This window comes from Hemiscyllium ocellatum, chromosome 10, assembly GCF_020745735.1.
Source record: "Hemiscyllium ocellatum isolate sHemOce1 chromosome 10, sHemOce1.pat.X.cur, whole genome shotgun sequence".
Lineage (NCBI taxonomy): Eukaryota > Metazoa > Chordata > Chondrichthyes > Orectolobiformes > Hemiscylliidae > Hemiscyllium > Hemiscyllium ocellatum.
Genome location: NC_083410.1, coordinates 2,156,606 through 2,228,694, shown reverse-complemented (window position 1 = coordinate 2,228,694; position 72,089 = coordinate 2,156,606). Strand labels below are relative to the sequence as shown.

The following is a 72,089-nucleotide window of genomic DNA, read 5'->3' as shown; positions in this document are numbered from 1 at the left end:
AGACTTCCTCTGCATAGGCACATTCCAGAAGGAGGTGTGTGACAGTCTCGTCCCCCCCCGCAGCCGCTTCGAGGGCAGCGTGCGGTGCGGCTGAGAGTCCGGGCGTGCATAAAGGATCTCACAGGCAGAGCCCTTCTCACCACCAGCCAAGCCATGTCTTGGTGCTTGTTGGAAAGTTCTGGCGATGAGGCATTCTGCCAAATGACTTTGACAGTCTGCTCAGGGAACCACTCGACAGGATCTGCCCTCTCCTTTTCCCGAAGGGTCTCGAGGACATCACGTGCTGACCACTTCCTCATGGACTTGTGGTCAAAGGTGTTTTTCTTCATAAACTTCTCCACGAAGGACAGGTGATACAGAACGGTCCAACTACTCGGAGCGTTCCGTGGCAGCGAGGCCAGGCCCATCCTTCACAACACCGGGGACAGGTAGAACCTCAGTACGTAGTGACACTTGGTGTTTGCGTACCGGGGATCCACGCACAGCTTGATGCAGCCACACACAAAGGTGGCCATCAGGGTGAGGGTGGCATTGGGTGTATTTTTCCCCCCGTTGCCCAGATCTTTGCACAGCGAGTCCCTTCAGACCCGGTCCATCTTTGACCTCCATATAAACTGGAAGATGGCCCGGGTGACTGCAGTGGCACAGGTTCTGGGAATAGGCCAGATCTGTGCCACATATAACAGCAATGACAGTGCCTCACACCTGATGACCAGGTTTTTTCCCGCGATGGAGAGCGACCGTAGCCTCCATCTGCCCAGTTTCTGCCTCACTTTGCTGATACGCTCCTCCCAAGACTTGGCACACGCCCCAGCCCCCCCCCGACCCAAATACCCAGCACCTTCAGGTGGTCGGTCCTGACGGTGAAGGGGATCGAGGATTGGTTGGCGCAGTTCCCGAAGAGCATGGCCTTGCTCTTGCCTCGGTTTACCTTGGCCCCCGAGGCCCGTTCGAACTGGTCACAGATGCACATGAGTCTGCGCACGGACAGTGGATCCGAGCAGAAAACGGCGACGTCATCCACGTACAGGGAGGCCTTAACCTGCAGGCCCCTGCTGCCAGGAATAGTCACCCTCTCAGGTTCGCATCCTTCCTGATGGACTCGTCAAATGGCTCTATGCAGCACACAAACAAGGCAGGAGAGAGAGGGCAGCCCTGCCTGACTCCAGATCTGACTGGGAAGCTATCTGATTCCCACCCATTGATTGAGACTGCACTGACAATGTTGGTGTAGAGCAGTCTGATCCAATTGCAGATTCCCTCCCCAAAGCCCATTTTGGAGTGAACATCTCTCATATACCTGTGTGATATCCTGTCAAAGGCTTTCTCCTGGTCCAGGCTGATCAGGCAGGTGTCCAACCCTCTGTCCTGCACGTAGGCGATCGTATCCCTGAGGAGTGCGAGACTCTCAGCGATCTTCCTGCCCGGCAAAGCACAGGTTTGGTCAGGGTGAATCACCGATCCTGGAGCAGACCTGACCCGGTTGGCTTTGCGTCATACAGACTGGCATAGAAGGATTTACTGATCCTCATGGCGTCAGCCTGAGATGACGTTACCGAGCCGTCTTCTTCCTTCAGGCTGCTGAGCACAGAGCTCTCTTTGTGCACCTTCTGGAAGAAGAAACGTGAGCACGTCTCGTCCTGCTCCACCGAGCGGACCCTGGACCGGAAGATTATCATGGAGGCCTCTGAGGCAAAGAGCGAGGCTTGCTGGCCCTTCACCTCCTTGGGGTCCTCCGTGACATTGACCCCCATCGTCTGCAGCAGGAGCAGGTTCTGCATACTTTCCTGGAGCTGGGACAGTTTTCCCTGCCTCTCTCTCGCCTCCTGAACACCTTTGAGGATGAAGAACCTCTTGATGTTCCCTTTTACTGTTTCCCACCAGTCTGCTGGGGACTCACAGAGGGGCTTCACGGTTCTCCAACCTGCGTAGTCCCTCTTGAGCTCCTCAATGTTTCCCGGGGTCAACAGCTTAGTGTTCAGCTTCCACGTTCCCTTACCCGCCCGCTGCTCGTCCTGTAGGTGACAGTCGGCCAGCAGGAGGCAGTGGTCAGAGAAGAACACCGGCTGGACGTCGGTGGATCTGACCGAGAGTGATCTTAGCCAAAAGGATCAAACTAGGGAGGTTTAACTATAACTAGGGAGTTTAACTATAACTAGGGAGGTTTAACTATAACTAGGGAGGTTTTAACTATAACTGTACAAGGCACCAATCTGAGCGAGCTGGAACTTCGGGAACTGGTTTTGGGCTGATCTTCCAGGCAGATCGAGAGAAGGCTGGCGCAGGGAGACATTAGTCGCTGGAGTTCAGAGGAGGTTATGGTTGTGGTGGCCGTGGTGTAGCAGTGATTACACTCCAGGGTAATGTTCCAGGGACACAGGCTGGAATCTCAGTTTGAATGTTAGCGATCGTGTATTAGAGAGACAGACAATTGGACGGTGGGTCATGTGTGGAGTGAACTCCTGAGGAAATGGTGGATGCAGATACAGTTACAACATTTCACACACATGTGGACGAGTACGTGACTGAGAGAGGTTTGTAATTTAGATTTTATTGTCACATGTTCTCAAGTACAGGAGTACGGGGAAACGTATATAATGTAGGTACACATAAAAACAAGGTCAAGAGAAAGAACAAAGCACATTGTAGGGAATCTAATCTAATCAAAAGATAAACATTACAGTAATTCTTAGTATTGAGGGGAAAAATGAAGAGACAAAGTTAAAATTCAAACATTACTGTCTTTCGAAAGTGCTTTGCCGCTCTGTGACTGCACTCCCTACAGGAGCTCGATTCCCCCACTCCCCCTCCCTCTCCTTAGGGATATGGGGGGGACGTGTGGGTGGGGGCAGGGGGTATCATCAGGATGTGGAGATGCCGGTGTTGGACTGGGGTGGACAGGGTTAAAAATCCCACAACACCAGGTTATAGTCCCACAGGTTTATTTGGGAGCACACTAGCTTTCGGAGCAACGCTCCTTCATCAGGTGACTGTGGGAGAGGATCACAGGACACAGCATTTATAGTAAAAGATCAAAGTGTGATACAACTGATATGATGTATTGAACAAACCGAGATGGCTGTTAACTCTTTAATCACTTAGAATGGGGGATACAGATTTCGATTGATTAATATGCAAATCCCTTTCAAGTCTGAACTTTCAAATAAATCTGTTGGAGAATTGAATTGAACTGAATTTCTTGTCGCGTGTACCGAGTCACAGAGAAAAGCTTTGCCTGGTGATCATTGATTTTAACCCTAGTGCGAATCCTCTTGCAAGGATGCCTGCCTGAAGACGTTTTCCTCCTCTCTCTACTTTTTATTCCTGATGAAGGGCTTTTGGATGCTGCCTGAACTGCTGTGCTCTTCCAGCACCACTGATCCAGAATCTGGTTTCCAGCATCTGCAGTCATTGTTTTTACCGCACTGATCAATACAGGCAGATCACAGAGTGAAGTAACATAGATAGTAAATAATAGGGAAACCAGCAAAAACAAACACACAGGTACAGGTTCATGTTAAGAGTTTGAGAGGCCATTCAGTATTCTAACAACAGGAGGGTGGAAACTGTTTTGAAACCGGCTGGTGTGTGTGTTCAGGCTTCTGTCCCTTCTCCCCGATGGTAGAGGTTGTAGAAAAACATTGCCAGGGTGGGATGGATCTTTGAGAATGCTGGTGGCCTTTTCCTGACAGAGGGCCTGGGAGATGGATTCTATAGATGGGAGGTTGGCCTTTGTGATTGTCCAGGCTGAGTTCACCACTCTCTGTAACCATCTCCGATCTTGAATGGTACAGTTACCATACCTGGTAGTGACACAGAATGCTCTCAATGGTGCACCTATAAAAGTTAGCAAAGGGTACTCACCGTCATGCCAAATTTCCTCACTGCCTGAGGAAGAAGAGATGCTGTTGGGCCTTTGTAACCAGTGCGTCCACATGAAGAGTCCAAGAAAGCTTGTTGTGGATGACCACTCCCCGGAGCTTGACATTCTCCACTCGTTCCAGCTCTGGGCTGTTAATGTGTAGGAGGCATGAGTAACACCCCGCCGAAAGTCAATAATGAGTTCCTTGGTTTTGCCAGCATTGAGAGCTCGGTTGTTCTCAGTGCACCATTTTTCCAGGACTTCCATCCTCCTGTCTGTCGTCTGTTTCATCACCATCTGAGATTCGACCGACGATGGTGGTGTCATCAGCGAACTTGTAAATGGCATTAGTCTGGTTCTAACTTGTTATTGTGTGATTTGTAACATGGAGGGGGGTCAGCCGGGGAGATGTGGGGAGTTGGCTCTCCTTGTGGAACAGCTGTATGTGTTGTGAAGTGATTCTCATGTGGAACCAGTGAGGGGCTGATTAATGTGGATTTTTGCTCACTGTCACATCCACTCATTGTGAGGGAGGGAGACCCTGACAATTCTCCAGTATTCCAGCTCACTGCTTGCTCTGCCGGCCGCCATCTTGGGCATGTTCCACGGCACAAATCACATGCACACCATCTCCACAGACAGTGACATCCACCCGCCTGACAGGACCCTCCTGCTACATACATCATGATGTCTCTGTACCTCAATGGAACTCATAACAATGCTCATTGCAGCAGGGAGTGTGTGTGCTCAGGGACTGGAGCTTTCCTCAGCTCCAGGCTGCTCCCTCACTCACTCACTCGTGCACTCACTCACTCACACACTCTTTCGCTCACTTATTCACTCAATATTCCCTCACTCATTCACTCACTCACCCACTCAACCAGTCACCCACTCACTCACTCACCCACTCCCTCACTGACTGATTCACACACTCACTCATTCACACACTCACTCACTCATTCACTCACTCATTCACTCTCTCCCTCATTCACTCATTCGCTCACGCACTCACTCACTCACACACTCACTCACTCACACACTCTCTCCCTCACTCATTCACTCACTCATTCACTCACTCGCTCACTCATTCACTCACTCACCCACTCACTCACTCACTCACTCACACACTCACACACTCACACACTCACTCATTCACTCACTCATTCACTCACTCGCTCACTCATTCACTCACTCACCCACTCACTCACACACTCTCTCCCTCACTCATTCACTCAATCATTACCTCACTCATTCACTCACTCACCCACTCAACCACTCACCCACTCACTCACTCACCCACTCCCTCACTGACTGATTCACTCACTCACTCATACACCCACCTCCGTTCTCCCAGCATGCCCTGCCTTGCCTTGTCTCTTTGCACTTGGTCCCCTCAGGGAGATGGGGCCTGGAGGGTCAAGGTCAGAGTGGTGCAGGTCACACAATATCCAAGGAGCAGGAAAAATCAACGTTTCAGGCAAAAGCCCTTCACCAGGAATGGTCTGTGTTAGGGTGTCGGGGTTGGACTGGAGGGTGCAGTGTCTGACCTGATATAGCACCCATTGTTAGAGCTAACTTGAGAATGTAGCTTTATGTGTGAGTGTTCGGGAGGGAGTTGTGTATGAGAGAGAGTCTGTGTGACTGTGTGGGTCTGCAGGAGTGAGTGCGTGTGTGTGTCTGTGTGTGTGTCTGTGTGTGTGTGTCTGTGTGTCTATGTGTGTGTGTCTGTCTGTGTGTCTGTCTGTGTGTCTGTGTGTGTGTGTCTGTGTGTCTGTCTGTGTGTCTATGTGTGTGTGTCTGTGTGTGTATCTGTCTGTGTGTCTGTCTGTGTGTTTGCGTGTGTGTTGTATCTGTGTGTCTGTGTGTGTGTGTGTGTGTGTGTCTGTCTATGTGTCTGCATGTATGTGTCTGTGTGTCTGTCTGTGTGTCTATGTGTGCGTCTGTGTGTGTCTGTGTGTGTGTCTGTCTGTGTGTTTGGGTGTGTGTTGTATCTGTGTGTGTGTGTGTCTGTGTGTCTATGTGTGTGTGTGTCTGTCTGTGTGTCTGCATGTATTGTCTGTGTGTCTGTCTGTGTGTCAGTGTGTGTGTATGTCTGTCTGTGTGTCTGTGTGTCAGTCTATGTGTATTTGTCTGACACACAGACACACAAACAGATACAGCTGGAAAAACTTGGAGGTGATTTAATAGATGTATACAGGATGATCAGAGGGTTAGACTGGGTGGACAGGGAGAGCCTTTATCCTCTGATGGTGATGGTGAGCACGAGGGGATGGAGCTTTAAACTGAGGGGTGATAGATAGAGGACAGATGTCAGAGGTAGGTTCTTTACTCAGAGAGTAGTAGGGGAGGGAACGCACTGCCTGGGCATCGAGTAAACATATGGGTGATAATGGAATAGTGTTGGTGAGATGGGCTTCAGATTGGTTCCACAGGTCGGCACAACATCGAGGGCGGAAGGGCCTGTACTGCGCTGGAATGTTCTGTGTTCGAGGTCAGGCAGTATCTGTGAGAGATATCTGAGTTAACCTTTCAGGATGAGTGACCCTTCCTCAGAATTGATGGGAGCTGGCAAAATGTTGGTTTATATGTAGAAGATAGAGTGGGGGGGGGGGGGGGGGTGGTCGGAGGGGAGGTGGGGTGGTGGGAGAGAGGTGGGGGAGGGGGGGAGGTGTAAGTGATAGGTGGGGATAGAGCCCAAAGGGAGTGAAGAGCAGTTGGACAGACAAAGGAGTGAATACCGATCAGGCTGGGGGGGTGAATCACTGTTAATGGAGACTGTTAGTGGCTAACAGTGGGTCGTGTGTAATGGCAGACTATGTGACAACAAGGCCTGGTGTGTGGGGTAGGGGGCTGGGACATGGGGGAGACCAGGCCCTAAAGTTACTGACCTGGATATTGAGTGGGGAGGGGGACAGGGTCCCCGAGTGGAAGGGGAGGGGCTGTTCTTCCAGCTTGTGCTGAGCTTCACTGGAGCACTACAGCAAGTCTGGGACAGAGATGTTGGTCAGGGACCAGGGTGGGGGGGTTACAGTGACAGGGACCAGGGTGGGGGGGGGTTACAGTGACAGGGAACAGGGTGGGGGGTTACAGTGACAGGGAACAGGGTGGAGGGGTTACAGTGACGGGGAACAGGGTGGGGGGTTACAGTGACGGGGAACCGGGTGGGGGGGTTACAGTGACGGGGAACAGGGTGGGGGGTGTTACAGTGACGGGGAACAGGGTGGGGGGGTTACAGTGAGGGGGAACAGGGTGGGGGGGGTTACAGTGAAGGGGAACAGGGTGGGGGGTTACAGTGACGGGGAACCGGGTGGGGGGGTTACAGTGAAGGGGAACAGGGAGGGGGGTTAAAGTGACGGGGAACAGGGTGGGGGGGTTACAGTGACTGGGAACAGGGGGTATGTTTTGGTGAGGGGGGGGGCGATGCTCTGTGTGAAGGGGTCACCCCAGTCCCCGCTCTGTTTCCCCGATGCTGTATTCTCTGTGACATAGCACCATCTGGTGGTGACCAACGTCATCATCAACGTCAGCAAAAAGTGAACAGGATCATCCCTTGTTAATCCCCAGGGAACTGGGAAAATCCCTGTTCATGGGCAGCAGGGGCCATCCAGGAAAGTATAGGCCAGTGATCCCTACCTCACTGGTAGGAAAATCAGGTCAGGATGGGGAGGGGCTCAGCAGGGAACTGCACCGAGTGGTGTTCCCATGGACCTGCTGCCCTGGTCCCTCGAGATGGAAGTGGCTGTGGGTTTGGAAGGTGCTGTCTGAGGATCTTTGGTGAATTTCTGCAGAGCATCTTGTAGATAGTAGACACTGAGTGTGGGTGGGGGAGGGAGGGGATGTTTGTGGATGTGGTGCCAATCAAGCGGCTGCTTTCTCCTGGACGGTGTCAAGCTTCTGGAGTGTTGTTGGAGCTGCCCCCCATCCAGGGCAAGTGGGGAGTATTCCCTCACACTCCTGACTTGTACCTTGTAGATGATGGGCAGGCTTTGGGGAGTCAGGAGGGAGTTACTCCTCGCAGTATCCCTAGTCTCTGACCTTCTCTTGTAGCCACTGTGTTGCTGTGATGAGTCCAGCTGAGTTGTGGAGTGGTGTTTTTCTGACTGCAGGTCTGTGAGCAGTGATAGAACATAGAACATAGAACATAGAAGGATACAGCGCAGTACAGGCCCTTCGGCCCTCGATGTTGCGCCGACCGAGTCCTACCTAACCTATACTAGCCCAATAACTTCCAAATGCCTATCCAATGCCCGCTTAAATGAACATAAAGAAGGAGAGTTCACCACTGATACGGGCAGGGCATTCCATGAACTCACAACCCGCTGTGTGAAGAATCTACCCCAACATCTGTCCTATACCTACCACCCCTTAATTTAAAGCTATGTCCCCTAGTAACACCTGACTCCATTAGCGGTAAAAGGTTCTTAGTATCTACCCTATCTAAACCCCTAATCATCTTATACACTTCTATCAGATCTCCCCTAAACCTTCTCTTCTCCAATGAGAACAGCCCCAAGTGCCTCAGCCTTTCCTCATAAGATTTTCCTACCATTCCAGGCAACATCCTGGTAAACCTCCTCTGCACTCGTTCTAAAGCTTCCACATCCTTCCTATAGTATGGCGACCAAAACTGCACACAATACTCCAGATGAGGCCTCACCAGAGTCTTATACAACTGCAACATGACCTCAGGACTCCGGAACTCAATTCCTCTGCCAATAAAGCCCAGTACACCATATGCCTTCCTCACAGCACTATTTACCTGGGTGGCAACTTTCAGAGATCTGTGTACATAGACACCAAGATCCCTCTGCTCATCCACACTACCAAGTAGCCTACCATTAGCCCAGTAATCCATCATCTTGTTATTCCTACCAAAGTGAACGACTTCGCACTTAGCTACATTGAATTCCATTTGCCACATTTCCGCCCAGCTCTGCAACTTATCTATATCCCGCTGTAACCTACCACTTCCTTCCTCACTATCCACAACTCCACCGACTTTTGTGTCATCCGCAAACTTGCTTACCCAGCTTTCAAGTCCTTCCTCTAGATCATTTATAAAGATAACAAAAAGCAATGGTCCCAAAACAGATCCTTGTGGTACACCGCTAGTAACTGCGCTCCAAGATGAACATAATCCATCAACTACTACCCTCTGTCTCCTTCCAGCCAGCCAATTCCTAATCCAAACCTCTAATGTATCCTCAATGCCATACCTCCGAAGTTTTAGCATTAGCCTACCATGGGGAACCTTATCGAACGCCTTACTAAAATCCATATACACAACATCTACTGCTTTACCCTCATCCACTTCCTTAGTCACCTTCTCAAAGAACTCAATAAGGTTTGTGAGGCATGACCTGCCCTTCACAAAACCATGCTGGCTATCCCTGATCACGTTATTCCTACCCAGATGTTCATAAATCTTATCCCTTACCATTCTCTCTAAGACTTTGCCCACCACTGAAGTCAGACTCACTGGCCTATAGTTACTAGGGCTATCCCTACTCCCTTTCTTGAACAATGTGACCACATTCGCTATCCTCCAGTCCTCTGGTACTATTCCCGTTGACAATGACGACATAAAAATCCAGGCCAATGGCTCTGCTATCTCCTCCCTAGCTTCCCATAGGATCCTGGGGTAAATGCCATCAGGCCCAGGAGACTTGTCTATATTCATCCTTTCCAATATTCCCAAAACCTCTTCCCTGCATATTTCCAGGGCATCCATTCTAATTATTTGTGATTCCATATTCACATCAGCAACAGTGTCCTGTTCCTGAGTGAATACTGATGAAAAGTACTGATTTAATGTCTCTCCAATCTCCTCCGCCTCCACACACAACTTCCCACTACTATCCTTGACTGGACCGATACCTACCCTAGTCATCCTTTTATTCTTGACATACCTATAGAAAGCCTTTGGGTTTTCCCTAATCCTACCAGCTAAAGACTTTTCATGTCCCCTTCTCGCTTCTCTTAGCTCCCTCTTTAGCTCCTTCCTGGCTACCTTATAACTCTCAATCGCCCCTACTGAACCTTCACGCCTCATCTTTACATATGCCGCCTTCTTCCCTTTCACAAGGGACTCTAATTCCTTACTAAACCACGGCTGCCTCACAAGGCCCTTTACACCATGCCTGACTGGTACATACCTATCGAGGACACGCAGTAGCTGCTCCTTGAACAATCCCCACATCTCATTAGTGTTCTTCTCTTGAAGCCTGTTTTTCCAATCCACACAACCTAAGTCATGCCTCACTGCATCATAATTTCCCTGCCCCCAGCTATAGCTCTTGCCCTGCGGCGCACGATTATCCCTCTCCATCACTAAAGTAAAAGTCACCGAGTTGTGGTCACTGTCCCCGAAGTGCTCACCTACCTCCAAGTCTAACACCTGGCCTGGTTCATTACCTAGAACCAAATCCAATATAGCCTCCCCTCTTGTTGGCCTGTCGACATATTGTGTCAGGAAACCCTCCTGCACACATTGTACAAACACCGACCCATCTAATGAACTCGAGCTATAGCTCTCCCAGTCAATATCTGGGAAGTTAAAGTCCCCCATAACAACCACCCTGCTACCTTCACTCTTTTCCTGAATCATCCTCGCAATATTATCCTCTACTTCTCTAGGACTATTAGGAGGCCTGTAGAAAACACCTAACAGGGTGACCTCACCTTTCCTATTTCTAACCTCAGCCCAAACTACCTCAGATGGCAAGTCCTCTTCCATCGTCCATTCCACTGCTGTGATACTGTCTTTGACAAGTAATGCCACGCCTCCCCCTTTTTTACCCCCATGTCTGATCCTACTAAAACATTTGAACCCTGGAACGTGCAACAGCCATTCTTGTCCCTGTTCTACCCACGTCTCTGTAATGGCCACAACATCGAAGTCCCAGGTACCAACCCACGCTGCAAGTTCACCTACCTTATTCCTTATACTTCTGGCATTGAAGTATACACACTTCAATCCACCTTTCTGGTTACAGGCACCCTCCTTAGAGATCGCTGCATTATTCCTAACCTCCCTACACTCAAGGTCCTGTACCCTAAAGCTACAGTCCTGGTTCCCATGCCCCCGCGGAGTTAGTTTAAACCCTCCCAAAGAGCACTATCAAACCTCCCCCCAAGGACACTGGTGCCCCTCAGGTTCAGGTGTAGCCCATCCTTTTTATAGAGGTCCCACCTTCCCCAGAAAGGACCCCAGTTGTCCAGAAACCGGAATCCCTCCCTCCTGCACCATCCCTGTAGCCACGCATTTAACTGCTCTCTCTCCCTATTCCTCGACTCTCTATCACGTGGCACGGGTAACAAACCAGAGACTACAACTCTGTTTGTTCTAACTCTGAGCTTCCAACCTAGCTCCCTGAAAGCCTGTCTGACATCCTCACCCTTCTTCCTACCTATATCGTTGGTGCCAACGTGGACCACGATCTGGGGCTGCTCCCCCTCCCCCTTAAGGACCCGGAAAACACGATCAGCGACATCACGTACCCTTGCACCTGGGAGGCAACATACCAAACGTGAGTCCCTGTCGCCCCCACAAAACCGTCTGTCTGTACCCCTCACTATCGAGTCCCCAAGAACTATTGCTCTACCTTTCTCCACCCTACCCTTCTGAGCAACGGGGCCAGGCTCCGTGCCAGAGGACTGAACCTCGTTGCTTGCCCCTGGTAAGTCATCCCCCCACAAGTATCCAAAACGGTATACTTGTTCTTGAGGGGAATGACCGCAGGGGGTCCCTGCACTGGCTTCCTCCTCCCACTCCCCCTCACTGTCACCCATCTATCTTGAACTTTCGGAGTAACTACTTGCCTAAAGCTCCGATCTATGACCACCTCTGCCTCCCGAATGATCCGCAGTTCATCCAACTCCAGCTCCAGTTCCCTAACACGGGTTTGGAGGAGCTGGAGATGGGTGCACTTCTTGCAAGTGTACTCAGCAGGGACGCTAATGGCTTCCCTCACCTCATACATGTTGCAAGAGGAACATTGCCCTCTCTGCACTGCCATCCCTCTAAAAGTAAGCTTTCCTTAAAAAAAACAACAAAAACCAACTAAATCTAAAGAAACAAACAAGGAAAATGCAGCACTTACCCGCTAGTCACAATTGGTCTTATTATTAGGTTAGATGTTCTGCAGGGATCTGTGCTGAAACCCCTCATGTTTGTAATATATAGAAATGATTTGGAAAGAAGTGTATTTGGCCCAATTAGTAAGTTTGCAGACAACATGAAAATTGTGGAGGTGTGGATGGTGCAGAAGCTTCTCAAAGGTTCCAGCAGAATATAGCTCCATTGCAAAGTTGAGCAGAGAAATGGCAGATGGAGTTCAATCCAAACAAGTGTGAGGTGATGCATTTGGGGAGGTTAAATACAACGGGAATGTATACAGGAAATGGGTGAAGAGGTTTCTCCTCATCTCTGTCCTAAATGATCTACCCCGTATTTTTAAGCTGTGTCCTCTGGTTCGGCACTCACCCATCAGCGGAAACATGTTTCCTGCCTCCAGACTGTCCAATCCTTTCATAATCTTATATGTCTCAATCAGATCCCTTCTCACTCTTCTAAACTCAAGGGTATACAAGCCCAGTCGCTCCTGTCTTTCAGCGTAAGGTAGTCCCGCCATTCCAGGAATTGACCTCGTGAACCTACGCTGCACTCCCTCAATAGCCAGAATGTCTTTCCTCAAATTTGGAGACCAGAACTGCACACAGTACTCCAGGTGTGGTCTCACCAGGGCCCTGTACAGCTGCAGAAGCACCTCTTTGCTTCTATACTCAATCCCTCTTGTTATGAAGGCCAGCATGCTATTAGCCTTCTTCACTATCTGCTGTACCTGCATGCTTGCCTTCATTGACTGGTGGACAAGAACACCCAGATCTCTCTGTACTGCCCCTTTACCTAAATTGATTCCATTGAGGTAGTAATCTGCCTTCCTGTCCTTGCCACCAAAGTGGATAACCATACATTTATCCACATTAAACTGCATCTGCCATGCATCTGACCACTCACCTAACCTGTCCAGGTCACCCTGTAATCTCCTAACATCCTCATCACATTTCACCCTGCCACCCAGCTTAGTATCATCAGCAAATTTGCTAATGTTATTACTAATACCATCTTCTATATCATTAATATATATTGTAAAAAGCTGCGGTCCCAGGACTGATCCCTGTGTTACCCCACTGGTCACTGCCTGCCATTCCGAAATGGAGCCGTTTAGCACGACTTTTTGTTTCCTGTCAGCCAACGAACTTTCAATCCAAGTTAGTACTTTGCCCCCAATACCATGCGCCCTAATTTTGCTCACTAACCTCCTATGTGGGACTTTATCAAAAGCTTTCTGAAAGTCCAGGTACACTACATCTACTGGATCTCCCTCGTCCATCTTCAGAGTTGCATCCTCAAAAAATTCCAGAAGATTAGTCAAGCATGATTTCCCCTTCATAAATCCATGCTGACTCTGTCCTATCCTGTCACTACTATCCAGATGTGTCATAATTTCATCCTTTATAATAGACTCCATCATCTTTCAGGTCAGACTAACTGGTCTATAATTTCCTGTTTTCTCTCTCCTACTTTTCTTAAAACGTGGTACAACATTAGCCACCTTCCAATCCACAGGAACTAATCCTGAATCTATCGAACATCAATGTGGATTTCACCAGTTTCCTCATTTCCCCTCCCCCCACCTCACCCCAGCTCCAACCTTCCAGCTCAGCACTGTCCCCATGACCTGTCCTACCTGCCTATCTTCCTTCCCACCTCTCCGCTCCACCCTCCTCCCTGACCTATCACCTCCATCCCCACCCCCACTCACCTATTGTACTCTATGCTACTTCCCCCCCACCCCCACCCCCTCTCATTTATCTCTACACACTGCAGGCACCCTGCCTCTATTCCTGATGCAGGGCCTTTTACCTGAAACGTCGATGTTCCTGCTCCTCGGATGCTGCCTGACCTGCTGTGCTTTTCCAGCAATACTCTGATCTAGACTCTGGTTTCCAGTATCACGGTGTTTGTCTTTATCTAAGGACAGAACGGGAGGCAAGAGAGGAGGGGGAGTGGTGTTTTTGATAAGGGATAGCATGACAGCTGTGCTGAGGGAGGATATTCCCAGAAATACATCCAGGGAAGTTATTTGGGTGGAACTGAGAAATAAGAAAGGGATGATCACCTTATTGGGATTGTATTATAGACCCCCCCAAGAGTCAGAGGGAAATTGAGAAACAAACTTGTAAGGAGATCTCAGCTATCTGTAAGAATAATAGGGTGGTTATGGTTGGGGATTTTAACTTTCCAATCATAGACTAGGACTGCCATAGTGTTAAAGGTTTAGATGGAGAGGAATTTCTTAAGTGCATAAAAGACAATTTTCTGAGTCAGTATGTGGATGTACCTACTAGAGAAGGTGCAAAACTTGACCTATTCTTGGGAAATAAGGCAGGGCAGGTGACTGAGGTGTCAGTGGGGGAGCACTTTGGGGACAGCAACCATAATTCTATTTGTTTAAAAATAATGATGGAAAAGGATAGACCAGATCTAAAAGTTACAGTTCTAAATTGGAGAAAGGCCAATTTTGACGATATTAGGCAAGAACTTTCAAAAGCTGATTGGAGGCAGATGTTCGCAGGTAAAGGGACGGCTGGAAAATGGGAAGCCTTCAGAAATGAGGTAACAAGAATCCAGAGAAAGTATATTCCTGTCAGGGTGAAAGGGAATCTTCGAGTAAAAAATGAGGTCTGCAGATGCTGGAGATCACAGCTGCAAATGTGTTGCTGGTCAAAGCACAGCAGGCCAGGCAGCATCTCAGGAATAGAGAATTCGACGTTTCGAGCATAAGCCCTTCATCAGGAATAAGAGAGAGAGCCAAGCAGGCTAAGATAAAAGGTAGGGAGGAGGGACTAGGGGGAGGGGCGATGGAGGTGGGATAGGTGGAAGGAGGTCAAGGTGAGGGTGATAGGCCGGAGTGGGGTGGGGGGGGAGAGGTCAGGAAGAGGATTGCAGGTTAGGAGGGCGGTGCTGAGTTGAGGGAACCGACTGAGACAAGGTGGGGGGAGGGGAAATGAGGAAACTGGAGAAATCTGAATTCATACCTTGTGGTTGGAGGGTTCCCAGGCGGAAGATGAGGCGCTCCTCCTCCAGCCGTCGTGTTGTTATGTTCTGCCGGTGGAGGAGTCCAAGGACCTGCATGTCCTCGGTGGAGTGGGAGGGAGAGTTAAAGTGTTGAGCCACGGGGTGATTGGGTTGGTTGGTTTGGGCGGCCCGGAGGTGTTCTCTGAAGCGTTCCGCAAGTAAGCGGCCTGTCTCCCCAATATAGAGGAGGCCACATCGGGTGCAGCGGATGCAATAGATGATGTGTGTGGAGGTGCAGGTGAACTTGTGGCAGATATGGAAGGATCCCTTGGGGCCTTGGAGGGAAGTGAGTGTGGAGGTGTGGGCACAAGTTTTACATTTCCTGCGGTTGCAGGGGAAGGTGCCGGGGGTGGAGGTTGGGTTGGTGGGGGGTGTGGACCTGACAAAGGAGTCACGAAGGGAGTGGTCCTTGCGGAACGCTGATAGGGGAGGGGAGGGAAATATATCCCTGGTGGTGGGGTCCGTTTGGAGGTGGAGGAAATGGCGGCGGATGATACGTTGTATACGGAGGTTGGTGGGGTGGTAGGTGAGAACCAGTGGGGTTCTGTCTTGGTGGCAGTTGGAGGAGCGGGGCTCAAGGGCGGAGGAGCAGGAAGTGGAGGAGATGCGGTGGAGGGCATCGTCGATCACGTCTGGGGGGAATCTGCAGTCCTTGAAGAAGGAGGCCATCTGGGCTGTACGGTGTTGGAACTGGTCCTCCCGGGAGCAGATGCGGCGGAGACAAAGGAATTGGGAATATGGGATGGCGTTTTTACAGGGGGCAGGGTGGGAGGAGGTGTAGTCTAGGTAGCTGTGGGAGTCAGTTGGTTTATAATAGATGTCTGTGTTGAGTCGGTCGCCCGAGATAGAAATGGAAAGGTCTAGGAAGGGGAGGGAGGAGTCTGAGACAGTCCAGGTGAATTTCAGGTCGGGATGGAAGGTGTTAGTAAAGTTGATGAACTGTTCAACCTCCTCGTGGGAGCACGAGGCAGCGCCGATCGGCAGAACATAACAACACGACGGCTGGAGGAGGAGCGCCTCATCTTCCGCCTGGGAACCCTCCAACCACAAGGTATGAATTCAGATTTCTCCAGTTTCCTCATTTCCCCTCCCCCCACCTTGTCTCAGTCGGTTCCCTCAACTCAGCACCGCCCTCCTAACCTGCAATCCTCTTCCTGACCTCTCCGCCCCCACCCCACTCCGGCCTATCACCCTCACCTTGACCTCCTTCCACCTATCCCACCTCCATCGCCCCTCCCCCTAGTCCCTCCTCCCTACCTTTTATCTCAGCCTGCTGGGCTCTCTCTCTTATTCCTGATGAAGGGCTTATGCTCGAAACGTCGAATTCTCTATTCCTGAGATGCTGCCTAACCTGCTGTGCTTTGACCAGCAACACATTTGCAGCAGGGTGAAAGGAAAGGCTGGGAGGTATAGGGAATGCTGGATGACTAAAGAAATTGAGGGTTTGGTTAAGAAAAAGAAGGAAGCATATGTCAGGTATAGACAGGATAGATCGAGTGAATCCTTAGAAGAGTATAAAGGAAGTAGGAGTATACTTAAGAGGGAAATCAGGAGGGCAAAATAGGGACATGAGATAGCTTTGGCAAATAGAATTAAGGAGAATCCAAAGGGTCTATACAAATATATTAAGGACCAAAGGGTAACTAGGGAGAGAATAGGGCCCCTCAAAGATCAGCAAGGCGGCCTTTGTGTGGAGCCACAGAAAATGGGAGAGATACTAAATGAATATTTTGCATCAGTATTTACTGTGGAAAAGGATATGGAAGATATAGACTGTAGGGAAATAGATGGTGACATCTTGCAAAATGTCCAGATTACAGAGGAGGAACTGCTGGATATGTTGAAACCGGTAAAGGTGGATAAATCCCCAGGACCTGATCAGGTGTACCCGAGAACTCTGTGGAAAGCAAGGGAAATGATTGCTGGGCCTCTTGCTGAGATATTTGTATCATCGATAGTCACAGGTGAGGTGCCGGAAGATCGGAGTTTAGCTAATGTGGTGCCACTGCTTAAGAAGGGTGGTAAGGACAAGCCAGGGAACTATAGACCAGTGAGTCTGATGTCAGTGATGGGCAAGTTGTTGGAGGGAATCCTGAGGGACAGGATGTAGATGTATTTGGAAAGGCAAGGACTGATTCGGGATAGTCAACATGGCTTTGTGCGTGGGAAATCATGTCTCACAAACTTGATTGAGTTTTTTGAAGAAGTAACAAAGAAGATTGATGAGGGCAGAGCAGTAGATGTGATCTATAATGGTCTTCAGTAAGGCATTCGACAAGGTTCCCCATGGGAGATTGATTAGCAAGGTTAGATCTCATGGAATACAGGGAGAACAAGCCATTTAGATACAGAACTGGCTCAAAGGTAGAAGACAGAGGGTGGTGGTGGAGGGTAGTTTTTCAGACTGGAGGCCTGTGACCAGTGGAGTGCCACAAGGATCAGTGCTGGGTCCTCTACTTTTTGTCATTTACATAAATGATTTGGATGTGAGCATAAGAGGTACAGTTAGTAAGTTTGCAGATGGCACCAAAATTGAAGGTGTAGAGGACAGCGAAGAGGGTTACCTCAGATTACAACAGTATCTGGACCAGATGGGCCAATGGGCTGAGAAGTGGCAGATGGAGTTTAATTCAGATAAATGTGAGGTGCTGCATTTTGGGAAAGTAAATCTTAGCAGGATTTATACACTTAATGGTAAGGTCCTAGGGAGTGTTGCTGAACAAAGAGACCTTGGAGTGCAGGTTCATAGCTCCTTGAAAGTGGAATCGCAGGTAGATAGGATAGTGAAGAAGGCATTTGGTATGCTTTCCTTTATTGGTCAGAGTATTGAGTACAGGAGTTGGGAGGTCATGTTGTGGCTGTACAGGGCATTGGCTAGGCCACTGTTGGAATATTGTGTGCAATTCTGGTCTCCTTCCTATCGGAAAGATGTTGTGAAACTTGAAAGGGTTCAGAAAAGAATTACAAGGATGTTGCCAGGGTTGGAGGATCTGAGCTATAGGGAGAGGCTGAACAGGGTGAGGCTGTTTTCCCTGGAGCGTTGGAGGCTGAGGGGTGACCTTATAGAGTTTTACAAAATTATGAGAGGCATGGATAGGGTAAATAGACAAAGTCTTTTCCCTGGGGTCAGGGAGTCCAGAACTAGAGGGCATAGATTTAGTGTGAGAGGGGAAAGATATAAAAGAGACCTAAGGGGCAACTTTTTCACACAGAGGGTGGTATGTGTGTGGAATGAGCTGCCAGAGGAATTGGTGGAGGCTGGTACAATTGCAACATTTAAGAGGCATTTGGATGGGTATATGAATAGGAAGGGTTTGGAGGGATATGGGCCGAGTGCTGGCAGGTGGGACGAGATTGGGTTGGGATGTCTAATCGATGTGGACAGGTTGGTCTGAAGGGTCTGTTTCCGTGCTGTACATCTCTATGACTCTATGACTGTCTGACTTTGAGCTGGGCTGGGTGGCGTGCTGCTGCTTCAGCACATAGACCTCCTGCTGCAGGGAGCAATACCCCACCCACAGCTGGACACACGGCTCCTGCTGGAAATCACGTCAATGAGGACCAGGTTGTTAGCCCCCAGTAGTCAGGGGCAGGTACACAGCTCTCCATACACACACCGTCCCTCCAATAACAAGGGTCACATCTTCATCACACATTCCACTTTCGCCCGGAGCCTGGTGAAAGTGACCAATCGGCTGAGTGACCACCTCAAGGCCGTACCCCATCCTGACCAGGCAATGCTGCAGCCTTCCATTCAGTCAAGGGCACTCTGAAACTGACGTGGTGAATGAGGAAGTGATGGTCTCTGCTCCCCAGTGTCCCAGGGGGTGACACAGGTGAATGGGTCAGCGCTAGCTAGCATTCACCCTCCTGGTGGATTGGAAGCTGCTAAATGCCCCTCACAGACTGTAACTGGGGGTTTGTGCAGATGAGTGACTGAAGGTGGCACAGGCCACAGGAGAAAGGAGATGCTGCTGGCATCGTTCAAGACATTCGTGGGAACTCACTGTTATACAGGACCCAGCTCTGGGGCTGATTGTGAGAGGGATGTGGGGGGGAAGGTGATTATACACAGAGGGTGGTAGGTGCTGGGAACGTGCCTCTGGGGGAGGGGGGAGAAGCAATGTTCAAGAGGCAGCTCGACTGACACATGAACAGGGGGAGAACAGAGGGATATGGACCATGTGCAGGCCGTTTAGAATGGCACCATGATCAGTATAATAAAGGTGGGCCGAAGGGCCTGTTCCTGTGTTATACGATTCTGGGCTGTCTATGAATACCCCAGAGAACTGGAGTAACCCCTGTAAATACCCCAGAGCAGGGTAAACCCTGTATATACCCCAGGGAGCAGGGTAATCCCTGTAAATACCCTAGAGCAGGGTAAACCCCTGTAAATACCCCAGGGCAGGGTAATTCCCTGTAAATACCCCAGAGCAGGGTAAACCCTGTAAATACCCCAGGGCAGGGTAAACCCTGTAAATACCCCAGAGCAGGGTAAACCCTGTATATACCCCAGGGAGCAGGGTAATCCCTGTAAATACCCTAGAGCAGGGTAAACCCTGTAAATACCCCAGGGCAGGGTAATCCCCTGTAAATACCCCAGGGCAGGGTAAACCCTGTAAATACCCTAGAGCAGGGTAAACCCTGTAAATACCCCAGGGCAGGGTAATCCCCTGTAAATACCCCAGGGCAGGGTAAACACTGTAAATACCCCAGGGCAGGGTGAACCCCTGTAAATACCCCAGGGCAGGGTAAACCCTGTAAATACCCCAGGGCAGGGTAAACACTGTAAATACCCCAGGGCAGGGTGAACCCTGTAAATACCCCAGAGCAGGGTAAACCCTGTAAATACCCCAGATCAGGGTGAACACTGTAAATACCCCAGGGCAGGGTAATCCCCTGTAAATACCCCAGGGCAGGGTAAACCCTGTAAATACCCCAGATCAGGGTAAACACGGTAAATACCCCAGAGCAGGGTAATCCCCTGTAAATACCCCAGAGCAGGGTAAACCCTGTAAATACCCCAGAGCAGGGTAATCCCCTGTAAATATCCCAGGGCAGGGTAATCCCCTGTAAATACCCCAGATCAGGGTAAACACTGTAAATACCCCAGAGCAGGGTAATCCCCTGTAAATATCCCAGAGCAGGGTAAACCCTGTAAATACCCCAGGGCAGGGTAAACCCCTGTAAATACCCCAGAGCAGGGTAAACCCTGTAAATACCCCAGAGCAGGGTAATCCCCTGTAAATACCCCAGGGAGCAGGGTAATCCCCTGTAAATACCCCAGGGCAGGGTAAAGGCCCAGCCAGACTCTAGCAGCAGCCTGACGTTAATGATCTCGGATCCCTGCTCCGTTTCTGGCTCAGTTGCAGAGCCCCTCCCCCTCATTTCCCCAGGGTGAAAGGCCATTCACTGTGCTTGCTGCTGTTCCTGAGCTCTCTCATTTCCCATGAGCCTCTGTGGCCTCTTGAGTGAGGACCTTCCATTTTGAGCATTGGCGCAGATCCCGAGGGATTGGTTATCTGGGCACAGTTCCCGGATCATGGCTCGCGTATCCATGAATTTCAAAGGTTGACAGCGATGAGCCCATTTCATGTTTACGATGTGATTAGGTCGGTTTTTAAATTCACTAATGGGACATAGGCATCACTGGCTGGGTCCAACATTGATTCCCCATCCCTAGTTGCCCCTTGAGAAGGTGGGGGCGAGCTGCCATCTTGAACCGCTGCAGTCCCTGTGCTGTGGGTAGATCCACAATGCCCTGAGGGAGGGAATTCCAGGATTCTGACCCAGTGACACTGAAGGAATGACGATATATTTCCCAGTCAGGATGGGGAGTGACCTGGAGAGGAACTTGCAGGGAGTGGTGTTCCCGTGTATCTGCTGCCCTGGTCCTTCCCGATGGATGGGTTTGTGTTTGGAAGGTGCTGCCTGAGGATCTTTGGTGAGTTTCTGCGGTGCATCTTGTAGATGGTATACACTGCTGTTACTGAGTGTGGGTGGGGGGAGGGAGGGGGTTTTTGTGGGTGTGGGGCCAATCAAGCGGCTGCTTTGTCCTGGATGGTGTCAAGTTTCTTGAGTGTTGTTGGAGCTGCCCCCATCCAGGGCAAGTGGGGAGTATTCCCTCACCCTCCTGAGTTGTGCCTTGTAGATGGTGGGTGGGCATTGGGGAGTCAGGAGGGGAGTTACTCACCACAGTTTTACCAGTCTCTGCCCTGCTGTAGTAGTCACTGTGTTTATGTGGTGAGTCCAGTTGAGTTCCTGGTCAATGGTAACCCCCAGGATGTTGACAGTGGGGGATTCAGTGATGGTAACACCATTGAATGTCAAGGGGCAGTGATTAGAGTGGCTCTAATTGGTGATGGTCATTGTCTGGCGTTTGTGTGGCATGAATGTTCCTTGCCACCTGTCAGCCCAAAACTTAAAAATGTGTTGCTGGAAAAGCGCAGCAGGTCAGGCAGCGTCAAAGGAGCAGGAGAGTCAACGTTTCAGGCATAAGTCCTTCCTTCATTCCTGAATTCTCCTGCTCCTTGGATGCTGCCTGACCTGCTGCGCTTTTCCAGCAACACATTTTCAGCTCTGATCTCCAGCATCTGCAGTCCTCACTTTCTCCCAGTTGTCAGCCCAAGCCGGGATATTGTCCGGATCTTGTTGCATTTGAACATGGACTACCTCATTATCTGAGGAGTTGGAAATGGTGCTGAGCGTTGTACAACCATCAGCGAACATTCCCACTCCTGACCTTATGATGGAGGGAAGGCCAATGATGAAGCAGCTGAAGATGGTTGGGCCTAGGACACTCCCCTGAGGGACTCCTGCAGCGATGTCCTGGAGCTGAGATGACTGACCTCCAACAACCACAACCACCTTCTTATGTGTCAGGTCTGACTCTAACGACTGGAAAGTTTGTCCCCTGATACCCATTGATTCCAGTTTAACTTGGGCTCCTCAGTCGAATGCAGCCTTGATGGCAAGGGCTGACCCTCTCCCCTCCCCTCCCCTCTGGAATCCAGCTCCTTTTGTCCATGTTTGACCCAAGGCTGGAATGAGGTCAGGAGCTGAGTGACCCTGGGGGAACCCAAACTGGGCGTCACTGAGCAGGTTATTGCTGAGCAGGTGCTGCCTGATGGTACTGTTACTGACCCCTTCCATCACTTTATTGATGAACGAGAGTAGACTGATGGGGCAGGAATTGGCTGGGTTGGATTTGTCCTGCTTTTTATGTACAGGAAATACCTGGGCAATTTTCCACATTGTTGGGTAGATGCCAGTGTTGTAACTGGACTGGAACAGTTTGGCTCAGGGAGCGGTAAGTTCCCTGCCTCCCTTCTGCTCAGCTGTTCACCTTCCACAATCCTGTTTACCCGACCCCATCACAGTCCCCTCTTTTGATCTGTTCCCCTTTTCTCCATCCCATTCTGGCTCACTCTGCCTCATTTCCTCGCTGTCTATCCTATTCCCTCCCTCTATTTCATTCCCACTATTCTAGTCCCACTCCTTCAATCCCATTTTCATCATCTCTATCCCATTCCCACTCTCTCTATCCCATTCTCCCACGTCTATCCCATTCTCTCTGTCTCTATTCCATTCCTTCTATCCCATTCCCCCTTTTCCAATCCCATTCACTCTCATTCTCTCTGTATCTCATTCCCTTTATCCCATTTTCCCTCTCTCAATCCATTCCCTCCCTGTCTATCCCATTCCTTTCCACTCTATCCCCATTCCCTCCCACTCTATCGCATTCCCTCTATTCCATTCCCACTCTCTCAATCCCATTTTTGTCCTCTCTATCCCATTCCTTCTATCCCATTCACTCTCTCTATCCCATTCCATTCCACTCTATCCCAACCACTCTCTCACAATCCCATTTTCTCCCACTCTATCCCATTCTCTCCCTGACTATCCACTTTCCCCACTCTCTCTAACCCATTCCCTCCCTTTCTACCACATTCCTCCCATCTTTATCCCAATCTTAACGTCTCTATCCAATTCCCTTCCACTCTACCCAATTCCCTCTGTGTCTATCCTATTCCCCCCTTTCTATCCCATTTCCTCCCTCTTTGTCCCATTCCCTTTATCCCATTACCCTTCTCCCCATTACATTCCCATCCTCAATCACTCCAGACGATCCAATTATTCCCAAACCCCTGAATTCACGGAACACCGTGAGCCTGCTGGAAGTTATCCAGTGGTTAGCTTTAATGAAATAGTTCCAAATCCCACAACATCAGCATCAGCGAGAAAACCCGTCACAATTTGTCTCAGTTACTTTCAGATAGAGAGTAAATAGCGGAACTATTAACCAATTACAAACTGAAAAAACAGGAAGAAAATTGTTAAAATGAACCAAATTCAGAACAAAGACATTAACACAGAGAGGGGGAGCTCGGAGCGGGATTGGAACTGCACGAGGTGGGAGCTGGAGGATGTTATTGTGGTTCACAGGCAGCACACTGGCCATTAGCCTCCTGGGCAGGAAATGGTGAGAGGGGGTGAGGGTCTCTTTTACAGGATAGTGCTCCATGACCAGTGGGTTCCACAGGAATCAATGCTGGGACCACAGCTATTCACAACGTACATTAATGGCCAAGAGAAAGGAAACGAATGAACGAGAGAAACATTTCCAAATCACGAAAATAGGTGGAAGGGCAGGTTGTGGGAGCGATGCAGTCAGTTGCTGAGAGATGTTGATATGTTCAGTATATAATCATGGCAGACCCTGCACCTCAGCACCATACACCTTCACAATCCCGGAGATCCATTAATAATGAGAAAACTAACAATTTCAGTCCGGAAGTTCCTCAAAGATTGAGCTTCCACAGCCTGTGAGAAACAGAATTCCAAAGATTCATCTCCCTCCACCCTGGATGAAGAAATTCCTCCTCATCTTAGATTGAAATCAGCTGCCCCCGAACCCTGGGACTGAGCTGCCTGGTTGGAGATCCCAACGGGAGTAACATTGGATCCACATCTGCCCCATCAATCCCTGTGAGAACGGAGAGATTTCATGGAGATTACCTCAGTCTCTCAAACACAAGAGAATAATGACCCAGTCTCCACAATCTCTCCTCATCGGACAATCCAATCATCCCGGGGTCAGGGACGGTCAGAGTGATGTCAGGGTCAGGGAGGGTCAGAGTGCCAAGTAATCCCAGGGTCTGGGAGGGTCAGAGTGCCCAGTAATCCCAGGGTCTGGGAGGGTCAGAGTGCCCAGTAATCCCAGGGTCTGGGAGGGTCAGAGTGCCCAGTAATCTCAGGGTCAGGGAGGGTCAGAGTGCCCAGTAATCCCAGGGTCAGGGAGGGTCAGAGTGCCCAGTAATCCCAGGGTCTGGGAGGGTCAGAGTGCCCAGTAATCCCAGATTTTATAGAGTCTGGGTTGGATGTTGCTCAGTAATTGGGGAGGTAAGGATCCCGAGAGTCAGTTGCCTGCAGCTACAGTGATGGATACATCCAGGAGACTATGTGTGTTTGACAGTCGCGTACTCCGAGTCTGGGTCAGTCACTGTCTGTGTTCTGGGTGGGCGCTGGGTGACCTGTCGGAGTTGGAGTTCAGCGTAATGCACCTGCCCATCATCCTCCTGCAACATCACACAAACATCAGAGCGTCAGTGGCACGTGGTTTATTGTTAAAATGGTCTGAGTTTAATTCTGTCCAAACAACTTGAATGCTCACTGCCCACTGTCTGTTGAATACTCTCCTCTCCCCCCTGCTCACTCCCCCCACCCATTCCCCCGGATATTCTCCCCCGCCCATCCCCCCTGTATACTCCCCCCTGACCATTCCCCCCTGTATAATCCCCCTGACCATTCCCCCCTGTATACTCCCCCCGCCCATTACCCCCTGTATACTCCGCTAGCCCATTCCCCCCTGTATACTCCCCCCTGACCATTCCCCCCTGTATACTCCCCCCGCCCATTCCCCTGTATACTCCCCCCATCCATTCCCCCCTGTATACTCCCCCTGACCATTCCCCCTATATACTTCCCCAGGCCCATTCCCCCTGTATACTCCCCCTGCCCATTCCCCATGTATACTCCCCCTGACCATTCCCCCCTGTATACTCCCCTGCCCATTCCCACTGTATAATCCCCCAGCCCATTCCCACTGTATACTCCCCCCGCCCATTCCCCCTGTATACTCCCCCTGCCCATTCCCCATGTATACTCCCCCTGACCATTCCCCCCTGTATACTCCCCCTGACCATTCCCACTGTATACTCCCCCAGCCCATTCCCCGCTGTATACTCCCCCTGACCATTCCTCCTGTATACTCCCCCTGCCCATTCCCCCCTGTATACTCCCTCTGCCCATTCCCCCCTGTATACTCCGCCCACCCATTCCCCCCTGTATACTCCCCCAGGCCCATTCCCCCTGTATACTCCCCCCACCCATTCCCCCTGTATACTCACCCAGCCCATTCCCCCTGTATACTCCCCCTGACCTTTCCCCCTGTATACTCCCCCCGCCCATTCCCCCCTGTATACTCCCCCCGCCCATTCCCCCCTGTATACTCCCCCTGACCATCCCCCTGTATACTCCCCCTGACCATTCCCACTGCATACTCCCCCTGCCCATTCCCCCCTGTATACTCCCCCCGCCCATTCCCCCCTGTATACTCCCCCTGACCATCCCCCTGTATACTTCCCCTGCCCATTCCCCCTTGTATACTCCCCCCCGCTCATTCCCCCTGTATACTCCACCCGCCCATTCCCCCCTGTATACTCCCCCTGACCATCCCCCTGTATACTCCCCCTGACCATTCCCACTGCATACTCCCCCTGCCCATTCTCCCCTGTATACTCCCCCCACCCATTCCCCCCTGTATACTCCCCCTGCTCATTCCCCCTGTATACTCCCCGTGCCCATTCCCCCCGTATACTTCACCTGCCCATTCCCCCCTGCATACTACCCCTGCCCATTCCCCCTGTATACTCCCCCGACCATTCCCCCTGTATACTGGTCCCTGCCCACCCCTCTACCTGCTGCCTGTTATTTCCTACCCAGTTCAGTGCCAGCCTCCTGCTACCCCCTTTTCCTTTCCTGCTCTGTCTCTCTCTCTCTCTCTCTCTCTCTCTGTCTCTCTCTCTCTCTCTCTCCCTCTCCCCCACAGTCACTCCCTCTCTCTGGGCCCTGTAGCAGCTGACACTGTGCAGTGTGGTCTGGGATATTTTATTGAAACTCTGACCATGGGGTTAGGAAGATGAACAATTAAACCTGATGTGGAAATTTCCTGAAGCAGTGAACAGGAAGCCTCTGATTGTGGGGCTCTCCTTTCCCCATCAGTTCCTGACTGGTGTCTGGGATGGAAACAGGAAGGGCAGGACATGGCTGTGCTATTCTTCCAGAATGGCAGGAGATTGTGGGAGTCATCGTCAGACAAATGGGAGTGAATTGAGCCGGTCTCCCTGGCTGTGGAACCGGTTCCAGGTCTGAGGGCTGATGGGAACACGGTGGACACACCAATGAGGCTAAAGACCGATAAGTCCCCTGGACCTGATGGCATGCACCCGAGAACATTGAAGGAAGTAACGACCGTGGTAGTGAATGCACTGGGAGTAATCTTCCAGGAATCTTTGAAATTTGGGAAAGGCCCAGAGGTTTGGAAAACAACTTTGTGTCGTAATAAAACGGAGCGAAGAGCTGGTCAGTCCAGGCCAGTTAGCTTTGGGGGGTGTGACAGTCTCAGCGGGAGGAGGATATTTCCCCTTGGGGGTGGGGAGGGGGGGAGAGGCTCAGAGCAGACGGCATCATCTCAGGGTAGGGGGTTACTCTGTAAGACAGAGGTGAGGAACTTCTTCTCACTGAGGCTAGTCCATCTGTGGAATGATTTCCTTCATAGTGCTGTCGAGGCGGGGGATTTGGGGTGAGACAGAGTTTTAATCAGGGCAGGGAACCCGAGGGTCATGGGGTACAAGAAGAAAATGGAGCGGAGAATGATCAGATCAACCATATGCTCACTGAATGACAGAACAGGCCTAAGGGGCTGAATGGCCTCCCCTTGTCTGCTGACATTTATGAAATATCTCCTTCAAAGTCTCATACTGTTTCTCTGCTGAGTAATGCCTTTTCCCACTTCACTTTAGCCAGCCTCATACCCTCGTCATATCTGCTGTTCAACTTTCTGAAAATAACATTATTTCCACACTTCTCTGTCTCCAAATTGATATAAAATTGTATCCCGTTATGATCACTATTCCCCAGAGGTTCCTCTATGATGAGGCCCTTCATTAATCTGGTCCATTGCATATTGCCAGGTCAGAGGTCCCTGCTCAGTGTTCGAGCACTCTGCTCTTCAGCATTATCCCAAATAAACTCTCAGAATGCATCATCTAAGTTATATTTCCCAAGTCGATTCATCCAATCCACATTAGAATCCACGGCTCCATCATATCTTCACTAATGCTGTGTCCTACAGTGTAACAACTCATCGAAGACTATCCACTGCAAAACACGAGTAACTCTTTCTATTTCCTAATCCTTATTTATATTGTTTGGAATATGAGTCAATATATCAAACCCACTTGGCGAGAACTACAGCATTTTGTGCTATTTGGAGACTTCCTCGATTGCAAAAAACTTCTTGTCATGTGATCTCTTGGAAATAATGAGAACAATTTAATTTTTGCTGTGTCTTCGCAAATCTTTTAAGGAGACGAGAGGTGGGGTTATTACCTTCATCAATGGAAAAACTTGCCTCAAAAAGACTGGAGATCTCATGGTTAGACCCATCGAGTCATACACCTTCAGTCTGACCAGTCCTTGCTGACCACATCCCCAAACTAAACTAGCCCCACCTGCCTGGACCTGGCCCATATCCCTCCGAAACATTTCTCCTTCGTACACTTCCCTGAATGGCTTCGAAACATTGCAGCTGTGTCCCATTCACCACTTTCTCTGGACATTCATTTCACACATGAACCACTCTCTGTGCAAAATAATTGGCCCTCCTGTCTTTTGTAAATCTTTCTCCTCCCACCCCTAGTCTTGAACTCCCCCACCCTGGGGTAAAGACACCTGCCATTCACCTTATTGATACCCCTCATGATTTTATAAACTCAATGAGGTCACCCCTCAGTCTGCTACACTCCAGTGAGAAAAACCCAAGTGAATCCAGCCTCACCTTATCCCCCAAACTCTCCACTCCCAACAACAACCTGGTAATTCTCTTCAGAACCCTCTCCGGGTTAATCATATCCTTCCTATAACAGGAAGACCAGAACGGGACACAGTGCACAAGAAGGGGCCTCACCAACATCCTGTACAGCCTCAACATAACCTCCCAACGCCTCCAACCAAAGCTCTGAGCGATGTAGGCAAGTACACTAAATGCCTTCATAACCACCCTGTCAACATGTGATGCAAACTTTGAAGAGTGATGTCTCTGAAGCCCTAAGTCCCTCTGTTCCCAAGGCCAGACCGGTAATTAACTGTAGCTCCACATGATTCCTTGGTACCCTCTGAGGATTTAATGTTCCGTTCTCCTCTGAGGAAAAATGGGATTAGTCTCATCAGATCCTAGTTGGCCGTCACAGATATGAGGAGCTAAAAGGGCCGCCTTCTGTGCTGTAACCATCGATGAGTCGATAATGAACTCTATTTACCTGCTCCATCTTTATTTGCTTGTGAAACATGCCTTTTGGTTTACATTGAGCAAGACGATGACAGCGACGATGAGAAACAGCAGGAGAACCAAGAGACGGCCCAGAAAAATCAGGAGTAAATCTGGAATCTCCGCCTCTGCAAAAGCTGAACAAGGTGTAAACATGGAGCAGGTTAAAGGAGTAACACGTGGTCATTACTGATGGGCTGTGATCATTGTCAGGCAGAACACAACAACATCTCAAACAGAGGACTCAACATCCAAATTAAATAAAACATAGACAGGATCAAACTTAGAGAAAGAAAATCACGTTTAACCCGCTTTACAGCTAAAGAGGAGCCAATGGATAGACTGGGTTTAGATTTCCAGAAGACAGTCCGTAAGGGGTGACGTCAAACATTAGTGTGGAATTCAAACACTGATGGGGCCCAGGCTAACATAGCGGTAAGGATCAAAGATCAGCTGGCAAACAGAGAGGAGGGGTCATTTTTGTTTGGTAAGTTATAACGTGTGGTGTGCCAATCTGAACAAAATCTAAATACAATACATCCACTGGTTCACCTTAATCTCCAACACAACTTATTTCTTCAAAGACCTCCAATAAAATAGTTTAACATGATTTTCCTTTTGAAAACCACTTTGGCCCTGCCAGATTACCTGAAACATTTCCAAGTGCCCTGTTCTAACAGTTAACAAGGGGAAGAGTCAAAATGGTCCACGTGTTGAAGTGGGGTCAGTCAAGGGAGGAAAGGTCATGTGTTTTGCAGAGTAATGGAATTAACAAGAGTGGAATATAATGGGAGTGTACAAGGATGGGATGATGCCGTGAGTGTTGCAGGATTCTGGTGAGAGAAGGGGGTAGAGTTCTGAGCTATTGTTGAGAGAATGTGATCAATCAGGTTGGAATGGAAGGGATGCTGGAGATTCTCCCGTGGACTCCAGCATCATTACTTTGGGAGACATTCTACAATTAGACCTCACACACAAAAGTGGAACATAGCAGCAGCAGAATAGGCATCGCATTCAGCAACTGGAGAGGGCCTGGTGGTTAGGAGGCAAAGAGAAATTGTACCAAGACTGAGCAGGGCTCACACAGACATTGAGGGTGTAACAGCCTGCAGGAACACAGAGCCGGAAAGGCAGCTGTATGTCCCAACCTGAAACAGTGTACAGCAGGAAAGCACTGTCACAGGGGTCTAACCTAATACCACCCCACACCTACCCCACCCCAGTCCTATCCACAGCCCCTAAACCCCCAAACCTCAGAGCCAGACCAAAGGTGGGATTTTCACAAAGTATAGGCCAGTTTAAAGCAAAAGGAAAGATTATTCAGAGAATGGGACGTTCTCCGAATAAATCCCAGTCACAGGGATAGGGAATACAATCCCTCTGTTTGGATAAACCAACAATTCTGGACAGAAATACTGAAGAGGCACCTTCCAACAACAGGTCAATAGCCTACTGGGGAAGTGGTCTTATGACCCGACTTGGGATCTCATAATCCTGACACTAAATTCTTATTTTGAACAGGTCTTTGAGAATTTTCAAGATTATTTTGGATCATTCAGTTCATTCACAAAATTGCCGGATCTCTCTCAGTTCAGTGAATCCGATCTTATCAATAGCGAGCAAGAATCCTGGAATTCTTTTTGTGGGAGCAGCTCTCACTTGGTCAGTAAAATCGAAGGCCATGTGTTTGACTCGCTGGATTTCGGGAAATGTGATGCTGTGTCTGCCCAATGTATAATGAGGTTCTTATTCCCCATGGCTCCATTATAAAACCTGTACACTCTACCAGTTGGAGTCATGTTGAAATTTAAACTGCTCTTTCTACCTGTGGGTGGTGTTCATGCTGGAAGGGGTGGAATAACGACAAACTGCTGGCTTTGTGTTCACATGCTTGCTCCAGTTTGGAGGACAATGACAGAGCTGAGTGATGTCTGGACACAGGGAAGTCTTTTTAAAGGAGAAAGTGAGGGCTGCAGATGTTGGAGATGAATGCTGAGAGTGTGGTGCTGGAAAAACACAGCAGGTAAGGCACCATCCGAGGAGCAAGAGAATTGATGTTTCAGGCAAAAGCCCTTCATCAAGAATTTGGTAAATCAGGAATTCCCGATAAAGGGCTTTTGCCCTAAACATTGATTCTCTTGCTCCTCAGATGCTGCCTGACCTGCTGTGCTTTTCCAGCACCACACTCTTGAAGCCTGTTTAAAGTCAAAACCCGTGGTTTTATTGCCTTAGAACAATGTTTTTGTCCAGGACACACTTTGGAACTGTGCTTTCAGGATCATCTCACTCCCCTGTTATGTAATTGGTTCAGCAACCTCTTTTTTACGAAGAGACACATGGAACATGCTCAAAGTGCACAGGTCTGAGAGACGGTCTGAAGGCTGAGAGGGGGAAAAGATGAAATAAAATTCATGGAATAACAATCGGTAACTTTTACGCAATGCATTTTAGGAAATGGTGCTCAAAAATAAAAATAAATTAATAATCTCAGAGTTTTTGTGAGTAATGAACAGGCTGTTGCAGAAGGACAAAGACCTAAAAAACACAAATTAATTTTTCTCAGTATGTTTTACAGAAATAATCAAAAACTCAAACCAAATTTCCTGAATTCTATGTGAATGCAGAAGGCATTAAAAAAAAACGATCAGAAACAGAAACAACTTTGCAGAGCTCAGACCTTGTGGTGACGATGGAGCTAAGGCTGAGAGATTGACAAGATTGAGGAGACAGTTGGGAGAAAGTGAATTGAGGTCTGTCCATGAATGGGGGATCTCGGGCTAGACATCCATAACTCCCCGAAAGAGGCAACACACGTGGATAAGATGGTGAACAAGGCATATGGCACAGTCGCCTTCGGTGTTCGGGACATTGAATATAAACGTTGGCAAGTCATGTTACAGCTGTTAAAGACTTGGATGAGGCCACACTTGGAATATTACACACAGTCCTGGTCACCGCACAATAGAATGCTCATGCTGGTTTAACTTTCAACAATTTGCCTTTGGATTGTCTGATGTGTAAACAGTAACATCACGACAAGGGAACTGGACTCAGGACGTGAAAGTACAGCACAGGTAATCTCACTGAGAGTGAAGAAATGAGCAGGATACGGACAGAGGTGGATGTATACATTACAATGTGTAAATTCAATGCTAAATCACACTCAAAAGCAAAGAGATGGGGAGAAGGAAACAAAGACCAAAATAAGAGACAGGGAGCAAAAGACGAGAGAAAAATAAAATAACTAAAGAGCTTGTGTTTCCACCATCTCCAACAAGTTAAACCCGAAAGAAATGAGAGTTTGCGTGTTGCCGAGTTAATCTTTAATGCCTGCCCCATTGTTAAAAAGGTAGTTAGAATGAATTGATTAAATTGTGAATCTCTGTGCTGAGTTTAGTTCCCACCTCCCACACACAAACAGCCAATTCACACTCTTATTCCATCTCAGCAGCAGCACAGAAAGTCTTCCTGCAAACTGACCACAACTGGATTCCTGTTCCTGCTGTTACTGTACCGTTTATCCATGATCCCCCAGTGTAACATCAACAAGGTGTGGGCCTGAGCACTGGGAGGTACAACTGGAACCGTTTGGGATAGGGCTGCCTTCGATATCTCTAAGTGCTTCAGTATGAACCGGCTCGATGGGTTTTACACCTGTCATTATTGAGTTTGTATTATTTTTACCATTTCTGTTGGGAAACTGACAATCTAATCAGAAAGAAATTAGATTAGATTCCCTACAGGTCCCAGTTCACACTGACCCTCCGAAGAGTAACCCACCCAGACCCATTTACCCTCTGACTTCTGCACCTATCACTGTGGGTAATTTAGCATGGCCAATCCACCCTAATCTGCACATCATTGGACTGTGGGAGGAAGCCCACACAGACACAGGGAGAATGTGCAAACTCCACACAGACAGTTGCCCAAGGCTGGAATCGAACCTGGGTCCCTGGCGCTGTGAGGCAGCAGTGCTAACCACTGAGCCACCGTGCCAACCCTATGCTCTGTCAATGTCCTATCTTTAGTTCTGTCCCGACAGGACCTCATGCTGAGATGTTTCTTTTATTTGACTTATTTTTCTAACCAATCTGTTCATTAATGTTATTACACACCTCTGGAGTAGGTGGGACTTGAATCTGAGACTCCCAGCCTATGGGTAGGGACACTACCACATGGACCCCACATGGAGCTGATGAATCAGATTCTCGCTTGGCCACAGCTGATGCAAGTTGGTCTTCAATTTCTTTCTGATTTTCTGCTGTACGCCCTGAGCCACTGCCAGTGGGTATGTGTGCTATACCCATGCCCAGTACCCCCTGGCAGTCCCATCATTCCATCCTGGTCAATCGGATTGGTTGGGCTGGTTGGGGTGTCCCCAGGGGCCTGGTCCATAGCATTCACACACAGCATTCCAGCAGGACATGCATGGGGAGCCTTTCAGGGCTCTCAGGACAAGGAGGGGGTGGGAATGTGGGGGGAGGGTGTGTGAGGGTTTTGGGGAGTGGGTTTGGGGCTGAGGGGGTGTGGGGGAGTGGGGGAATGGTGAGGGGGTGTGGGGTGTGGTGAGGCAGTGAGGGGGTGTGAGGGTTTTGGGGAGTGGTGAGGGGGTGTGGGGGGTGTGGTGAGGGAGTGAGGGGGTGTGAGGGTTTTGGGGAGTGGTGAGGGGTTGTGGGGATGTGGTGAGGGAGTGAGGGGGTGTGGGGGTTTTGGGGAGTGGTGAGGGGGTGTTGGGGTGTGGTGAGGGACTGAGGGGGGGTGTGGGAGTTTTGGGAGTGGTGAGGGGGTGTTGGGGTGTGGTGAGGGAGTGAGGGGGTGTGGGGGTTTTGGGGAGTGGTGAGGGGGTGTGGGGGGTGTGGTGAGGGAGTGGGGGGTGTGGGAGTTTTGGGAGTGGTGAGGGGGTGTTGGGGTGTGGTGAGGGACTGAGGGGGTGTGTGGGTTTTGGGGAGTGGTGAGGGGGTGTGGGGGGTGTGGTGAGGGACTGAGGGGGTGTGTGGGTTTTGGGGAGTGGTGAGGGGGTGTGGGGGGTGTGGTGAGGGAGTGAGGGGGTGTGGGGGTTTTGGGGAGTGGTGAGGGGGTGTCGGGTGTAGGGGACGGCAGGGAGAGGTGGGGAGAGTGTGCTGTCTGTGCCCCGCCATTGTAACACTGTCATATGCCAGAGCAGGCAGTGTCCTGTCTCTCTCCAGGGAGCCCTGCAGCACCTCGGGGGCCTCCTGGAATTGGGACCATTCAGTTGTGAGCTCCAACAGGAACAGGCTGAAGGTCTGCAGCAAGTCACACCCCCTCCTCCCTCAGGAATCAATGACACACTCTCCATCATCACCAAGAGCCAGCTCCCCACCGGCCTTCCCAATGTCAATGTGCTGCACTGAGACCCATCTCCCCAATGGCCTTCCCAATGTCAATGTGCTGCAATCAGACAGCGACAAGGCCCACGGTCTCTCGGTATACACACCTACGCACACACACGCTCACAGAGTCACACACACGCGCACACAGACACACACAGACACACACACACACACACACGCACACAGACACACACAGACACACACACACACACACACACACACACATATGTGCATGCGCACCCGCACACACACATACACAAATAATAAAACATACTTACTGATGATATTCAGCTGGGTCCCAGTCCCGTACACATTGGACCACACGTTACAGTAATACACAGTTGCATCTTCAGGTTGAATGTTTGTGATTATTAGTGTAGCAACAAGACCGGAGTTATTTCTGGTAGAATTAAAATGGCCCTGAAAATTTTTATTCACTAACACATTTCCACTCACACGGTGCATCACAATCCATTGATAACCTGCCAGGCTGCGTCGGTACCAGTGCACATCACTCTCCCCCAAATCGATATTCTGCACAGAGCAGTGTAACTGGGCGGTTTGACTCACTGTGACATTCAGTATCGGTGTCTGAGTGAGCACAGGAAAGCTTTTACCTGGAACAGAGACAAATCGAGAGATCAGATCCAGAAAGCAGCATTGGGCCTGTTTAAAGGGATGGTCCCTTGAGCTCAGGCACAGTATTTAAAAGCAAGAATAATCTGTAAGACTGTCACAGAACGCTGCTTCATTCACACCTCACTGTTTCACAAAATAAAACCATCAATGATCAGGATTTAAACTGGACCATGAGCTGTAACGTAATTAGCCAGGAGCATTAACTGAGGAGTAACTAACCGGGAGTATTCACTGTGGGGTAATTGGGCAGGAGCATTAACTGGGGAGTAACTAACCGGGCGTATTCACTGTGGGGTAATTGGGCAGGAGTATTAATTGTGGAGTAACTAGTCAGGAGCATTAGCTGTGGGATTGTAAAGACATTAAAAGAGTAAGAGGTACGTTAATGAAAATAAAAGATCAGGGGAAATCTCCAAGGTGGAGGGAGGAGCCTGTTCCCCTTTTTGGGAGAAACTAGAACTCGAGGTCACTGAGTAAAACTCAGGGGTCACTCTTTGTAAACAGAGATTCGGCAAAATCCTTTCTCTCACAGGATGGTGAATTTTTGGAAGTTGTTATGGTTCTGTTCGCCGAGCTGGGAGTTTTTGTTGCAGACGTTTCGTCCCATTTCTAGGTGACATCTTGGAGCCTCCTGTGAAGCGCTTCTGTGCTGATTCCTCCGGCATTTATACTGGTTTGAATCTGCCGCTTCCGGTTGTCAGTTGCTGTCCGCTGCAGTGGCCGGTATATAGGGTCTAGGTCGATGTGTCTGTTGATGGAATTCGTGGATGAGTGCCATGCCTCTAGGAATTCTCTGGCTGTTCTCTGTTTGGCTTGGAGTAAAAAATGAGGTCTGCAGATGCTGGAGATCACAGCTGAAAATGTGTTGCTGGTCAAAGCACAGCAGGCCAGGCAGCATCTCAGGAATAGGGAATTCGACGTTTCGAGCATAAGCCCTTCATCAGGAATGAGAGAGAGTAGCCAAGCAGGCTAAGATAAAAGGTAGGGAGGAGGGACTTGGGGGAGGGGCGATGGAGGTGGGATAGGTGGAAGGAGGTCAAGGTGAGGGTGATAGGCCGGAGTGGGGTGGGGGCGGAGAGGTCAGGAAGGAGATTGCAGGTTAGGAGGGCGGTGCTGAGTTGAGGGAACCGACTGAGACAAGGTGGGGGGAGGGGAAATGAGGAAACTGGAGAAATCTGAATTCATACCTTGTGGTTGGAGGGTTCCCAGGCGGAAGATGAGGCGCTCCTCCTCCTCCAGCCGTCGTGTTGTTATGTTCTGCCGGTGGAGGAGTCCAAGGACCTGCATGTCCTCGGTGGAGTGGGAGGGAGAGTTAAAGTGTTGAGCCACGGGGTGGTTGGGTTGGTTGGTCCGGGCGGCCCAGAGGTGTTCCCCCAGACGTGATCGACGATGCCCTCCACCGCATCTCCTCCACTTCCCGCTCCTCCGCCCTTGAGCCCCGCTCCTCCAACCGCCACCAAGACAGAACCCCACTGGTTCTCACCTACCACCCCACCAACCTCCATATACAGCGTATCATCCGCCGCCATTTCCGCCAACTCCAAACGGACCCCACCACCAGGGATATATTTCCCTCCCCTCCCCTATCAGCGTTCCGCAAGGACCACTCCCTTCGTGACTCCCTCGTCAGGTCCACACCCCCCACCAACCCAACCTCCACCCCCGGCACCTTCCCCTGCAATCGCAGGAAATGTAAAACTTGCGCCCACACCTCCACACTCACTTCCCTCCAAGGCCCCAAGGGATCCTTCCATATCCGCCACAAGTTCACCTGTACCTCCACACACATCATCTATTGCATCCGCTGCACCCGATGTGGCCTCCTCTACATTGGGGAGACAGGCCGCTTACTTGCAGAACGCTTCAGAGAACACCTCTGGGACACCCGGACCAACCAACCCAACCACCCCGTGGCTCAACACTTTAACTCTCCCTCCCACTCCACCAAGGACATGCAGGTCCTTGGACTCCTCCACCGGCAGAACATAACAACACGACGGCTGGAGGAGGAGTGCCTCATCTTTCGCCTGGGAACCCTCCAACCACAAGGTATTGTTGGGATCCATTATTAAGGTTAGGCAGTGTAAGAAATTTTATTGTTAGGTAGTGCTCACGTAAGGTAGTATTAGCAAGTCTGGAACTTGTTAGCTTCACTAGACAACAGTAAGCCATTATGTTACACTAAGAACAGACTGAAAAGCTGATGGCATAGCCTGAAGAGGCCCCAGGGAGGGTGAGAGATAACAGGACATTGGAGCCGTGTCAAAATGCACGTAGCTCAAACTGAGGTAATAGAATGTTATCAGGTGAGAACCAATGACATACCAAAATTCTGCATTTTACCAAATAAGGATGTAACTCTGGAATGTGAGAGAACAAAAGGATAGACAAATTAAAATATAGGCAGAACGCGCCTTCTCCAGTGAGCTAGACACCTCACTGTACTGTGTACGATTCTCTCTCATTAAACCTGTTTATACTTTTAATCAGACCCGGTGTCTCTCTCCTCCAAACGAACACGGGGACAGAAGATCTGTCCCAACAGAGATGGTGACCCCGCCGTGGGGAGGGAGTAGAAGCACGCCTGTTGGCAGGGATTGAGAGCTCGCCGGATGGCCAGCCACTCCTAATCGGGCTCAGAGACGCCCTTTATACAAAAGATCTCCAGTAGGGGTTTGAATACACTAAATTCTTATTTTGTTTGGCGTCTCACAACTCTTTGCCAACCGAAATTCTGGGCTTGTCAGCCCAAGAGAGAATCGAACCATTTTGTTTCACTGTTAACGAAAGTCTCTGGGTGAAGGATCGAAAGTCCTAGAGATGAGTAAGTAGAGTGAACCGGTGATCAAGAGTGGTGAGTCATTTTTGGATGCAGCGCTGCGAAGTTTTGGTGAAGAGATAGTTTTGGGGTAAAGCGGACACTTCCCCTGCGCTTTGGACTGGTTTGGGGTAAAGCGGATACTTCCCCTGCGCTGACGAGTTTGGGTAAAGCGTATGCTTCCCCTTGCGCTGACGAGTTTGGGTAAAGCGTACACTTCCCCCCGCGCTGACGAATTTGGGTAAAGCGTATACATCCCCCCACGCTGACGAATTTGGGTAAAGCGTATACATCCCCCCGCGCTGACGAATTTGGGGTAAAGTGTATGCTACCCCCCGCGCTGACGAATTTGGGTAAAGCGTATACTTCCCCCCGCGCTGCCGAATTTGGGTAAAGCGTATACTTCCCCCCGCGCTGACGAATTTGGGGTAAAGTGTATACTTCCCCTGACCAGAGGACAGTGTTGACTGGAACAGGCTTTGTCAGGAGTCGAATTACAAGGATTTGAGAACCTGATTTCTGGACCGTATTTCAGTAGCCGGCACGTCCCGCAATATAATGGAAGTATTTAATAGGGGCTCACAAACCCCGACGCACATAAGTTGAATTCCTAGAGTAGGGGGGCATTGGGCAAGGAGAGAGAGAGACAAAGACAGAGGACAGGGGACAGAGACAGACACAGAGTTACGGACAGAGTGACTGTGTGTGTGTGTGAGAGGGAGTCTGTTTATGAGAAAGATAGAGTCTCTGGGTGTGTAAAAATCTGTGTGTGTATAAGTATTTCTGTGTTTGTAAAAGTCGGTGTGAGAAAAAGAGTTTCTATGTGTGGAAGTCTGTGAAAAAGTCTGTATTGTTGCCCAGAGAGAGAGAGAGAGAGAGAGAGAGAGACTTGCAAAAGGCTGCTCAACTAACAGGCAGTTTAACACTTTATGCTCTGTCTTGAATTCATCTGTTTGATAGTGATTGAATGTTTAAGTCTTGTCACCTAGGGCGTAAGTCCCGGGACTGTTTTGGATGTGATTGTTATGGTTGTTTAACATGATTTAGATGCATCTGTTTGTTTGGTGATTGAATTCTTGTTTTTGTTTCTAGAGCTTGAGTTCCGGGACTGCTGTTTAAAGTGATTTCTTTTTATGTGAACTTAACATGATTTTTTAAGGCTAATAACTCCTGTTCTTTTATGAGTCATGACTCCCTAACTACTTTTCTTACTAACCTCTTTTATTTTTACATAAAAGCAATATATGAAGGACAGTCGAAGTTTCGTTCGACAGTGGGTAGTTGTAAAAACGAAAACTTCCATGGTTATTATCTGTGACCTTGGATTCGACCATTGTGCATGCGTTAGAAGTTTTTAACTTGAATTGACAAATTGTTGTAAGACAGCTCTGATTATTTTTACGACCTAAAGTATTGTAATTGAGAAATGATTGGTCAGGAGTACATACTTGGGGCGGCACGGTGGCGCAGTGGTTAGCACTGCTGCCTCACAGCGCCTGTAGACCCGGGTTCAATTCCCGACTCAGGCAACTGACTGTGTGGAGTTTGCACGTTCTCCCCGTGTCTGCGTGGGTTTCCTCCGGGTGCTCCGGTTTCCTCCCACAGTCCAAAGATGTGCGGGTCAGGTGAATTGGCCAAGCTAAATTGCCCGTAGTGTTAGGTAAGGGGTATGGGTGTGTTGCGCTTCGGCGGGTCGGTGTGGACTTGTTGGGCCGAAGGGCCTGTTTCCACACTGTAAGTCTAAGTCTAAGAAAACTAATTTTGGATCTAAATTAGGGTACTAAATCTGGATGATTACAGTGGATTTCAAAATTGGGAACTGTATGCATTTTACATTTTAAATATTAAACACTGAATAAATGGACGTAAATATATAAATATGTTTACAAGTTAGGAACAGGCCTTAAAGTTAGTCAAGCATGAATTGATAAATTGGTGTTTGAGCATATGGGAAGATAGGAACATTGGAAAATTTCTTAAAAGAAAGAAACAGGGAAGAACATAACGACTTGTCCCCTTCGGGAAGTGTTGATAGGGGACAAGGAGATTGGGTTTGTGTGTGACCCCCTCACCAGTGGGGAGGTCGGAACATTTAAAAGGAAATGACGGTCCTGGTTGAGAATCCGATAGGATTGTCAGAACAAATTAATTTATTTTTGAGCACCAGTCTGTATGTGTGGGCTGAGTTGATGTCTATTTTGAATATACTGTTTACTGCGGGAGAAAGGAGACTTAAATGGGGATGCTGGATAGGGAAAGATACGGAAGATAGAAGGGTGAAGTGGGATAAATCCATTAAATGAATTGTTAGGAGGGGCACAGAAAGTGTTTGTAAAGAGAGAAAGGACGAGTGACAGGAGCAGAACGCGTAAATGATGGTAGCTGCGGTTGATGAGGTAATTAGGAGAAGAATGCAGCCAAAAGTGAGCAACCGGAACAGCGAGTGATAGCATGTAGGGCAGGGAAGAAAGGGAGTAGGGAGAGACATGGAGGAGCTTTTGATAGAGAGTTTGAGCGACAGGGGAGAGACGAAGGTCTCCACAGGCAGGATGCCATTATTGTGGAAGGACATTTGATACTGAAACAAGATTGGTGGCTCAGGATTTTGAAGGGAGGCGCACACAGGGAGACAGTGTTAGAGGGGCCATGGAAGAAGGGATAACGGATGGACAGGGGACACCACATGGGAATGAGCGCGATGTGGGCAGCCCGGTCAGCCGGGAGGATGCCATTATGCACCTTATTGAGTTACAGGACCGCGCAAGTGCGGCCGAGAAAGGTGAGTGGGAGAACAAGGGGGCAGTGGCCCAGACGATTTGTGTGGGGGCGTCGCAGCATCGACTATGGAGATCGGCAGGCGGAGAGGTAGTGGCGCCCCGGTCCCTGCTCCCTACACTATTTGCTGAACTCCATGGGCCGACGCATGTGGCACTGACTAAGGTCCTCCTGGCAGTGCGGGTTCATTGGTGGGCTCCCAAGCTACGGGAACAATTGGAAAATCTGAGAGCAAAGTGTAAGATTTGCAATGAGCATAACGCTCGCAAAGCTCTTCCTCACCCACTACTTACTTTCCCAACACCCCTTGGCCCGTGGCAGGAAATCTGCATGGACTTCACTGACATGGGGGCCAAGTGGCGCACGCCAGACCACTACAGGTTCCTCCTGGTGATTGTGGACCGTTTTTCCCGGTGGGTGGAGGCGACGCCAACAAAGAAGGAGGATGGGGAGGTAGTGGCCAACTGGCTGCGAAATGAGTTGATCCCCAGACATGGGGTGCCCAGACTCGTTTGTACCGATAATGGCACCCACTTTAAGAACGAACACCTAGCCCGTGTGGAGGCGGCGCTGGGAATAAGCCATAGGTTTGGCAGTGTATACCATCCGGAAAGCCAGGGCTTAGTTGAGCGGGCGAATAGGACCCTGAAGGACAAAATAGGGAAGGTCCTGGCGGGGACCTCCATGACTTGGGTACAAGCACTGCCCCTGGCTCTTATGTCCATGCACCAGGAGAAGTGCGGAGACACCTTCCTTTCCCCTCATGAGATTCTGACCGGTAGACCCATGCCCGGACCTCGCTTATCACCACGGTGGGAGGACACCTGGGACTTCATGAACCAGGGCATGACCCAGTACATGCAGGTCTTACACGAGATGGTTAAGCTAGTCAGGCAACAGGTGATCGATGCTCGGGAAAAGGAGGCTGGTTCAACGGCACCGCTCTCGGTGGGGGAGGAAGTTTACCTCCGACACCCAGGCAGGACGTCCTGGAGTGAGCAGAGGTGGCAAGGGCCATTCCGAGTCACCGAAGTGGCTAACAACACCCTGAGGGTGGACAGGGAGGGGGACAATAACTGGCACCACTTTTCACACTGTTCCAGATCTCCAAAAGGACAATCACTGGCGGAGGGCGCTCCCGGAGAGGAGATGGAGAGTGGTGGTGATGATGTCTGAACCAAGGCGGACTGGTCATCTTCTCATAGGGCTGGGTCTGTGCTTTGTGGTACGACTCTCCGTGCAGGACCCTTGTAACTCGAACTATCGACCGAGCCCTTACAGGCAAGGATGACCACCTTTCTTCGCCCCCACCTTATCAAGCTGTACAGCAGGAGTGCGCAGGCGCTCCCTGTGCGACAGTTGGCATGGCTGAATTTGAGATGGAGGGGGACCTCCCACCCCCATGTTACGACTTTTGAGTACTTATGTCTGTTATGTATTATTTCACTGCTTCTCGTGCCTTAACGATTGTATGCGAACTGGAGAGGCGCCTAGAGTAGGGATTTTTTGCGACCCGGATTGCTTTGTGAAGTTGTATGCTGCTTAGGGACTCCTATCCCCTATAACTGTGTCTCCCTAGAGTCAGACAAGCCGGGTTAAGCTAATTGGTCGGCCTTGCAGAGGAGCGATGGAGGGGCGCTCACCGACCATCCGGGTCCTGACTGCTGCGCGCGAACTGTTGTATTTTGTGTGGCCTCTTTCGAGGCCAAGGGAGGGAGTGTTGGGATCCATTATTAAGGTTAGGCAGTGTAAGAAACTTTATTGTTAGGTCGTGCTCACGTAAGGCAGTATGAGCAAGTCTGGAACTTGTTAGCTTCACTAGACAACAGTAAGCCATTATGTTACACTAAGAACAGACTGAAAAGCTGATGGCATAGCCTGAAGAGGCCCCAGGGAGGGTGAGAGATAACAGGACATTGGAGCCGTGTCAAAATGCACGTAGCTCAAACTGAGGTAATAGAACGTTATCAGGTGAGAACCAATGACATACCAAAATTCTGCATTTTACCAAATAAGGATGTAACTCTGGAATGTGAGAGAACAAAAGGATAGACAAATTAAAATATAGGCAGAACGCGCCTTCTCCAGTGAGCTAGACACCTCACTGTACTGTGTACGATTCTCTCTCATTAAACCTGTTTATACTTTTAATCAGACCCGGTGTCTCTCTCCTCCAAACGAACACGGGGACAGAAGATCTGTCCCAACAGTATGAATTCAGATTTCTCCAGTTTCCTCATTTCCCCTCCCCCCACCTTGTCTCAGTCGGTTCCCTCAACTCAGCACCGCCCTCCTAACCTGCAATCTCCTTACTGACCTCTCCGCCCCCACCCCACTCCGGCCTATCACCCTCACCTTGACCTCCTTCCACCTATCCCACCTCCATCGCCCCTCCCCCAAGTCCCTCCTCCCTACCTTTTATCTTAGCCTGCTTGGCTACTCTCTCTCATTCCTGATGAAGGGCTTATGCTCGAAACGTCGAATTCCCTATTCCTGAGATGCTGCCTGGCCTGCTGTGCTTTGACCAGCAACACATTTTCAGCTCTGTTTGGCTTGTCCTATAATAGTGGTGTTGTCCCAATCGAATTCGTGTTGTTTGTCATCTGAGTGTACGGCTACTAAGGATAGCTGGTCATGTCATTTCGTGGCTATAGCCAGGGAATTCCTAGAGGCATGGCACTCATCCACGAATTCTATCAACAGACACATCGAACTAGACCCTATATACCGGCCACTGCAGCGGACAGCAACTGACAACCGGAAGCAGCAGATTCAAACCACTATAAATGCCGGAGGAATCAGCACAGAAGCGCTTCACAGGAGGCTCCCAAGCACTGAAGATGTCACGTAGACAGGGGACAAAACATTTGCAACAAAAATTCCCAGCTCGGCGAACAGAACCACAACAACAAGCACCCGAGCTACAAATCTTCTCCCAAACTTTGAATTTTTGGAAGTCTTTTCCTGCCAAGATGGTGGAAGCAGGTTCCTTGGATATTGTTAAAGCAGAGTCTTTTTCCCAGGGACTAGAGGACATCAGTTTATGTTCGAGGGGAAAGAATAAAAGGGAACATGAGGGGTAACCTGTTTACACAGAGGGTGGGACACATATGGAATGATCTGCCAGGGGAGGTCATTGAGGTGGGTACATTAACAACATTTAAAAGGCATTTGGACAAATATATAGATATGAAAGGATATAGGCCAGGGGAATGGGGTTAGCGAGGATGGACACTTTGGTCAGCATGGACCAGTTTGGGCTGAAGGGCCTGTCTCTGTGCTGTCAGAATCTATGACTCTGTGACTCAGAGGTGGATAGGTTCTTGTTCAGTAATCCGGTGAAAGGTCACTAAGGGTCAGTGGGAATGTGTGGTCACGGGGCCAGCAGTACAAATGGTTCAGAGCTCCAATCAAGCATGCTGGGAACTTAGGTCAAGCTAGTGTAAACTCTGACCTTGGTGAGGGTGTGCTGTGATGTGTCGTTTCTTGTGTTGACCAAATAAGGCAAGTGTCATGGTTGTCTCTCGCCATTCCGGCACCATATTACCTTATATGGAATGTGGCTGTTACTACTCAAGGGAAACATCTGAACGTTGTCCCCAATGAACACCATTGGCTGGGATTGATCATTATGATCAGGGTTTGGTCAATTCATTGTCTGAGTGCCAGAGAACTTTCTGGAAAAGGAGCAGATATCTGAGATAAGTTAGCAGAAGGAAGGATTTTCCCAGGAGAAGCCTTCGAGACCAATATTTGAGAATGTGTTGCCTGAAGTCACCATCAGAGAAACCAAAGGACCATGAGGTGAGATCACCACAGAGAGCAACATTGGCCACTTCACACAAATCCACTGGCATTTAATTCCAGCCAAACTGATCCAGTTCATGTTAGAGTTAGGGTGAAATGTGAAATAAGTTCAAGTAGAGGGAGATTAAATGAAGTGAGTTAAATGTAGACGTTCAGTTCGATAAAGGAAGAGGTAAATGTCGCACCAAATATAAGTTTTATGTTGTGCACTGGCACCTAAAGGGGTTAAATCAAGAAAAGAATTTTTAGAATTGAAGTCTGAGTCACCTCCCTGTCCTTTCTCAGTCACACAGGGGAAGAACACCTGGGTAAAAGGCTGGAGTACTCCAGTTCACGTTGTAGGTTTTGGCGTCCCTGGGTAGGCCTTCAGTGGGACGTGACTGTACATTGCTCTGAAAACAAACTGACTCCCAGCCTTGGATGATGGAGCTGGATTGATCAGTGATTGGAAATGAATCAGGGATTTGCTGAGTGCGACAGCAGTATTTATGAAGTGACCCTGGTCACTTTTCCTATCCCTCAGAAATCAGCGAATGGCTTAAGAGGAACATATGACAGATTGCCAAGAATGGGAAGAGGTGTTTCCAAACTATGTAAATAAGGACTGGTCCCAGTGAGCTGAGTCTGGCAGTAAATTAGCACCAGGTCTGGGGTCCGCTGGAGTGAAGCGTTGGGCAGAAACAGATAGGGAGCTGGGAAAGTGTGTTTCTAAGCTTGGTGAAGCTTCAGCAATAGTCAGTTGTTTGGAGCAATGAAGGGGGAAAGAGCCTGAAACAGAGAAGCTGGATGAAGGAAACAAGCAGCTAACTAAGAAGTTAGACAGAGAGAAGGAGCGATTATGTGAGAAAGTGACAGAAGAGGAGGAAGGAGGCAGATAAATGTGTTGCACATGGACCAGTCTCAGACCTGACGTGAGAGGTTTACTGAGAATTACATGGTTCAGACACTGAGTGAGATGTGACCACACAGACTGTGACCAAACTGAATAAAAAATGCACAAATCTGCAGGCTGCTGTGAAAGTTCTGAAGGCAGAGGACGTAGACTCTCTGCGGCTGATCACTCAAAGTGCCAGCAGAAGAGAAATACTTTAAAATCTCAGCTGTCATTCCCAATAGGAATGAGGTGTGCATTGGGGCCAGTTCAGTCTGAGGGAGATGGGGATCACAGAGTGAACCGGGAGGAGCTGGAAGAGAATGAAGGCAGTGTGCTGCATGTGGGAATAACTGGGGACTCCCACCACCCCTTTCCAGAGGCAATGTGCCCCTCAATGCCCCAGAACCTTTCCCCACCCTGAGGAATCCTGTCACCACGAGTCACAGGCAGTTACTGACATAAGCCTCGCTTACGGTAGCACAGTTAGGGGAAGGCACTAAAAAAGATCACCACTTTTAAAACCCACTGCAAATCCTTCTATGGTTTTAGAAAGTATTCATCAGCAAAGGCTTTCACACAGGCTTGATGATGGGGGGAACGTAACAGGAATGGGAATGTGAGTGAGTTGTGTGACTCTGTCCACATTACCCACTGCTCAGGGTGAAGGGGCTGGGGCATTGGACTGGGTTACAGCAAGGGGATCCGGGATAACGTGGGGGATCCCGGATAACATGGGGGATCTGGGATAACCTGGGGATCCCGGATAACAGGGGGATCCAGGATAACGTGGGGATCCCAGAGAACAGGGGGATCCCGGATAACATGGGGGATCCCGGATAACAGGGGGATCCAGGATAACGTGGGGGATCTGGGATAACATGGGGGATCCAGGATAACGTGGGGGATCCCGGATAATAGGGGGATCCCGGATAACGTGGAGATCCCGGATAACGTGGGGGATCCAGGATAATATGGGGGATCCCAGATAATAGGGGGATCACGGATAACGTGGGGGATCCATGATAACAGGTGGATCCAGGATAACGTGGGGGATCCAGGATAACGTGGGGGATCCAGGATAAGGGGGGGTCCAGGATAATGGGGGGATCGAGTATGATGGGGGGATTCAGTCAAAGGGTTAAACAGAGGCAGACAAACAGAAGACAAACAGGTGACACTGTGCAGACCATTTGTAGATTCATTTAACTGAGTTCAAAGTTTGTGCGAAGATTTGTAGCTCGGGTGCTTGTTGTAGTGGTTCTGTTCGCCGAACTGGAAGTTTTTGTTGCAAACGTTTCGTCCCCTGGCTAGGAGACATCATCAGTGCTCTGGAGCCTCCTGCGAAGCGCTTCTTTGATGTTTCTTCCGGTATTTATAGTGGTCTGTCCTTGCCGCTTCCGGGTGTCAGTTTCAGCTGTCAGCTGTAGAGGTTGGTATATTGGGTCCAGGTCGATGTCTCTGTTGATGGAGTTTGTGGATGAATGCCATGCCTTTAGGAATTCCCTGGCTGTTCTCTGTCTGGCTTGCCCTATGGTAGTAATATTTTCCCAGTCGAATTCATGTTGCTTGTTGTCTGAGTGTGTGGCTACTAGGGATAGCCAACCTACTGGACATACACAACAGAAAACAGGAGGCGGAACCTATCAACAAGGATGGCATACTTAAACTACTGGACTTGTGCCTCACTACACACTTTACGTTCAACAATCAGATATACGAACAAATCAACGGAACACCCATGGGATCACCAATCTCGGGACTCATAGCAGAGGCAGTTATGCAAAGGTTAGAACAAACAGCCCTACCACAAATTCAACCCAAACTCTGGGTCAGATATGTCGATGACACTTTCGTAATCATCAAAAACACGGAAATAGAAAAAACACACCGGATCATCAACGCCACACTCACAGGAATCCGATTCACGAGAGAAGTAGAAAAGGATAGCCAACTCCCATTCCTAGACGTGATAGTACAGAGAACACCCAACGGAGAATTCACCACAAGGGTACACAGGAAAACAACACACACAGACCAAGTCCTAAACTATGAAAGTAACCACCCCAACACACACAAACAAAGCTGCATCAGGACACTATTCAAAAGAGCTACAACACACTGCAGTACACCAGAACTGCGAAAAGAGGAAGAGGAACACCTATACAAGGTAATCGCCAAAAACGGATACCTGTGCAACTTTATCACCAGATGCCTAAGAGATAGACCACGGAACGAGGACATGCCACAACCAAAAGGACTAGCCACACTACCATACATCAGGAGCGTTTCAGAACTGACAGCCAGACTACTGCGACCCTTAGGACTCATAACAGCACACAAGCCAACATCCACGCTCAGACAACAACTTACTAGAACAAAGGAGCCAATACCCAACATGAGCAAAACTAATGTAGTTTATAAAATACCATGCAAGCACCCGAGCTACAAATCTTCGCACAAACTTTGAACACTTATGGGCGAGAGACGCTGAGACAAGCCAGGAAATGGGAATCCTGCGCTAACCGCCTAAGCGCAACATATGAACAACTCCGGTTTCTACACGAATGCCGAAAGAATCAAATCCTTCCACAATGTGTCAGGTACAGACCACCAGTCAATAATCCACAAGCCAGGGAAACAGCCAAGCAGAACGCACTCAGGATGATCCAGGTAATGATCACAGACGCTCACAACCGACTGCACAAATACAAACAAGAAATTGCGCACCAAAAGTCGTTAATTTCAAAGACCGCTAATCATGAATGGACCCGGACCATAGAACAGGCTGTCACTATAGGACAGAACAGGACAACACATCGCAAAAAAACGGCACTAAAAGAAAAACTGGCCAAACTAACACACAAAAAAGAGGACACTACAACACACACCTGGGTTAAAAACCTCTCCCACAGACAGCTCACAGACATGGAAAGAACTATACTGACCAAGGGACTCAACTACAACCACGGGGACGCCAAGACAGCAGACTTCCTAGCAGCACTAGAATGCACACTCAGGAACAATGGACTGACTGAAGAGACACAACAAACAGTGAGACAAACGGTCGTACCTATGATGATAAGAAAAAGACAAACACATAACCTCAACACCAAGGAGAGGGAAGCACTGAAAGCACTAAGAAATGATAAGAACATAATCATACTACCAGCAGATAAAGGCAGAATGACTGTCATCCTAGATAAATCAGACTACATCAAAAAAAGCACAACACCTACTAGCAGACACCAACACCTACCAAATGAAGGATTCGGACCCCACACCACAACTCACCAATAGAATAAATAGCACTCTAAGGAATCTACAAAAAAACGGACAGATAACCAAAGCGGACCTACGAAGAATGAAACCGGAAAGCAACAACACCCCCAGATTCTATGGACTACCCAAAGTACACAAACCAGACATCCCACTCAGACCCATAGTATCACTACCAGGGACACCAGCATACAAACTGGCCAAGGAACTACAACAAAAACTGAAACACCTGGTCAGCGGATCCAAACACTCCATACAATCAACACAGGAATTCTTGGACATCATCAGGAATACACACATAGACAAAGAAGAAACCATGGTATCATTCGACGTGACAGCACTGTTCACTTCAATTGACAAAACCCTAGCCAGAGAAACAATAGCCAACCTACTGGATATACATAACAGAAGACAAGAGGCGGAACCTATCAACAAAGACGGCATACTGAAACTACTGGACTTGTGCCTCACCACACACTTTACATTCAACAATCAGATATACGAACAAATCAACGGAACACCCATGGGATCACCAATCTCGGGACTCATAGCAGAGGCAGTTATGCAAAGGTTAGAACATACAGCCCTACCACAAATTCAACCCAAACTCTGGGTCAGATAAGTCGATGACACGTTCGTAATCATCAAAAAATGGAAATAGAAAAAACACACCGGATCATCAACGCCACACTCACAGGAATCCGATTCACGAGAGAAGTAGAAAAGGATAGCCAACTCCCATTCCTAGACGTGATAGTACAGAGAACACCCAACGGAGAATTCACCACAAGGGTACACAGGAAAACAACACACACAGACCAAGTCCTAAACTATGAAAGTAACCACCCCAACACACACAAACGAAGCTGCATCAGGACACTATTCAAAAGAGCTACAACACACTGCAGTACACCAGAACTGCGAAAAGAGGAAGAGGAACACCTATACAAGGTAATCGCCAAAAACGGATACCCGCGCAACTTTATCAACAGATGCCTAAGAGATAGACCACGGAATGAGGACATGCCACAACCAAAAGGACTAGCCACACTACCATACATCAGGAGCGTTTCAGAACTGATAGCCAGACTACTGCGACCACTAGGACTCATAATGGCACACAAACCAACAGCCACGCTCAGACAACAACTTACTAGAACAAAGGAGCCAATACCCAACATGAGCCAAACTAATGTAGTTTATAAAATACCATGCAAGGACTGCACAAAACACTATATAGGACAAACAGGAAGACAGCTAACAATCCGCATACATGAACACCAACTAGCCACAAAATGACACGACCAGCTATCCCTAGTAGCCACACACTCAAACAACAAGCAACATGAATTCGACTGGGAAAACACTACTATCATAGGGCAAGCCAGACAGAGAACAGCCAGGGAATTCCTAGAGGCATGGCATTCATCCACAAATTCCATCAACAGAGACATCGACCTGGACCCAATATACCAATCACTACAGCGGACAGCTGAAACTGGCACCCGGAAGCAGCAAGGACAGACCACTATAAATACCGGAAGAAACATCAAAGAAGCGCTTCGCAGGAGGCTCCACAGCACTGATGATGTCTCCTAGCCAGGGGACGAAACGTTTGCAACAAAAACTTCCAGTTCGGCGAACAGAACCACTACAACATTTAACTGAGGATTTTGGGGAGAAGGGAATTGGAGAGGGAGAGGAGGGTAAAGACAGTGAGAGTGGGAGAATGCTTCCTGCAAAATGTCCCAGTGCTGTTCCGGGACGGAGAAATGAAGCAGGTCGAGGGAAAGGGGTGATGGTGTAATCCCTGGGATTTTCCTGCCTCCACACACAGGGCCTGGGGGTCGGGATAGACACCAAGGGGAGAGTAGGCAGGGCACCGTGATAATTACAGAGCACACTTAGCTCAGGGTTGTGCAGGACCATGCCAGGACCAACAGGAATCGAGATCAGGTATCAGGGACAGAGATCAGGGATCAGGGACAGAGATCAGGGATCAGGGACAGAGATCAGGGATCAGGGATCAGGGACAGAGATCAGGGATCAGGGATAGGGTTCAGGGATGAGGGATAGGGTTCAGGGATGAGGGACAGAGATCAGGGATCAGGGACAGAGATAACAGATCAGGGACAGGGTTCAGGGATCAGGGACAGAGATCAGGGATCAGGGACAGGGTTCAGGGATCAGAGACAGAGGTTTGGGATCAGGGACAGAGATCAGGGATCAGGGATAGGGTTCAGGGATCAGTGACAGAGATCAGGGATCAGGGACACAGATCAGGGATCAGGGACAGGGTTCAGGGATCAGGGACAGGGTTCAGGGATCAGGGACAGAGATCAGGGATCAGGGACAGAGATCAGGGATCAGGGACAGGGTTCAGAGAAAGTGGGGTCACAGGTAGATAGGATAGTGAAGAAGGTGTTTGCTTTCCTTTATTGGTCAGAGTGTTGAGTACAGGAGTTGGGAGATCATGTTGTGGCTGTACAGGACATTGGTGAGGCCACTGTTGGAATATTGTGTGCAATTCTGTTCTCCTTCCTATCGGAAAGATGTTGTGAAACTTGAAAGGGTTCAGAAAAGATTTACAAGGATGTTACCAGGGTTGGAGGATTTGAGCTATAGGGAGTGGCTGAACAGGCTGGGGCTGTTTTCCCTGGAGTGTCGGAAGCTGAGGGGTGACCTTATAGAGTTTTCTAAAATCATGAGGGGCATGGATAGGGTAAATAGACAAGGTATTTTCCCCGGGGTGGGGAAGTCAATAACTACAAGGGAATAGGTTAAGGATGAGAGGGGAAAGATATAAAAGAGACCTAAGCGGCAACTTTTTCACATAGAGGGTGGTATGTGTATGGAATGAGCTGCCAGAGGAAGTGGTGGAGGCTGGTACAGTTGCAACATTTAAGAGGCATTTGGATGGGTATATGAATAGGAAGGGTTTGGAGGGATATGGGCCGGGTGCTGGCAGGTGGGACTAGATTGGGTTGGACTATCTGTTCAGCATGGATGGGTTGGACCGAAGCGTTTGTTTCCATGCTGTACATCTCTATGACCCAATGACTCTATGACAGTCAGTGTAAATGATCCAGTGATATCTGACAGATTCCCAGGGCAGTCAGTATAAATGATCCAGTGATATCTGACAGATCCCCAGGGCAGTCAGTGTAAATGATCCAGTGATATCTGACAGATTCCCAGGTGAATCAGTGTAAATGATCCAGTGATATCTGACAGATTCCCGGAGCAGTCAGTGTAAATGATCCAGTGATAAGGAAGTTAGCATTAAGGCACTTTACCTGAATGCGCGTAGCATTCATAACAAAGCAGATGAACTTACGGCACAGATCATCGTGAATGATTATGATGTGGTATCATCACAGAGACGTGGTTACAGGGGGGTCAGGACTGGCAGTTAAACCTCCAAGGATTTTCAACTTATCGAAAAGACAGGGAGGTGGGCAGAGGGGGTGGAGTGGCCTTGTTAGTTAAGTACAAAATTAAATCTATGGCACTGAATGACATAGTGTCGGATGATGTGGAGTCTGTGTGGGTGGAATTGAGGAACCACAAAGGCAAAAAACCCATAATGGGAGTTATGTACAGACCTCCTAACAGTGGTCAGGACCAGGGACGCAACATGTACCGGGAAATAGAGAAGGCATGTCAGAAAGGCAAGGTCACGGTGAGCATGGGGGACTTCAATATGCAGGTGGACTAGATAAATAATGTTGCCAGTGGATCCAAAGAAAGGGAATTCATGGAATGTTTACAGGATGGCTTTTTGGAACAGCTTGTCATGGAGCCCACAAGGGAGCAGGCTATTCTGGACCTAGTGCTATGTAATGAACCAGACTTTATAAAAGATCTTAAAGTCAGGGATCACTTAGGAAGCAGCAATCATAATATGGTAGAGTTCAGTCTGCAGTTTGAAAGAGAGAAGGCAAAATCGGATGTAATGGTGTTACAAGTAAATAAAGATAATTATGAGGGCATGAAAGAAGAACTGACAAAAATAGACTGGAAGCAGAGCCTAGCGGGAAAGACAGTAGTGCAAAAATGGCAGCAGTTTATGGGTATAATTGAGGACACTGTACAGAGGTTCATCCCCAAGAAAAGAAAGATTATCTGGGGAGGGATTAGACAGCCATGGCTGACAAAGGAAATCAGGAAATGTATTAAAGAAAAAGAGAGATCCTATAAAGTGACCAAGAGCAGTGGGAAATCAGAAGATTGGGAAGGCTACAAAAACAAACAGAGAATAACAAAGAGAGTAATAAGAAAGGAGAGGATCAAATATGAACGTAGGCTAGCCAGTAATATTAGAAATGATAGTAAAAGTTTCTTTCAATACATAAGAAACAAACAACAGGCAAAAGTAGACATTGGGCCACTTCAAACTGATGCTGGAAGCCTCGTGATGGGAGATAAGGAAATAGCAGGAGAACGTAACAAGTACTTTGTGTCAGTTTTCACAGTGGAAGACATGAGTAATATCCCAACAATTAAAGGGAATCAGGGGGCTGAGTTGAGTATGGTTGCCATTACAAAAGAGAAAGTGCTAGAAAAGCTAAAAAATCTTAAAACTTATAAATCCCCGATGGGATACATCCTAGAGTTCTGAGAGAGGTGGCTGAGGAAATAGCGGAGGCGTTGGTTGGGATCTTTCAAGAGTCACTGGAGTCAGGGAAAGTCCCGGACGATTGGAAGATCGCTGTTGTTCAAGAAAAGATCAAGACAAAAGATGGAAAATTATAGGCTAATTAGCCTAACTTCAGTTATTGGTAAAATTCTAGAATCCATCATTAAGGATAAGGTTTCTAAATTCTTAGAAGAGCAGAGTCTGATTAGAACAAGTCAACATGGATTTAGTAAGGGGAGGTCATGCCTGACAAACTTGTTGGAATTCTTTGAAGAGGTGACAAGTAGGTGAGACCAGGGAAACCCAGTGGATGTGATCTATCTAGACTTCCAAAAGGCCTTTGATAAAGTGCCACACGGGGGGCTGCTGAGCAAGGTGAGGGCCCATGGTGTTCAAGTTGAGCTACTGGGATGGATTGAGGATTGACTGTCTGACAGAAGGCAGAGAGTTGGGATAAAAGGTTCTTTTTCGGAATGGCAGCCGGTGACGAGCGGTGTCCCGCAGGGTTCAGTGTTGGGGCCTCAGCTATTCGCATTATATATTAATGATCTGGATGAGAGGACTGGGGGCATTCTAGGGAAGTTTGCCAATGATACGAAGTTAGGTGGACAGGCAGGTAGTACTGAGGAAGTGGGGAGGCTACAGAAGAATCTAGACAGTTTGGGAGAGTGGTCCAGGAAATGGCTGATGGAATTCAACGTGAGCAAATGCGAGGTCTTGCACTTTGGCAAAAAGAATAAAAGCATAGACTACTTTCTAAATGGTGAGAAAATTAGTAAAGCCAAAGTACAAAGGGATCTGGGAGTGCTAGTCGAGGATTCTCTAAAGGTAAACATGCAGGTTGAGTCCGTGATTGAGAAAGCTAATGCAATGTTGTCACTTATCTCAAGAGGGTTGGAATATAAAAGCACCGTTGTGCTACTGAGACTTTATAAAGCTCTGGTTAGGCCCCATTTGGAGTACTGTGTCCAGTTTTGGTCCCCACACCTCAGGAAGGACATACTGGCACTGGAGCGTGTCCAGCGGAAATTCACACGGATGATCCCTGGAATGGTTGGTCTAACATATGAGGAACGGCTGAGGATCCTGGGATTGTATTCATTGGAGTTTAGAAGATTAAGGGGAGACGTAATAGAGATGTAGAAGATAATACATGGCTTGGAAAGGGTGGACGCTAGGAAATTGTTTCCGTTAGGCGAGGAGACTAGGACCCGTGGACACAGCCTTAGAATTAGAGGGGGTCAATTTAGAATGGAAATGCGGAGACATTTCTTCAGCCAGAGAGTGGTGGGCCTGTGGAATTCATTGCCACAGAGTGCAGTGGAGGCCGGGACGCTAAATGTCTTCAAGGCAGAGATTGATAGATTCTTGTTGTCTCGAGGAATTAAGGGCTACGGGGAGAATGCTGGTAAGTGGAGTTGAAATGCCCATCAGCCATGATTGAATGGCGGAGTGGACTCGATGGGCCAAATGGCCTTACGTCCACTCCTATGTCTTATGGTCTATGGCCTTATATCTGACAGATTCCCAGGGCAGTCAGTGTAAATGATCCAGTGATATCTGACATATTCCCAGAGCAGTCAGTGTGAATGATACAGTGATATCTGACAGATTCCGGAGCAGTCAGTGTGAATGATCCAGTGATATCTGACAGATTCCCGGAGCAGTCAGTGTGAATGATCCAGTGATATCTGACAGATTCCCAGGGAAGTCAGTGTAAATGATCCAGTGATATCTGACAGATTCCCGGAGCAGTCAGTGTGAATGATCCAGTGATATCTGACAGATTCCCGGAGCAGTCAGTGTGAATGATCCAGTGATATCTGACAGATTCCCAGGGAAGTCAGTGTAAATGATCCAGTGATATCTGACAGATTCCCGGAGCAGTCAGTGTGAATGATCCAGTGATATCTGACAGATTCCCGGAGTAGTCAGTGTGAATGATCCAGTGATATCTGATAGATTCCCGAAGCAGTCAGTGTGAATGATCCAGTGATATCTGACAGATTCCCGGAGTAGTCAGTGTAAATGATCCAGTGATATCTGACAGATTCCCAGAGCAGTCAGTGTGAATGATCCAGTGATATCTGACAGATTCCCGGAGCAGTCAGTGTGAATGATCCAGTGATGTCTGACAGATTCCCAGAGCAGTCAGTGTGAATGATCCAGTGATATCTGACAGATTCCCGGAGTAGTCAGTGTGAATGATCCAGTGATATCTGACAGATTCCCGGAGCAGTCAGTGTGAATGATCCAGTGATATCTGACAGATTCCCGAAGCAGTCAGTGTAAATGATCCAGTGATATCTGACAGATTCCCGGAGTAGTCAGTGTGAATGATCCAGTGATATCTGACAGATTCCCGGAGTAGTCAGTGTGAATGATCCAGTGATATCTGATAGATTCCCGAAGCAGTCAGTGTAAATGATCCAGTGATATCTGACAGATTCCCGGAGCAGTCAGTGTGAATGATCCAGTGATGTCTGACAGATTCCCAGAGCAGTCAGTGCAAATGATCCAGTGATATCTGACATATCCCCAGAGCAGTCAGTGCGAATGATCCAGTGATATCTGACAGATTCCAACTGCAGTCAGTGTAAATGATCCAGTGATATCTGACAGATTCCCAGAGCAGTCAGTGTGAATGATCCAGTGATATCTGACAGATCCCCAGTGCAATGTAACTGACCCAGTGCTGAGCAGCAGATCTCCAGAGGAGTGAGTGTAAAATCTGATATAAAGATACCTTACCTTGTACAGATACAGCAATCCTCTGGCTGCTTTTGGACATGTTCTTTCCAACAATGTCACAATAATACTGTCTATTGTCGCTGGTCTCTATGTCTTTGATGGTGAGAATGTAGCTGCTATGTTTGAGATCTCTGAAAGATTGGAATTTCTTATTGTTGCTGTGACCTTTGGTAACCCCATCCGATTGGGAATGTGTCAGGATCTCAGGGCTGGAAGCTGATGTCACCATATTCCACGTTACACCAAGGTGTTGCACACTGCCATTGACAATGGCACATTGTAACTGCACTGAGCTGCCCACTGCGACCATGATTCGACTCGGACTGAGAATAATCTTTGGGTTTGTCATCATTCCTGAGGGATTTAAACATGAGAATAAAACAGGGAAAGCAGCCAATCAGCCGACAGGAATTTCTGAGAGAGTTTCATCAAACCTCCTATCCCACCATGAGGCTGACGACCAATCAGCTGCCTTCCCCTCCCACTCCCTCACTGCCCCACAACGGGAACTTTTATCTTTGAGCTAACAGTGACACTGGTGACACAGAGAGAGACAGAGAGAGAGAGAGAGAGAGAGAGAGAGAGAGAGCAAGAGAGAGAGAGAGAGAGAGAGAGAGAGAGGCGAGAAAGTGTCATACTGCACGAAAACAGACCCTTTGTCCAGTCAGTCCATGCCAACACAATCCCAAACTAACCCAGTCCCATCTGCCGGCTGGTGATCCATGTCCCTCTGAAACATTTCTTATTCATGCCCTTGTCTCAATGTCTGCTGAATGTTGTAAATGTACCCACATCCATCACTTCCCCAGGGAGTTCATTCCACACATGACCCCCCTCCCACACCCCCACCCGTCCTCTGTGGGAAAAAGATGCCACTCAAGTCTTTCTTAAATCTTAAAAATCTTAAATCTCACCTTACAAGTATATCCCTTACTGGTGAAACTCCCTCACCCCAGGGGAATGGCGGGAAAGACAGTAGTGCAAAAATGGCAGCAGTTTATGGGTATAATTGAGGACACTGTACAGAGGTTCATCCCCAAGAAAAGAAAGATTATCTGGGGAGGGATTAGACAGCCATGGCTGACAAAGGAAATCAGGAAATGTATTAAAGAAAAAGAGAGATCCTATAAAGTGACCAAGAGCAGTGGGAAATCAGAAGATTGGGAAGGCTACAAAAACAAACAGAGAATAACAAAGAGAGTAATAAGAAAGGAGAGGATCAAATATGAACGTAGGCTAGCCAGTAATATTAGAAATGATAGTAAAAGTTTCTTTCAATACATAAGAAACAAACAACAGGCAAAAGTAGACATTGGGCCACTTCAAACTGATGCTGGAAGCCTCGTGATGGGAGATAAGGAAATAGCAGGAGAACGTAACAAGTACTTTGTGTCAGTTTTCACAGTGGAAGACATGAGTAATATCCCAACAATTAAAGGGAATCAGGGGGCTGAGTTGAGTATGGTTGCCATTACAAAAGAGAAAGTGCTAGAAAAGCTAAAAAATCTTAAAACTTATAAATCCCCGATGGGATACATCCTAGAGTTCTGAGAGAGGTGGCTGAGGAAATAGCGGAGGCGTTGGTTGGGATCTTTCAAGAGTCACTGGAGTCAGGGAAAGTCCCGGACGATTGGAAGATCGCTGTTGTTCAAGAAAAGATCAAGACAAAAGATGGAAAATTATAGGCTAATTAGCCTAACTTCAGTTATTGGTAAAATTCTAGAATCCATCATTAAGGATAAGGTTTCTAAATTCTTAGAAGAGCAGAGTCTGATTAGAACAAGTCAACATGGATTTAGTAAGGGGAGGTCATGCCTGACAAACTTGTTGGAATTCTTTGAAGAGGTGACAAGTAGGTGAGACCAGGGAAACCCAGTGGATGTGATCTATCTAGACTTCCAAAAGGCCTTTGATAAAGTGCCACACGGGGGGCTGCTGAGCAAGGTGAGGGCCCATGGTGTTCAAGTTGAGCTACTGGGATGGATTGAGGATTGACTGTCTGACAGAAGGCAGAGAGTTGGGATAAAAGGTTCTTTTTCGGAATGGCAGCCGGTGACGAGCGGTGTCCCGCAGGGTTCAGTGTTGGGGCCTCAGCTATTCGCATTATATATTAATGATCTGGATGAGAGGACTGGGGGCATTCTAGGGAAGTTTGCCAATGATACGAAGTTAGGTGGACAGGCAGGTAGTACTGAGGAAGTGGGGAGGCTACAGAAGAATCTAGACAGTTTGGGAGAGTGGTCCAGGAAATGGCTGATGGAATTCAACGTGAGCAAATGCGAGGTCTTGCACTTTGGCAAAAAGAATAAAAGCATAGACTACTTTCTAAATGGTGAGAAAATTAGTAAAGCCAAAGTACAAAGGGATCTGGGAGTGCTAGTCGAGGATTCTCTAAAGGTAAACATGCAGGTTGAGTCCGTGATTGAGAAAGCTAATGCAATGTTGTCACTTATCTCAAGAGGGTTGGAATATAAAAGCACCGTTGTGCTACTGAGACTTTATAAAGCTCTGGTTAGGCCCCATTTGGAGTACTGTGTCCAGTTTTGGTCCCCACACCTCAGGAAGGACATACTGGCACTGGAGCGTGTCCAGCGGAAATTCACACGGATGATCCCTGGAATGGTTGGTCTAACATATGAGGAACGGCTGAGGATCCTGGGATTGTATTCATTGGAGTTTAGAAGATTAAGGGGAGACGTAATAGAGATGTAGAAGATAATACATGGCTTGGAAAGGGTGGACGCTAGGAAATTGTTTCCGTTAGGCGAGGAGACTAGGACCCGTGGACACAGCCTTAGAATTAGAGGGGGTCAATTTAGAATGGAAATGCGGAGACATTTCTTCAGCCAGAGAGTGGTGGGCCTGTGGAATTCATTGCCACAGAGTGCAGTGGAGGCCGGGACGCTAAATGTCTTCAAGGCAGAGATTGATAGATTCTTGTTGTCTCGAGGAATTAAGGGCTACGGGGAGAATGCTGGTAAGTGGAGTTGAAATGCCCATCAGCCATGATTGAATGGCGGAGTGGACTCGATGGGCCAAATGGCCTTACGTCCACTCCTATGTCTTATGGTCTATGGCCTTATATCTGACAGATTCCCAGGGCAGTCAGTGTAAATGATCCAGTGATATCTGACATATTCCCAGAGCAGTCAGTGTGAATGATACAGTGATATCTGACAGATTCCGGAGCAGTCAGTGTGAATGATCCAGTGATATCTGACAGATTCCCGGAGCAGTCAGTGTGAATGATCCAGTGATATCTGACAGATTCCCAGGGAAGTCAGTGTAAATGATCCAGTGATATCTGACAGATTCCCGGAGCAGTCAGTGTGAATGATCCAGTGATATCTGACAGATTCCCGGAGCAGTCAGTGTGAATGATCCAGTGATATCTGACAGATTCCCAGGGAAGTCAGTGTAAATGATCCAGTGATATCTGACAGATTCCCGGAGCAGTCAGTGTGAATGATCCAGTGATATCTGACAGATTCCCGGAGTAGTCAGTGTGAATGATCCAGTGATATCTGATAGATTCCCGAAGCAGTCAGTGTGAATGATCCAGTGATATCTGACAGATTCCCGGAGTAGTCAGTGTAAATGATCCAGTGATATCTGACAGATTCCCAGAGCAGTCAGTGTGAATGATCCAGTGATATCTGACAGATTCCCGGAGCAGTCAGTGTGAATGATCCAGTGATGTCTGACAGATTCCCAGAGCAGTCAGTGTGAATGATCCAGTGATATCTGACAGATTCCCGGAGTAGTCAGTGTGAATGATCCAGTGATATCTGACAGATTCCCGGAGCAGTCAGTGTGAATGATCCAGTGATATCTGACAGATTCCCGAAGCAGTCAGTGTAAATGATCCAGTGATATCTGACAGATTCCCGGAGTAGTCAGTGTGAATGATCCAGTGATATCTGACAGATTCCCGGAGTAGTCAGTGTGAATGATCCAGTGATATCTGATAGATTCCCGAAGCAGTCAGTGTAAATGATCCAGTGATATCTGACAGATTCCCGGAGCAGTCAGTGTGAATGATCCAGTGATGTCTGACAGATTCCCAGAGCAGTCAGTGCAAATGATCCAGTGATATCTGACATATCCCCAGAGCAGTCAGTGCGAATGATCCAGTGATATCTGACAGATTCCAACTGCAGTCAGTGTAAATGATCCAGTGATATCTGACAGATTCCCAGAGCAGTCAGTGTGAATGATCCAGTGATATCTGACAGATCCCCAGTGCAATGTAACTGACCCAGTGCTGAGCAGCAGATCTCCAGAGGAGTGAGTGTAAAATCTGATATAAAGATACCTTACCTTGTACAGATACAGCAATCCTCTGGCTGCTTTTGGACATGTTCTTTCCAACAATGTCACAATAATACTGTCTATTGTCGCTGGTCTCTATGTCTTTGATGGTGAGAATGTAGCTGCTATGTTTGAGATCTCTGAAAGATTGGAATTTCTTATTGTTGCTGTGACCTTTGGTAACCCCATCCGATTGGGAATGTGTCAGGATCTCAGGGCTGGAAGCTGATGTCACCATATTCCACGTTACACCAAGGTGTTGCACACTGCCATTGACAATGGCACATTGTAACTGCACTGAGCTGCCCACTGCGACCATGATTCGACTCGGACTGAGAATAATCTTTGGGTTTGTCATCATTCCTGAGGGATTTAAACATGAGAATAAAACAGGGAAAGCAGCCAATCAGCCGACAGGAATTTCTGAGAGAGTTTCATCAAACCTCCTATCCCACCATGAGGCTGACGACCAATCAGCTGCCTTCCCCTCCCACTCCCTCACTGCCCCACAACGGGAACTTTTATCTTTGAGCTAACAGTGACACTGGTGACACAGAGAGAGACAGAGAGAGAGAGAGAGAGAGAGAGAGAGAGAGAGCAAGAGAGAGAGAGAGAGAGAGAGAGAGAGAGGCGAGAAAGTGTCATACTGCACGAAAACAGACCCTTTGTCCAGTCAGTCCATGCCAACACAATCCCAAACTAACCCAGTCCCATCTGCCGGCTGGTGATCCATGTCCCTCTGAAACATTTCTTATTCATGCCCTTGTCTCAATGTCTGCTGAATGTTGTAAATGTACCCACATCCATCACTTCCCCAGGGAGTTCATTCCACACATGACCCCCCTCCCACACCCCCACCCGTCCTCTGTGGGAAAAAGATGCCACTCAAGTCTTTCTTAAATCTTAAAAATCTTAAATCTCACCTTACAAGTATATCCCTTACTGGTGAAACTCCCTCACCCCAGGGGAATGGCTTCGTGCTGTCTGTACCCCTCGTGATATTATAAACCTCTGTCAGGTCACCCCTCGGCCTCCTACACTCAAGTGTAAAAGGTCCCAGCCTATCCCGCCTCCCTTTCTCACTCAAAGCCTCCGTGTCTGACAACATCCTGGGAAACCTTTTCTGAATCCTCTCCAGTTTAACAATGAACTTCCTGGAACTGGGCACAATATTCTAGGAGAGGTCTCACCAATGTCCTGTACAACCTCCACGTGACATCCCCACTCCTGTACACAAGGCTCTGAGCAATAAAGGCAAGTGCACTAAACCCCCTCGTAACCACCCTGTCTCTATGTGACACAAACATCCAAGAATTACATCTCAGAGCCCCATGGTCTCTGTCCAACAACACTCCCCAAGGCCCTGTTTTTAATTGTATCATCCCTCCCCTGGTTTGTTTGATCAAAGTGGAATACCCCTCGTTTACCCAAATTAAATTCCATCTCCCACACTTCAGCCCATGGACCCAATTGATCAAGATCTCCCTGTAATCTGTGATCATCTTCTCCACTATCCACTATAGCATCAGTCTCTGTGTCACCCACAAACTTACTAACCATGCCTTCTGTATTCTTATCCAAATCATTGATATAATGACAAACAATGATGGGCCCAGCAAGGACCCCTGTGGTACACCACTGGTCACAGGCCTCCAGTCTGAAAAACAACCCTCCACCATGACCCTCTGCCTCCTACCGTCAAGTCTATTTCGTATCCAATCGCCAAGTTCATCATGAATCCCATGTGATTGAATTTTATTAATTAGTCTGCCATGTGGAACCTTGTCAAAGGCTTTACTGAACTCCAAGTAAACAGTCTCGCCTTATTCCTGATGAAGGGTTCTGGCCCGAAACGTCAATTTTACAGATCCTCGGATGCTGCCTGACCAGCTGTGCTTTTCCAGCAACACACTCTCAACTCTGATCTCCAGCATCTGCAGGCCTCACTTTCTCTAAGTAAACCATGTCTACTGCTCTGCGTTCATCAATCCTCTTGGTTACTTCCAAATATTGACAGGGAATACGATAGTTCGAGTACTTTAGATGGGTCAGTCTTTGTCCAATGTGTGCAGGAGGGTTTTTTTTCTGATACAGTATGTAGACAGGTCAACAAGGGGTGAGGCCACCTTGGATTTGGTACTGGGTAATGAACCTGGCCAGGTATTAGATTTGGATGTAGGTGAGCACTTTGGCGAGATAGACCACAATTTGGTTATGTTTACTGTAGAGGTGGAAAGGGAGAGGTATATACCGCAGGGCAAGAGTTATCGCTGGGGGAAAGACAATTACAATGTGATTAGGGCAAGATTTAGGATGCATGGGATGGGGAAGGAAACAGCAGGGGACAGGCATCATAGAAATGTGGAACTTATTCAAAGAACAGCTACTGCGTGTCCTTGATAAGTATGTACCCGTCAGGCAGGAAGGAAGAGGTCAAGTGAGGGAGTGGGGGTTTACTAAGGAAGTTGAATCTCTTGTCAAGAGGAAGAAGGAGGCCTATATTAAGATGGGGTGTGAAGGTTCAGCTAGGGCGCTTGAGAGTTACAAGTTAGCCAGGAAGGACCTAAAGAGAGAGCTAAGGAAAGCCAGGAAGGGCCTTGAGAAGTCATTGGCGGAGAGGATCAAGGAAAACCCTAAAGCTTTCTACAGACATATCAGGAATTAAAGAAAGACGAGAGTAAGATTAGAAATAGGAAGGTGTGCATGGAGTCAGTGGAGATAGGGGAAAGGTTAAATGAATATTTTTCATCAGTATTCACACTGGAAAAAGACAATATTATTGAGAAGATTCCTGAGATACAAACTATTAGATGAGATGGGATGGAAGTTCACAACGAGAAGGTGTTAGAAACTCTGGGAAGTGTGAAAATAGATACATTCCCTGGGCTGGATGGGATTTATCCTGGGATTCTCTGGGAAGGCAGGGAGGTGATTGCAGAGCCTTTGACTTTGATCTTTATGTCATCATTGTCGACAGGAATAGTGACAGACAACTGGAGGATAGCAAATGCTGTTCCCTTGTTTAAGAAGGGGAGTCGGGACAACCCAGGTAATAATAGACCAGTGAGCCTCACTTCGGTTGTGGGTAAGGTGTTGGAAAAGGTTATAAAAGACAGGATTTATAATCATCAATAGAGGAAGAAGTTGATTAGGGATAGTCAGCACGATTTTGGGAAGAGAATGTTGTGCCTCACAAACCTTACTGAATTCTTTGAGAAGGTGACCAAACAGGTGGATGAGGGTAAACGGTCGATGTGGGGTATATGGATTTCAGTGAGGTGTTTGATAAGGTTCCCCATGGTAAGCTATTGCAGTAAATACGGAGGCATGGGATTGAGGGTGATTTAGCGATTTGGACCAGAAATTGGCGAGCTGAAAGAAGACAGAGGGTGATGGTTGATGGGAAATGTTCATCCTGGAGTTCAGGGACAAATGGGGTCCCGCAAGGATCTGTTTTGGGGCCACGGCTGTTTGTTATTTTTATAAATTATCTGGATGAGGGCAGAGAAGAGTGGGTTAGTAAATTTGCAGATTACACTAAAGTCGGTGGAGTTGTGGATACTGTGGAAGGATGTTGTAGGTTACAGAGGGACATAGATAAGCTACAGTGCTGGGCTGAGAGGTGGCAAATAGAGTTTAATGTGGAAAAGTGGGAGGTGATTCACTTTGGAAGGAGTAACAGGAATACAGAGTACTGGGCTAATGGTAAGGCTCTTGATAGTGTGGATGAGCAGAGAGATCTCGGTGTCCAGGGACATAGATTCTTGAAAACTAACACCCAGGTTGACAGGGTTGTTAAGAAGGCTTACAGTGTGTTAGCTTTTATTGGTAGAGGGACTGAGTTCTGGAACCATGAGGTCATGCTGCAACTGTACAAAACTCTGGTGCAGCTGCACTTGGAGTATTGTGTACAGTTCTGGTCATCGCATTATAGGAAGGATGGGGAAGCTTCGGAAAGGGTTCGGAGGAGGCTAATTTGGAAGCTGCCTGGTATGGAGGAAAGGTCTTATGGGGAAAGGCTGAGGGACTTGAGGTTGTTTTTGTTGGAAACAAGAAGGTTGAGAAGTGACTTTATTGATGCGTATAAGATAACCAGAGGGTTCGATCGGGTGGGCAGGGAGAGCCTTTTTCCTCGGATGGTGATAGCGAGCACGAGGGGTCATAGCTTTAAACTGAGGGGTGATAGATATAGGTCAGATGTCAGAGGTAGTTTCTTTCCTCAGAGAGTAGGAGGGGTGTGGAATGCACTGCCTGCAACGGTAGTAGACTCACCAACTTGAAGGAAGTTTAAATGGTCATTAGATAAATATTTGGATGAACATGGAATAGGGAGGGTTAGATGGGCTTCAGATTGGATTCACAGTGACCTCGAGGCCTGTACTGAGCTGAAATGTTCCATGTTCTATACTTCCTCAAAAAACTCAACCAAGTTTGTGAGAAGTGATTTCCCTCACACTATCCCTAATCATTCCTTGCCTCTCCAAATACACATCAATGCTGTCTTTCAGAAACACCTTCATGAAGAAAGAAAGTGAGAGAGAGAGGACGTTGCTGGGCCCAGTCCACACTAACCCGTCACAAACACATCTGTTTATAATTGTGGGCAATACTGAAACTGACCATCAATACCAGTCTCCACAGTACATTGCATTTAAATAGCACCATTCACATCCTGAGGAAGCTTCAAAGACCTTTGTTGTTGCTTTTTAAGTGAAGTATTGATTGAGCAGTTGGAAAATGTGACAGCCAGTTGGTACCCACTCAGACCACACAAAGTGCTGAGATAAAAGACAGAATATCGGTTCCAGTGATGGTGTGTGAAGAATCCCCCTGGATCCAGCTTTAGTCTCCTGGGTGGTCCCACAGTGACCCATTGACTGTCAGTAGCCTCCCTGTTCCCACTGCACTCACTGTGGACTCAGAAAGTGGAGATGGTGCCTGACCAATCTGCTCAACCCTCTGCCAGGAAGGAACAACCCACATCAACTCTGGGATTGTCTGACAGCTGAGTCCTAACCATTGTTAATGACCCACCTTCCAAACCCACAGCCACTTCCATCGAGAAGGACAAGGGCAGCAGGTACATGGGACCACCATTCCCTGCAAGCTCCCCTCCACACCCATCCCGACTTGGAAACATATCACCGTTCCTTCACTGTCACTGGGTCAGAATCCTGGAATTCCCTCCCTAAGGGCATTGTGAGTCCACCCACAGCACATGGACTGCAGCGGTTCAAGAAGGCAGCTCACCCTCACCTTCTCAAGGGGCAACTAGGGACGGGCAACAAATTCTGGCCCAGTCAGTGACTCCCACATCCTACAGTCGAATAATAACCGAGTAATAATTTGACAAAGGGCCACAATAAGCCCTGTGAGTTGAGACTGAAGCATTTAGAATAAAGGTCAGATCTGAAAGACACTCTTGGATAGACAGCACAAACAGAGAATGGTTGAGCCGGATTGAACAGACACTGGAATTAACTGCCTGATAAAGGCCCAGTTCCTGCTGTACATCTGTGGCTTCACATTGTTAATGAACTGGACACATCACAGCTCCCTCACTAAACCGAAGCCCATACTCACCCAGAGCAACACAGAGCGACAGCACCATTACCCAGAGCACTCTGCACATCATTCCAGGGGACAATCCTGTCAGTCCAGCTGCTGTACTTCACAGGAGAGAAATCTCACCAACTTATGTAGCAGAGGCAGAGGCAGGGCCGATGGTGCAATGTTTCTGTGTTTTCACAGAGCTGCAGAAAGAGGAAGGAACTATTAAAGGGAAGAAAGATGTTCACAGACTCTCAAGAAATATTTGAAATATCAATGCTCAATCATAGGCCTGCAGCTGCTGTTAGGTTGGAGATAAAATGAGTCAGTGTCTATGTTACTCCTCAAGATCATACATCCTGTGTTACTGAGTGTGTGAGGATCAGGCAGGGTCAGGACTGGTCACTGAGACATCGTTCCATCACTGGGTTCCTGTCACATTAACATCCTGTTACACTGGGCAAGGTGTCCTGGTATAATCAGTAGATTCCTAATCCAGACACCCATGAATCTGAGTTCAAACCTCACCATTCCAGGTCGTGGAATTCCAATCTATAAAAGTCTGGAATGAGAGGTCTAAGGATGACCATGAAAGTGTTGTTGCTGTTGTAAACTCTCCCATCTGGATCACTTGTGTTGTTTTAAGAAGGAAATGTTTTGGTCTAAGCTGTATGGATCTCCAGAACCACATCAATGTGTTTTATTTACAAGGGCCATGAAGGTCACTGGCTGGGCCCAGCATTTATTCCCCGTACCTAGTTGCCCCTTGAGAAGGTGGGGGTAAGCAGCCTTTTTGAACGCTGCAGTCCATTTTCTGTGGGTAGATCCACAATGCCCTTGGGGAGGGAATTCTGGGATTCTGACCCATTGAGAGTGAGGGAACGGTGATATATTTCCAAGTCAGGATGGGGAGTGGCTTGGAGGGGACTTGCAAGGGGGTGGTGTTCCTATGTATCTGCTGCCCTTGTCCTTCTCAATGGAAGTGGTCATGGGTTTGGAAGGTGCTGTCTGATGACCTTTGGTGAATTTTTCTGATCTTTGTTCAGTTTTCCTAGCACCTTCTCCTGAGTGATGGCCACCATATTCAGCTCTGCTCCCTCACTCTCTTGAATTTTTGGGATATTACTCATGCCTTCCACTATGAAGACTGACACGAAGTAATTATTCAGCTCCTCAGCCATTGCCTTGTTCCCTACTATTATCTCTCCAGCGTCAGTTTCCAGTAGCCCAATGACCACTTTGGCATCTCTTTTGCCCTTTATATATCTAAAGAAACTCTTATAATCTTCCTTTATATTACTGGCTAGCTTACCCTCCTATTTAATCATTCCCCTCCTTATTTGTTTTCTTGTTGCCCTCTGTTGATCTTTGTGAGCTTCCCAATCCCCCAGTTTCACCCTGCCCTTCACCACATTAGATGTTTTCTCGTTTGCTTTTACACTGAAGTTGCTCCACCCTCCCTGGACCATGTTTCCTTTTCCCTCGGGATGACTCTCTGCTGTAACTCCTGAATTATTCCCAGAAACTCCTGCCATTGCTGTCCCACTGTCTTTCCTGCTGGGTTCCTCTCCCAGTCAATTCTCCCCAGCTCCACCCTCATGCCTCTGTAGTTGCCTTTAATCAGCTGTAATACTGTTACCTCCAGTTGTATCTTCTCCCTCTCAAACTGCAGAGTAAATCCCATCATGTTGTGATCACTGCCTCCTAAGGCACTTTAACCTGCCTTTCCAAGCCTCATTGTCCAACACTAAACCCAGTATTGCCTGGTCCCTATTGGGCTCCACCACAAACTGCTCCAAAAAGCCGTCGCTCAGACATTCCACACATTCCTTTCCTTGCAATCCACGACCACCCTGTTTTTCCCAGTCCCCCTGCATACTGAAACCCCTGGGATCACTGTTTCTTTGCCTTTCCTGCACATCTTTTCTATCTCCTGGTGTATCTTACCCCCTTGCTCCTGATGACTGTTTGGAGGCCTGTACATTATCCAAGCTATCGGGCGTTCACCTTTGTAGTTCCTCAATGGGGCGGTATGGTGGCACAGTGATCATATCAATCATAAGACAGTGATTTAGTTTTCAAACTAACCTTGAACTAGCAAGCATGGGATGGTTTTGTGCATCAAACAATCTGTTTCTCAGGAAATACCATTGGGTTAATCTGCTGTCAGTGAGGTCTCCTTATTCCATTTGATTGGGCTTTTCTTGTAATTAAGGCTGTGCTGTCTCTTAAAAACATAGAAACAATGTGGAATTTCCCAATGTAATTGTGCCATTTCTCCATGGAATACAGAAGCTTTTCACCTCCATGTTACTGGACAATGAAATGGAGATCTAGAATACCAGGTGGGACATCCTGGTCTCAAGATTGGTCAAAAGAATCACAAGGAGTACCGTCTATTTAAAGCAAGGTTACCAGTTTAATAAATTAAGGCAGCGGGCACAGACTTGACCAGCAACACAGAGGTTAAATCTCCCACTATCCTGAAGATTACCATTAACCAGAAACTCAACTGGACTCACCACATAAACACAGTGACTACAAGAGCAGGTCAGACACTGGGAACCTGTGGTGAGCAACTCCTGTCCTGATACCCCACAGCCTGCCCACCAGCTACAAGGAACATGTCAGGAGGGTGATGGAACAACCCCCACTTTCCTGGATGGGGGCAGCTCCAAAAACAGTCAAGAAGCTTGACACCATCCAGGACAAAGCAGCCCACTTGATTGGTACCATATCCACAAACATCCCCTCCCTCTACCACTGACACTCAGTAGCTGCAGTGTGTACCATCTACACGTTACACAGCAGAAATTCACCAAAGATCCTCAGGCAGCACCTTCCAAACCCACGGCCACTTCCATCTGGCAGGACAAGGACAGCAGAAGGAGAGGAGCTAGTTGTTGTTGTACATACTGGAACAAACAGCATGGCCAAACACAGGAAGAGGACATTTACCCCTGACCAATGTACCCAACCCACACATCCCTGAACATGATGGGAAATTTAGCATGTCCAATTCACCCCACCTGCACATTCGCGGATCTTGGGAGGAAACCGGTGCACCCAGAGGAAACCCACGCAGACACGGCGAGAATAATCAAACTCCACTCAGACAGCTGCCCAAGGCTTGAATCAAATCCATGTCCCTGGCACCGTGTCCCTGCTAACCCACTGAGCCACAGTGCCACTGTGAAAAACACACATGCCAGCTTTGGCTCTGAATAAATCTTACGGCAATGGAGTTGAACAGGAATATTGTGGCCCCGATGAAGATGCAGTCTGTTTGTCCAGGAGGCTTTAACAATTCCTCCTACATGGTCAGCTGAGGTTGGGCTTTCCCACTGAAAAGCTTCATTTGCTGTGTTATCCCATGCATCTCCTGTGACACTGAATTTTAATTGTAATAGCGTGGGAATTAGCCCAAAAGGCAGTAGAGTGGAAGCAGTGCCCACTTTCTGTGGTATCATTGTGAATGGAGGGGCATGACTAAAATTCTGCCCAAACGGTGAACCTTGTGTGTTTCAGTGACCTTTGTCTGTCTCAGTACCAGGTGGACCCTGAAGCAGTTCAGCCACTTGCCCCATGAAATTTACTTCTGTTTATATCATGTTGGTAGCCGTAGTACGACCTATGAGACAGAATCTTGCTGAGGTAATGGGGACCTCACCTACTAGTGACAGATCTCTGCTGCCTCTCTCCAGGAAGGCCAGCTGAATCACAAGCTACTCGGACAATGATGAACCTTCTGTTGGGTTCTCCCTTAGTGTCAAGATCCCAAAGTCCCGCCTACTGAAAGCGACCAGCCAATCAGAAGTGACAGTTCTTATGCTCACCACAGGCTTGGCCATGCCTGCTGCAGATAAAACACCCACCGGAATCTCAGGATTGTCGCACAACACCCCCCACAGGTAAGGTTGGAAAGTGGAAGGGTTTTTGCAGGATGCAGGTTGTGGACAGTATGGGAGAGAGGGGTCAGCGAGAAGAGAAGGGCATTGGCTCTCAGTGGACCTTCCATCCCAGGTCCAATCCCTCGATCAGACACTTTGATCAAGGTCACAAGCTAGCCAGACAATTCCAGCTTTTAAAACCAGTACTAGTTGGATGAGGCCCTTGCATTCTCATTAGCTGGCCAATAAAAAGCCTCAATTAACAGTAAGGTCAACCATGGGTCTTTCAACCTAGAGTATAATTCCAATGGAGGCAGTAAAGTGGCTGCGCTCATGAAAACCACCAACCCTCCCGATTAATTGACCTTTCTGTCCCCAAGATCACCATCAGCCACAGCAGAGGATTCCACTCAGAGTTTCCAATGAGGTGCAATATCTCTTATCAAAGAGCCTGTGATGTGTTAAGTCTTGAATCCTATTTATGTTGCAATCCCATTTCACACAAAGCAGCCTGATACTCTTCTACACTCTTTAATCAACTGCGGCTTTTTTATTAAATGAAGATTACATCAATCATTTCCAAACACTGGAGACAAAAACTCTAAGAATAAAATAAAAGTCCAGTGAAATTTCATCCAGTCCTGATTCTGTCACCAGTCATCACCATGTTGTGTAATGTTTCTTTCATCTTAAAGTGTATTATTGTGACAATATTAACGTCTATTGCCAACATTGGTTCACCCAGAACATGCTTCTTCTCCATTAGATGAAGATGAGGAAACACCATTGCCTGCCCCTGACCCCCCTTCGGAGGAAGAGGGAGGATGGCAGGCTTTCGCTGCCATCGAATTGGATTAATGTAATCTGTGCCTTTATGTTGTGGTCATAGAATGAACAAAGTGGGGTGTGAGATGAGGGTCTAAAATGTGAAGTCAGGTTGTTTTCAGAAGCAACAAAATAAATGTAGATTTTTATGAACCACAAAATGGCTTTTCAATTTAAAATAACACAACAAAATGGCTTTAGAATTTTCTTTGACACTGTGAACTTGAACCTGATGCTATGTTGAGTTGGTTGTATTTACAGATAAGAGAAAACAATGCAGTTTTCATCATATTAGATTAGATTACGAGGGGGCATAGTTTTAAATTAAGGGGTGGTAGGTATAGGACAGATGTTAAGGGTAGATTCTTTACTCAGCGAGTCGTGAGTTCATGGAATGCCCTGCCAGTAACAGTGGTGGACTCTCCCTCTTTATGGGCATTTAAACGGGCATTGGATAGGCATATGGAGGATAGTGGGCTAGTGTAGGTTAGGTGGGCTTGGATTGGCGCAACATTGAGGGCCGAAGGGCCTGTACTACGCTGTATTTTTCTATGTTCTGTGTTCTATTCCTTACAGCATGGGAACAGGCCCTTCATCCCAACAAGTCCACACCGACCCGCAACCCACCCAGATCCATTCCCCTACGGGCAATTTAACATGGTCAATTCACCTGACCTGCACATCTTTGGACTGTGGGAGGAAACCGGAGCACCTGGAGGAAACCCACGCAGACACGGGGAGAACGTGCAAACTCCACACAGTCAGTGGCCTGAGGCGGGAATTGAACCCAGGTCTCTGGCGCTGTGAGGCAGCAGTGCTAACCACTGTGGTTAGAGTAATAGGGTAAGGGAATGGGTCTGGGTGGGTTGCTCTTTGGAGGGTCGGTGTGGTTTTGTTGGGCCGAATGGCCTGTTTCCACACTGTAGGGATCCAGTGATTCTATGATTCTAATAGAAATACCAACAAAAAGACCAACTAAAACAATAGCAGCATACATAGCCATATTGATTAGCCAGTTGTACCGTGAACCAAAACCCCAGTCTCCCCATCCTGCACCTTCATGCATTTGGTTGACCAAAGTGTGGATGTTTTCAGTATGTCCAGTGATGTTTTCGATAAGATCAGTGACCCCCATGATGCATTTTCCTTTGACTCTCGGGCAGACTCCACCTTCCTTCACAAGTATGTAATCGAGAGCATAGTGGGTTTGTTGGGTAAATAGGTGCAACTCTGAAACATGTCCCTAATTTCTGATAAAGCAGAAGTTGTCTCATTACCGAAAAGGGTGAGACCACAAACGATATAATTACAGTTTTGATGATGAATTAATCCTGCAGCTCCTCCTAGAGAAAAAACCACAGAGAGCTGCAGTTCCCAAAGAGTGGGCCTTCCCTTTCCTCAAAGCCTTTGGAGTTTTCATTCTGTGCAGAACTCAGGAGAGAATCAACATTTGACGGGGAAATTCCAATCTTGTTGCCCGGTAATTGGAGAGGGAACAGTGGTTGGAAAAAGTGCTCCTACAGTTACAGCACGAGGAATACTCGCCTTATTCAAGATGAGGTGGTTTATTTTGACCTAAAATAATAACCAGGTTTAGTATAGATAATAGAGGGACCTTCCCAATAAGAGGCAGGCTGACCTTTGTGACCTCCTGGAGTGTGGGGATAGTCCATGATTACATGGTTGGTCCTGGGCGCTGAGGGTGAGCGCCCTCTAATCGAATGAGGTGCGTCTCCTTATAAGGGATGTGGTTATTATCCCACATGGGTCCACCCATCCCAGAATTGGGTAGATATCGGTGCCATTAGGGGTTTCATAATGAAGGTGGGTGTTAGTATCTACCCCCCAAGGGGTTTGACTACCAGCGTTAATAGAGGCACATTTCTCCTTCAGGCATTCACGTGAGATGTGAAGTCTTTCCGAGAAGCAGTAATGACTGGTAGGCTTTATCATAGCACAGGGGACACAC

General features: G+C 48.2%; 1 protein-coding gene across 1 annotated transcript; it reads right to left on the bottom strand.

Moving 5' to 3' along the window:
* Positions 1–23,202: 23,202 nt before the first annotated feature.
* Positions 23,203–65,598, bottom strand: LOC132819295 (lachesin-like). Its single transcript, XM_060830735.1, has 6 exons — positions 65,439–65,598; positions 59,865–60,218; positions 55,545–55,898; positions 34,244–34,582; positions 28,607–28,751; positions 23,203–24,583 (listed from the first exon to the last, which is right to left on the bottom strand). Exons 1-5 carry the CDS (start codon positions 65,488–65,490, stop codon positions 28,618–28,620), a joined length of 1,233 nt encoding a protein of 410 aa, XP_060686718.1. The 5' UTR covers positions 65,491–65,598; the 3' UTR covers positions 23,203–24,583; positions 28,607–28,617.
* Between the last annotated feature and the right edge of the window lie 6,491 nt (positions 65,599–72,089).

What these genes read in the sequence shown, in the direction of transcription:
- LOC132819295 (XM_060830735.1), bottom strand. Translation starts at nt 65,490, where the DNA reads ATGATGTGCAGAGTGCTCTGGGTAATGGTGCTGTCGCTCTGTGTTGCT. An exon ending in GTCGCTCTGTGTTGCTCTGG is followed by an intron (nt 60,219 to 65,438) that starts GTGAGTATGGGC and finishes TAAATCCCTCAG; the next exon opens with GAATGATGACAAACCCAAAG. An exon ending in GACCCAGCTGAATATCATCA is followed by an intron (nt 28,752 to 34,243) that starts GTAAGTATGTTT and finishes CACCTTGTTCAG; the next exon opens with CTTTTGCAGAGGCGGAGATT.